Source organism: Trachypithecus francoisi, unplaced genomic scaffold, assembly GCF_009764315.1.
Source record: "Trachypithecus francoisi isolate TF-2019V2 unplaced genomic scaffold, Tfra_2.0 Contig00190, whole genome shotgun sequence".
In the NCBI taxonomy this organism is placed as follows: domain Eukaryota; kingdom Metazoa; phylum Chordata; class Mammalia; order Primates; family Cercopithecidae; genus Trachypithecus; species Trachypithecus francoisi.
In genome coordinates, this window is record NW_022680503.1 from 62,718 (window position 1) to 134,806 (window position 72,089).

Sequence of the window (72,089 nt, forward strand, 5' to 3'; positions counted from 1 at the left end):
ATACATCCAAGAGAAAACACCTGCTTTGGTTTTCTTTAAAGGTAATGACCTATAAGGACATCAACTCCTTTTTTAAGGTTAGACTACTGCCGGGTTTACTGAAGAAATAGAACAGGAGGAAAAAATTAAATCACAACAAACTTCTTTGGGTCAATTAAGGGCCTCATTAATATTCTAGTTAAAGGAAACTCCTCACTTCTCCAGTAAGTAATATACACATGGATACACTATACATGTATGTGTACATTACCATATGCTGTCTAGTTTCTTATAAATGACCCATGAGTATGTGGATAGGCTGTGTGCATTTTATGTGGTTATTACATATGCCTGCCCTTTTAAAGAAAAACAAGAGCCAGAGAGATATGTAGTAAAAACAGATTTTAAGGGCTGTCAAAACAGGGAAAAAGAGGCCTCAGTATAGAACTGGGCTCATTTCCTAATACAACATGGGAAAGTGGGAATTTATAGCCAAGAAGCCAAGTTGGTGGTCAGTGGATGATGGAAAACTACTGAATTAAGTCAGCGAGATGAAGGATTTCTGGCTAAATGGCCTTGACAGGATTCTTGCTGAATGCAAGCTAGGGTGATCAGATAATCACTTGGGGGATGGTGCGGAATAAGGACTTGGATCAGATCTCCAGGGCGGGAGATTCTGGCTAAGCCAACATGGCCGGAGTCTTGCTAAAACTGGGCACTGCAGAACACACCAAGGATGAGGCCTAGCCAAAAATGAGCTCAGAGGAGCCTGTCTAAAGTTTGGTTAGGGACAGCCTCTTTGTTGATGTATGTTTACATACACAGATACACAAATAAATGCACATATATAAATAAAATTAGTTTATCCTAGTCGATATTTTTATTTAAAGTTGCATTGCTTTTTGAGTACCACAGATTTACCAGCTTAAAACAACACCAATGTGTTATCTCACAGTTCCCTGCATCAAGAATCTAGGCACAGGTTGGCTGGGCCCTCTGCTCAGGGTGGCATCTCATTTCAGAATTGGGGTCATCTTTCAAGCCACTTAACTAGGTAAGTGGAGGCTCCTGATGGAATGTCCTACAAGGGCATGGATTAGGAGAAACATCATGAGCTTTAAACCCTGGGAGTCATGGCTAGATTCATTCCTAAAGAGCATACTTAAAGGGTGGAAGAGGCTCTCTCAAAAAAGGTTGTGGGACAAATACCAAAAAAGGCATTCTTTTTTGTTGCCAATAACAACAAGAAATGTCATGTGCCCCATCAGTACCTTGAAATAACGCAAGGTAAGTACTTCCTTTCCTCTAAGTCCTAAAAAATGTCATAACTTGCATGTCCTGCACAGTCTTGGTTTATGGCTGTTGAACCACTCCCTGTCCATTTAGCATGCATATTGATGTTTTCTCTCTTAAAATAAAATACAATGTTTAACTGCTGCCTTAAAATGCCCTGGGATGGATTTGGATATTGCCCCTTCTCACTTCTGGCTTCTGCCCCTCTTTTCCAAACCGACCTAGCATCTCAGTGTCACTGGACTCTTGCAGGTTGCCCGTGGCTGTAATGGGGTTGTGCGCTGACACGGAATCCTGGTTTAGTGGAATCCTTCCACGCATGGGTAGAGGTGGGAGAGTCAGCTGCCATCCCTGGTGCTCCCATAATGAACATCAGCTCACCATGGCTGCTGGTGCCACAGTCCTTGCTAGGGCCTGGGAGATACACAAGGTCAGGTGGAATGGTCAGAGGGACACCCGAGATACTACAGGTTAAGCGCAAGAAAACAAATGCAGGCAAAGAAGACCTCGCTATAGTGACTCTGTGTAGAAAAAATCTGTACTTATTTATTTTGTTGTTTGTAACATTTTTTGCAATAATCCTTGCAGTGCAAATGATCTAAAAAAGTACATTTTGGTTTGAAAATAGACACATAACTGAATTTCCATTCTCAAGAAACCAGATGATAAATATATAACCTATATAAAATATGTATAGACTCATCAACCATGGGTTTATAGTAATATCATTGACCACATAAACACAGAAGACACATGTCTCCTAAAAAAGTGTTATCATAAACTTGAACATTTGATAGTTATTTTAAGGAACCTATGCCTATAAACAACGTAAAACATGAAGATACACAAAGCACATTTACCTATTACACTGCAAAAAAAAACTTTTACATTTATTTAGATTGACTTTCTCTAAATTAATTTTGTTATTTTAGATTGTAAATTCTTCACATATAAAAAATTAAGTGGGCCGGGCGCGGTGGCTCACACCTGTAATCCCAGCACTTTGGGAGGCTGAGGCGGGCGGATCACGAGGTCAGGAGATGGAGACCATCCTGGCGATCACAGTGAAACCCCGTCTCTACTAAAAACACAAAAAAATTAGCCGGGCATGGTGGCGGGCGCCTGTAGTCCTACCTTCTCGGGAGGCTGAGGCAGGAGAATGGTGTGAACCTGGGAGGCGACGGAGCTTGCAATGAGCAGAGATCGCGCCACTGCACTCCAGCCTGAGAGACAGAGGGAGACTCCGTCTCAAAAAAAAAAAAAAAAAAAAAAAGGCCGGGCGCGGTGGCTCAAGCCTGTAATCCCAGCACTTTGGGAGGCCGAGACGGGCGGATCACGAGGTCAGGAGATCGAGACCATCCTGGCTAACACGGTGAAACCCCGTCTCTACTAAAAAAAATACAAAAAACTAGCCGGGCGCGGTGGCGGGCGCCTGTAGTCCCAGCTACTCCGGAGGCTGAGGCAGGAGAATGGCGTGAACCCGGGAGGCGGAGCTTGCAGTGAGCTGAGATCCGGCCACTGCACTCCAGCCTGGGCGACAGAGCGAGACTCCGTCTCAAAAAAAAAAAAAAAAAAAAAAAAAAAATAAGTGATAGCTGTAAGAGGTTGTCTGGGATTCCACAAAGAGAATTGTTTGCACTGTTAAATAATGTCACTGCCATACTAGTGTTATCAGATGCTTCAAATAAAAGAGCAAAAGAGCAGTTAATTCTAATAATAGATCACTTTTAATGCTTTTTATGGAATCAAAGTATAGCTTTTCATCCTGTCAATGGTGAAACTCCTGACATTATTTTGGATGTTATTGTAAATATAGTTTCCAAAACTATCATGGTAAAAAACAAACAGTCCCGGCGCAGTGGCTCACTCCTATAATCCCAACACTTTGGGAGGCCAAGGTGGGCAGATCACAAGGTCATGAGTTTGAGACCAGCCAGGGCAACATGATGAACCCCTGTCTCTACTAAAAAAAATACAAAAATTAGCCAGGCATAGTGGTGTGGACCTGTAATCCCAGCTACTCGGAAGGCTGAGGCAAGAGAATCACTTGAACCTGGGAGGCGGAGGTTGCAGTGAGCCCAGATTGCGCCACTGTACTCTAGCCTGGGCAACAGAGCAAGACTTCATCTAAAAAAAAAAAACAAAAAACACCAACTTTTTTTTGTATCAATCAAAAGAAACCCAAGGAGCAGAAGTGTTCATGGTATAAAACGGCTCATGATCGTGCTCAAAGAATTGGTGATACTCTAATGAAGACGGAACCTTTAACTGTCAAAGTTAGAAATATTTTTTGTATAAGCACTTGATGTACATTATTTTTTACGTGAATGTCTTATACTCTGTAATGAAATGGCATGGACTTGAGAAGCCCTATTATTCTGAAACATCTTAATTTAGTTTAGGAAAATTATGAAGTTGTATGAAACATACAACTTACTTAACAGATTTACTTGGAAGATATTTGAAGAAAAGTCGCTGAATGGAGGCAAAAATACAACACTTGTGAATGTATTTGCACTTTTTGTGAGCATGTGTGTCATTACACATTTCCATACAATTGGGTATGATCTTCCTTTAGGATAATTTGCTCTGAACATATGGAACACTTCAGCCTTTATTTTGAGGGGAAAAAGGAATATTTTTTTTCAATTAAAAATCGATAATCTAGAAAGAAGGGTATGTAGAAAGTGTCTAGTTACAAATTTAGGAGCCATAAGATGTAACTTTGAAGGAGATTACAGAAAGTTGTATTTAAAACAAATTTTAAGATGATCTGAGATCTCAGATAATCTGCGAAAAATTATATTTTTCAGAAAAAATGCTTGTAATGTACATATATATAATATCCATACATAATGTATAGTTATTCTGTTATTTATTTATTTATTTATTGAGTCTCGCTCTGTCACCCAGGCTGGACTGCGGTGGCGCGATGTAGGCTCACTGAAAGCTCCGCCTCCCGGATTCACGCCATTCTCCTGCCTCAGTCTCCCGAGTAGCTGGGACTACAGGAGCCCGCCACCCCGCCCGGATAATTTTTTTGTACTTTTAGTAGAGATGGGGTTTCACCGTGTTAGCCAGGATGGTCTCGGTCTCCTTATCTCGTGATCCACCCGCCTGGACCTCCCAAAGTGCTGGGATTACAGGCATGAGCCACCGCGCCCAGCCCTATTCTGTTTGTTATTTCTAATGTTCAAATAAAATAATGGCTGTTTGAAGGTTTTGCTTTTATATACGTGTAGCTTATTTTTATGAATAATTTTATTTCTGAAAAGTTTTTGAATATATAATATTCGATATAACAAAAGACTAATGTCAGTCTGACAGTCATTTCATAATTATTTTATAAAATACACAGTTTTAATTAATGCTCTTTTCACCCTCAAGTGACCCGGGCCAGACCGTACATTAGGAGGTCCCCTCTCATCATGAGTGTGGTCTTCTTGAATGCTTTCATAAGCTGGACTGTACCATGTGCTTTCGTTATCTCTTCCCATGAAGCAAATCATCAATAAATGCTGTTTAATACGCCTTTATATGTCTGAAAGTTACCATTTATATAAAGAAAGGGAAGTCTGCTGATGGAATAAACAAACTCAATTGGAGTCGAGAAGTCCACGTTTGGCCAGGCGCGGTGGCTCACGCCTGTAATCCCAGCACTTTGGGAGGCCGAAGCGGGCGGATCACAAGGTCAGGAGATGGAGACCATCCTGGCGAACATGGTGAAACCCTGTCTCTACTGAAAATACAAAAAAAAAAAAAAATTATTCGGGCGTGATGGTGGGCGTCTGCAGTCCCAGCTACTCCGGAGGCTGAAGCAGAAGAATCACTTGAACTCAGGAGGCGGAGGTTGCAGTCAGCCAAGATCCTGCCACAGCACTCCAGCCTGGGCGACAGAGCGAGACCCTGTCTCAAAAAAAAAAAAAAAAAAAAGTCCACGTTCTAGAAGCAATAACACTAACACTAAACTGTGTTATTTGCAGTTTAACACAATCACCTTTCTAAGCCTCGCTTTTCTCATTAATGAAACATTAGTTTATACTTAATGATACTGGAAACTTCTGTGAGTTGTATTGTTCTAACTATAAGCAAGTAACCTACATGATCTAGTCGTTTGGAGAAACTGTGATTTTGTTCACTGCTCCAATGAGCCTGTGGTCTGTGGTCTCTTTGCTTTCTGCAACTGTTCAATTTTTGTTTTTTTCTTTTTGAGACAGAGTCCCACTCTGTTGCCCAGGTTGGAGTGTAGTGACACGATCTTGGCTCACTGCAACTCCCGCCTCCCGGGTTCAAGCAATTCTTGTGCCTCAGCCTCCCAAGTAGCTAGGATTACAGGCACGCACCACCACGCCCAGCTAATTTTTTTATTTTTAGTAGAGAGGAGGTTTCACCATGTTGGTCAGGCTAGTCTCAAACTCCTGACCTCAGGTGATCCACCTGCCTTGGCCTCGCAAAGTGCTGGGATTACAGGCATGAGTCACCACACCCAGCCTCAATATTTTAAATTATAACTCAAATTCACATTTTGATTCAAATACAGCAGCCATTGTTAAAGGTGGGGTTGGGTTTGGGATTGGAGGATGCCTAGACAGGAAAGAGTTTTGAAAAAATGGGTATGCAAGTGGAAAATGTTCTTTGCCCTGGCCTTGTGGCTGCCTGTGGCATTAATTCCAGCTCAAGTATTTGATTCCTGTCAGAGTTTATTAGAGACCACTGCCATGTTTCCTGTGAGGACTTCTGATGCAGATCTTTTCATGTAAATTTCTTATGCATGTTAAAACACAGATTTTAACCATGTGCAATATGTCAGTGGCCAGGGTAGAAGAACGCAGATGTGCTCTTTAAAAAATACTGAGGTCTCAGGGCAGGCAAGTGGCTCATGTCTGGAATCCCAGCACTTTAGGAGGCCAAGGTGGGTGCTCTGGAGTTTGAGACCAGCCTGGGCAAGCTCAGTAGATCAAAAGCCCATCTCTACTAAAAATACAAAAAACTTGATGGGCACAGTGCGACACACCTGTGGTCCCAGCTACTTGAGAGGCTGAGGTGGGAGGATCACTTGAGCCCAGGAGGTCGAGGCTGCAGTGAACTATGATCACACCACTGCACTCCAGGCTGAGAGACAGAGTGAGAATTGAGACCCTATCTTACAAAAAAAAAGAAAAGAAAAGAGAAAAAAAAAAAAGGAAAAAGATATTGAGGTTTCAATGTAGAGACAATTCTCAAATTATGAATACTGAAGTTATAAATGCATCATTTGTGTGATTGGGAAACAGGACTCTTTGCAACTTAATCTCCTTTCTGTGGAAAACAGTCCCAACAATATCTGAGATGCTAATGATCTCCAGTGATGCCACTTTCCACACTTGAAGGGATTTCCTCGCAGATACATCCATCTCTCCACTGCACTTGCAATCCCCCCACCGGCTTTACTACCTTGAGGATCTGATTGGGTGGGTTAGCTCTTGGGCCAGGAATCTTCTTTTGCAACTCTCTCTGAGAGTGATTACAACGTAAGTGGTGCATGGATCATCATTTGAAAACTGCCGCTAATCAAGTGTCGGTTAAATACCATCCATTACTGTGAGCACTGTTCCAACATTGACATTGAGAACTAGTATGATTTAAAAGATTCTTAATTTGAAGAGAAAGTGTTTTTTTTTTTTTTTTTCTGTTTAAAATAGCTAATTCAAACACAAAGGTTTATGTTGCAGCCCATTTCTAAGCTGGTGATTGCCTCTAAGCTACCTCTTCTATTCCTTTTTGGAGGGTCATTCACTGACTATATTGTAGTTATTTTAAATTGTATATTTTATTTAAAAATGTGATACACATCTCACTATGCTGCCTGGGCTGCTCTTGAAATCCTGAGTTCAATCAGCCCTCCTGCCTCATACACTGGAGTAGCTGGGATTACAGGTGCATGCCACCACACACAGCTCTGCAATTATTTTTATTTTATTTTATTTTATTTTATTTTGAGACCAGGTCTCACTGCCATTGACCAGGCTAGAGTACAGTGGCCCGATCCCTGGCTCAGGTAATTTTCCAATTCCGGATGATTCTCCCACTTCAGCCTGCCAAGTAGCTGGACTAAAGGCATACACCACCACACCTGGATGATTTTTGCATTTTTTGTAGGGAGAGCGTTTTGCCATGTTGCTCAGGTTGGTCTCAAACTCCAGGGCTCAAGTGACCCTGCCACCTCAACCCCCCAAGTACTGGGATTGCAAGCATGAAACACTGCACACAGGCCACCATGCCCAACCTGCAATTATTTTTAAATGGTGTATTTCTGCTCCTTTGGTCACTGACAGTTCAGTGAGTCTTTCATTCAAGTGTAATGACGTACACATTCATCCATGATCATTTCTCTTTAGGTATAAGTTTAAAAGCAGCAAGTAACACAGGGAAGATGGCAGGAGGGTATGAAAAATACATAGTTTTGCTTTAATTTTTGCTGTTCTTGGTTCAGTTTGTTTTAACTATGATGCGTCAGTATCTAGCTATTAACTAGAGCAATACAATAAAACAAAACAGGTATACTTTTTAAAAGTGATATATAACTGCATGAGTTCTGCTCTTCTAGTACAGGAGGAGAATGCAGAACATAGTGGCAAATCTGTGTTCAAATTCTGAGCATAAAATGTAGCATTGGCTCTGTGACCTGGAGAGAACTATCACCTTCAGGAGTCTAAATGTTCCCTTCTGTTTCCAGTGCTTTAATTTTTCCCAAAATATTGAAATAAAATGGTGAAATTTGAGGTAAAAGAATAGTGTACGTATTTTTTAAAGATGAAATGAACTTTCAGTAGCAGTTAGCATCAGAGAGGGAGAGAATAAAGTGTGTCTCCCAAAAAGAAATTTTGCCTTTGTATAACCAGAAGGTTTCACCAATCTGAGGATTTCAACACATTCAATTATGAGTAGTAAGTTAGACTCTCATTCTCTCCCTCTTAAATGCCATATTTTCCCGCTTGGCTTTGATGGTTTGCAGAGTTTATGATCTTTTCGTAGGTTGTAAGTATTTTGTTCCTCCATTTCTGAGAGGTTAAAAATGACTTCTGGCACAGGAGCTATCCAAGGATTTACTGTGCTCTTCTAGCTCTCTTCAGGTGGGTGAAGAGAGACCAGGGTGGTAGGAGACTCAGGAGGGTGGAGTGGAAGCTATCACATTTTCCTACTGCAGCTTCAAGTTTATTTGCCAGAAGCTCATAAGGAAAAAAAATGTTTTGTTTTGTTTTTTCTCTGACCCTTTGTAAATATGACTACATTGTTGTTTCTGCCAAGGAATATTGCTTTTTTTGCTTTGCTAAAGTTATGGCCTGAGCTAAAATACTACGATAAACAAGGAACACATGTAAGGACTCCATATTATCCAGAAGAACAATAACAACCACCTTGGCAAGGATAAACAAATGCGAACTGCAAATCAGGCAAAAACTAAAACTACATAGGTCCCCTTTTTAGATGTGTAGTTTTACACACCCCATTTTGTCTTTAATGTCCTGCTGGTGTTGTGTTTGGTTATGGCTGGGTTTTTTCTTTAATTTCTATTTTTTTTTGAGACAGGGTCTTGCTCTATCACCCAGGCTGGACTGCAGTAGTTCAATCGTAGTTCACTGCTGCCTTGAACTCCTGAACTCAAGGGATCCTCTTATCTCAGCCTCCCAAGTATCTGTGACTATAGGTGCATGCCACCACACCCAATTAATTTTTAGTTTTTTTGTAGATCCAGGGTCTTTCTATGTTTCTCAGGCTGATCTCTAACTCTGTTCTCAAGTGATCCTCCTGCCTTGGCCTCCCAAAATGCTGTGATTACAGATGTGAGTCATCACACCAAGCCATGGCTATTGTTCTTTAAAGAATGGCACCTGAACTGCAAAACTACTGAGATATAGTTTTTTTAAAAATTTGAAGATATAGCCAGGAGAATGATTAAATGGACTTAGCATAGAATCTAAGCAATATAGGAAGTTATATACAGGTAGAAAAGTCAAAGGCCTAGAAATACCAATAATGACAATGAAAAAGGGTCAGTAATAATGAGAGTCAAAAGGAGTGAGATTATGTCAGAAAGCAGAGTGTTTACTTCCATTTCAAAGGTAAATTTACTCCAGTGAAGACAAGGCCCAGGATATGGCAAGGCAACAGATGACCAATGTGGCATGGAGGTAAAGGTCTTTGGAGATGAAGAGATTAAGACCTGAGAGGCTAGAGTGCCACGTAGAGATCTCAAGTCAGCCATAATGATGGCTGGTCATGGGGAAATGACATGGGTCATGATTCCAAGAAGAAAATCTTCATTGCCTGAGGAGAAGACATCAGAAGATGAGAAAGAGTAAGAGCTTGCAAGCATGAATATGAGCCTTCATGTCTCTCTGCATCCATGTCTTTGACAATTAAAGCTCTTTAAATCTTCCCATCTAAGAGTCTATTTCCTGTGCTCCTGAATTTGTGTTCATCTCATAACTTGTCTCAGTGGATGTACTTAGTATGCGATGGAAAGAATGGGAGCCAATTTGGAGCCTAGGCTTCAAAAATCTTGAATGTTTCCACTTGATTTCTTGTATAACCCTTCCCAGTCATTATGTGAATCAGTCTAGGCTACCCTGCTGGGGGATGACAGATGACACCAAGAAGAAATACATGGTCCCAGCTGTTATTGTCCCAGTCTAGTCATCTCTCAGTTAATCTAAAAGCAAGAGTGATTCCAATTAAGACCAGATAACACCTCAGCTAGGCACAGTCCAAATTGCTGTCCTGGAGAATTATGAGTTGAGCAAATAATTATTATTATAAGTCATTAGGTTTAAGGCAGTTTGTTATGCAGCAAAACTAAACAAATACAAAAATGACTATGATGGGAAAGTATAAAAAGTAGAATAACTGAATGATATGAGCCTCCAAAAAGCAGTGTCTTTTAAATAATGATGCAGATTTCTCCATTAGGTCTAAAAAGTGGTTGTAATAATTGGAGAGGCACTAAAATATTGGATGTCATTTTTCTCCTACTTTTATGTGGGACTCTAGGGGACAGTGTGTGACAAATAATAATTTATGTGTTACATAGATTTGGGGAACTCCAAACACATGTTCAGTTACACAGTCACTTAATAAATTTACAACTAGTTCTTATATTTTATATGTGGTTATTATATCTTATGTCTTTATATGAGTGATGTTTATAAGAAAAAAGAATTTGTATGTTTAAAACCGAGTTCTTATCCCCTTAATCTGAACTGGCCTCTCTTTTTGGAAAATTTATTCCAACTCTGCTTTTCCTACTAGGTTGAACTTCATGCTCATCTGATCCTTTATTAGATTGCCTAGGTATTTCATTTCTTATTGATTACCTTATTCTATTACTAATGTTCAAAGGATAATACCATCAGGTGTGTTCTTCTCATATGTCATTGATGATAAACTTTTGGAAGATAGTCTTAAACTCAGCCTTTACAAATTTTGACACCGTTTTTTATATTTACTGACCCTCTGACTTTGAGCCTCTGTGTAAATAAATTCCAAATTTGCCATTCCTCTAATTAATTGTTCTTTTGATTCGGGCCACCCATGCAGTGATCCTCACTTTCATTGCAAACAACATAACATTGATCCTCCTTGGCATTAGAAAGCATGCCTTGTCATTATCTCCCCATAGTGCCTAGTGAAGTACTGCACTATATATAGAGCATGCTCAGTGACATGTTCATGACTTGCCTTTAAAATAAGCATTTGACATGTATTCATGTCAAGATTAGGCTAAAAATTAGAAAATCATAAGAATATTTGGAACAATAGACATCCAATAAACAAGATGCTTTCAGCAATAGTCTTAAACAATATATTCTTTCCTGTTTGGTGGAAATATTTCAGCATCAGTGACAAAATCTGATGATCTTGGGTACTATTTCTACTTGTATTTTCTTCACTGGCATCTGTCATTCTTCATATGAGTACCATATCAAACCATTTTATTTTACCTCAATCTTCTTCAGACTGTCTGGTTATTAATGGATTAATTAAAATTGGCATAAATATGAACATTTTCCCTTTAAGTACAAAAGTTCTTTTCTTTAATCCACCTCTTAAACTCTCACCCAATTTATCCTTGGTTTGATTTTCCTGGGTCTATGCGAGTTTATAGTTTGCTTTATAGAGTAACTTATAGACCAGTGTTCAACTTGAGAATGAAGACGAGTTCTAATTACTCATTTTTTTGTGTGTGTGAAACTTTAATGCATATGCTCTTACATGCAATGCACATCTGAAGTTGGCTGTATGTTTTCCCAGGTACTGTATTAACTGAAGCCTGTCTCTGAAATCTTTAATAGCAGGACCACTCCCTCATGGTGTATTAGTAATGCATTAGTATTATACATCTTAATTTTAAGCCATCCTTGGGTAGCCAATGTTTGTACACTGAGGATGCTTTTCTAATATAGACTTGTGTTTTACTGAGTGACCTATTCCAGCGATGGTCCTAGAGCACATCTGTGGTGTCAGTTTGTTGCCAAATATCTTTCTGTATGCCCATCAGCTCTAGGAAAGTAGTTTCCTAAGAAAGCAAAATATGGTTCACTGTTGTCAGTGGAATAAGTAGGAGACAGGACAGAGAAAAGGAAGTGTGATAAGGAGCTATTCTACAAGACATCAGAATCACAGGTCTAGAATCTTAGAAGAAAATTAGTAGTTGTTTGGACTGAATACATTCTGTATGCAAATACAGCTAGGTTTATTCCTTTTCATTTGTTTGGGGAATTTCAAGAAATGCCAGTATGCACTGACATGAATTCGTAAGATTTGGACATGACTGTGTTGTTGTTTCTGCCAAGGAATATTGCTTTTCCTCCACTTTCCATTTGGCTGCCTTCAGGCTGGCTTGGATGGAGTGCTGCCTCACAGTAGTTGGGGAGGAGCTGCAACCCAGAGGACTGTTTGAGCACTCAGAGCCATTGGCCCAGGTCTGATGGAGCCCTGTCACCATCTTGAGAGACATTAGGCTAGTGGAGAGCAAGAGAGGACAGGGAAGAGAGCCACTCAGGAGAGAAACATGTGAGGGTGCCACTGACCCACAATTTAGGGGAAAAATGTGAATAATCGAAATGCTCTGGGGATACACTGACCATTAAAACTGGATGTTTTGTTTGCATCATAATGCAGTGGCTTACATAGACAGATTTTCTAGGTTTGCATGTGTCCCAGTATTTTTCACTTTCCTTCCATCAACATTTTCCCTCATAGCATTAGTACTCAATTGAACAGACCCTCCTTCAGTCTTTTTGTTCTGTTTTGTTTGTTTTTGAAGCAGGGTCTCACAAGCCCAGGCTTCAGCCCAGTGGCACTATCATAGCTCACTGCAGCTTTGACCACTCCAGGCTCAAATAATCCACCCACCTCAGCCTCCCAAATAGCTGGGAATACAGGCCCATGCCATCATGCTCAGCTGATTTTTGAATTTTTTGTAGAGGTGGGGTTTCGTCATGTTGCCCAGGCTCGTCTCAAACTCCTGGGCTCAAGTGATCCAACTGCCTCGGCTTCCCAAGTTTCTGGGATTACAGTGCGACCCATCACACCCAGCTTCCTCCTTCAGTCTTAAATAACTAAGGTATTCATGTGTATAGACCCAACCCAACTTGGAATCCAGGACCTGGTTGATTAGCCAGATTCGCATATCAGTGAGTAAAGGATTTTAAGTAAAAATGTCCAAAGAAGCAGCTTCTGAAGTTGAGCAGAAGCATTTCAAGTTGGGATGTTTGTGCCACAAAGAAAGCACAGAAATTTATTTTTTTTAACATATCTGCTTACAAGAGGTGGTGCTTCTCACTCAGAAAAGGATTCTAACAAATATTTATTAAGGAACTATTACATGAAAACTTATATAAGTTGAAAGATCACCTGAAGCAAAATTTTAAAACTTGTTCAATGCCGAAGAATGCTTGGATTTATATATTCATTGGCTGTTACATTTGAAAAGATTCCTAGAGTTATTTAAGACTTCCCCCTATTTATTTATTTATTTATTGTATTTCCAAAAATCAAAAACCACATAACATAAAATGTACCCTTCCAACAGATTTCAAGTGTCAGATACAATATTGTCAACGCCATGAACATTGCTATGCAACAGGTCCCCCAAATGCCACCATCCTACATGACTAAAACTGTACACCCACCGAACAACAATTTTCTACCTTCTTCACCCTCAAGCTCTATCCTTATTTTTAAATTTAGTTTTAGTTTTTGAGATGAGGTCTTGCCCTCTCACCCAGGCTGAGCTATGAGTACAGTGATGCAGTCTTAGCTCACTGCAGCCTCTAACTCCTAGGCTCAAGCTGTCTTACTGCCTCAGCCTCCAGAGTAGCTGTCACTACAGGAATGTGCCACCAAGCCTGGCTGAATTTTTAAATTTTTTTAGTGTTAGGGTCTCACTATGTTTCCCAGGTTGATCTCAAACTCCTGGTGTCAAGTGATCCTCCCACCTCAGCCTCTCAAAGAACTGGGATTCAAGGTGTGATCCACCATGACCAGTCTCTCCTTACTTTTAGAAGAGGATCTTCTAAAAGTGGAATAGTCTTATGTGGATTAGACTCAGCTGATTCCTACGGAGCTAAATAAGGACAAAGATATTTTCAAAGTCTCTTGGCTTTTCCAAATTCACTATGGCAACGTTGTAATAGGTTAGTCAAAGAAGAGAAATGGGCTTCTCTCTATTTCAACATGAATATTAGGTTTTGAAGGAACATGGATGAGTACATTGTGTCTATGTTTGTGTGTGTAGGGGAGATGTCTGTGTGATGTATATGAATATAACCAGGTGGAGAAAGGTAAAAAGGAAGGTGAGTAAAAGGGTGACCTTTACTGACCACACAGGGTACACGAGACAAGGCCTTGGGTCCACTTAAGGTAGAAAGTTATAAATAAACTCTCTCATGGAACTAGAACATTCAGAAGAGTAAACCCTCAGTGAAAGGACAGGTAGAACAAAAGTGTGCTATAAGCAAAGAAAGGCCAGTCAGTTTTCACCTCGACTCTGGTTGTAAAACTAAAAATTCACAACTACTATCCTACTCTCAGATAAGTTTGAGATTTCAACCCACATGGCCTATGTGCTCTGATACCTCTCGCCAAGAAAAAAACTTAATGCAGTCTATGTGCAAGGGAGAGATAAAGGGAAATTATTTCTAGAGGAAACACTGCCCCAACCAGGCACTTCAGCATTCCACAGATCAGGGTCACACAAAAATAAACTCCTGATTATAAATTACAACAAACATGAAGCAAGGTATTGCTCATGAGGGCAGCTAAAAGACAAACAGAAACCTCAAGGGCTTCAGATGCTACAGTTGGTGAGTGAGGATCTAAACCAGCTACATGTGACTCATTTCAAGAAATAAATCAGAAATCTGAAAACATGCACATTGATAGCAGACAATTAAAACATAGCCAGGCAAATTAAACAAGAAGCAGATAGAAGTTCTGGAGATGTGAGAATAAAATAATTTGAATTACATCTCAATGGATAGGTTCAGAGCAAATTAGATACTCACAAAGATAAAATTTATGAATTAAAGTATAGAGCTGCATATATTAACAAGAGAGAAACTCACACAGATGAAGAGATAGAGCAACATGAAAGAGAGGTCAGAATCCTGAATAAAGACTCCAAGTGTTTAAGGTAATTCTTATCGGAGTTCTAGAAGGAGAGAAGAAAGAGGATGAGGAAAGAAGAGATACGTATCATTTTGTGAGTGAAAAGGATGGATAAATTTCCATAATATTTACATTGAAAAATAAAATCTATAACTGATACCCAAAAACATCGGAGAAAAGATAAAAGAAGCATAAAATAAAATAAGCAAAATAATGATTATTTTTTCCAAACTTCAGTGTCACAAAATGGGTACACCATATAGCAAACCTGCACACATATCTCATGAATCTAAAATAAAAGTTGAAAGGGAAAAAAAAAAAAAACTGGTGAATATTTACATTAATAAAAGGGACTTCTACAAACAACCAAAATACCTTCAGACCAGGCACAATGCCTCATGCCTGTAATCCTAGCACTTTGGGAGGCTGAGGTGGGAAAATCACTTGAGGCCAGGAATCAAGACCACTTGGGCAACATGGTAGGACCACATTTCCACAAAGAATTAAAAATGTAAAAATCGGCTGGGTGTGGTAGTGCGTGCCTACAGTCCTAGCTACTAGCGAGGCTGAAGTGGGAGAACTGCTTGAGTCCAAGAGTTCAAGGGGGTGATGGGCTGTAATCACGCCACTGCACTACAGTCTGGGTAACAGAGTGAAAACTTGTCCCTAAAAAAAGAAATAAAAACATGTTATGGATTAAGCTTGATATTTGGCAAATTTAAAATTTTAAATATCCAGTGGATTCATAAGAGAAACAATGAGATATGTGCTGTTAGACACAACTATAACAAAAATATTTTTTTTCAAACTCAAGAAGCCAGCATTACTTTGATACCAAAGCCAGACAAAGCCATGACAAGAAAACTACAGGCCACTATTCCCAATGAGCATAGCTGCAACATCTCTAAAAAAAATATGAGGAAAACACATTCAACATCTCTTTCTTTTTTCTTTCTTTTTTGAGATGGAGTCTCACTCTGTCACCCAGGCTGGAGTGCAGTGGTACAATCTTGACTCACTGCAACCTCTGCCTCTCGGGTTCAAGCGATTATCTTGCCTCAGTCTCCCAAGTAGCTGAGATTACAGGCAGTCACCATCACACCCAACTAATTTTTGTATTTTTAGTAGAGCCAGGGTTTCTCCATGTTGGCCAGGCTGGTCTCGAACTCCTGATCTCACATGATTCACCTGCCTCAGACTCCCAAAGTGCTGGGATTACCGGCATGAGTCACTGCTCCTGGCCATATTAAAAAATGTCACACACCATGACCAAGTGAAATTTATTCCTGGGATGCAGGGATGGTAAATCATTAAATTTGATAGAACACATTAACAGGAAGAAGGATAAAATTACATGATTATCTCAATAGATGCAGAAAAATGTTTTTAAAAATTCAATGACTTTGATATGTTTTGGCTCTGTGTCCCCACTAAAATGTCATCTGGAATCGTAACCCCCATAATCTCCATGTGTCTAGGGAACGACCTCGCAGGAGAAGATTGGATTATGGGGTGGTATCCCCCATGCTGTTCTCGTGATAATGAGTGAGTTCTCATGGGGTCTGATAGTTTGATAAGGCAGTTTTCCCTGCTTTTGCTCACACTCTCTCCTGTCACCTTGTAACAAAGGTACTTGTTTCCCCTTCTGCCATAATTGTAAGTTTCCTGAGGCCTCCCCAGCCATGTGAAACTGAGTCAATTAAACCTCTTTCCTTTATAAATTACCCAGTCTTGGATATTTCTCTACAGCAGTATGAAAACGGACTAATACAAACTTTCACAATAAAAACCCTCAATAAATAAGACACAATTTGAAGAAATGTACCTCAACATAATAAAGGTTATATATATGACAAGCCCACAGCTAACAGCATACTCATAAGTGAAAAGTTAAAAGCTTCTCCTCTAAGATACAATACAAGGCAAGGATGCCCATATTTAACACCTCTATTCAACATAGTACTAAAAGTCCTTGCCAGAGCAATTAGACAAGAAAAAATAAATGGCAAACACAAAAGAAAGAAATAATTTTTTTATTTTTTCAGATAACATAATCTTATGTGCAGAAAATTAAATTATAAAGAATCCACTCGCACAAAATATTTAGAACCAATAAACTAATTTTTAAAATTGCAATGCACAAAATTAATGTACAAAAATTAGTTGCATTTCTGTACATTAACATTGAAATATCTGAAAAGCAAATGAAGGGGAAAATCCTATTTACAATAGCATCTAAAGGAATAAGATATTTAGAAACAAAGAGGTGAAAAACTTGTACACTGAAAACTACAAAACACTGATGAAAGAAATTAAAGATGCAAATAATGAAAAGACATACCACATTTGTGGACTGGAAAACCTAATATTGTTAAAATGTTCATACTACCCAAAGCAATCTACAAATTTAATTCTATCCCCATCAAAATCCCAATGGCAATCCTATAGATACCGAAAAAAATCTTAAAATTCATATGGAGTCACAAAAGACCCTAAATTGCCAAAGCAATTTTGAGAAAGAGCAAATATTGATACTTTCTGATTGAAATCAGAAAATGTCACAAATCAGGGAGTACCACACTTCCTGATTTTAAAATATATTACAAAGATCGAAACAGTATGGTAATGTCATAAAAACACACATGAAAGCCAATGGGAAAGAATGAAGAGCTCAGAAATAAATACAGTAACTTACACTCAACTGATCTTCCACAAGGTTCCCAAGAATACACAATGGGTAAGTGATAATGTCGTCAATAGCATGGGGGGAAACTGGATATCCACATCAAAAGAAATTGGACACTTATCTTCCATGGCATACAAAAATCAACTAAAATAGATAGAAGACTTAAAAGTAAGACCTAAAACTGTAAAACTTTCAGAAATAAAAATAAAGGAAAATCTTTTTGACATTGGTCTTGGCAATAATTTCTTGGAGATGACACCAGAAGCAGCAGCAACAAAAGCAAGAATAGACCAGTGGAATGACATCAGACTAAGAAACTTCTGTACAGGAAAGAAAACGAAAACTGACAGAGTGAAAAGAGAACCTATAAAATGACAGAAAATTGTGCTAATTATATATCTTATCAGTTTATATCCAAATATCCAAAATACATAAGAAACTCCTATAGCTTAGTAGCAAAAAATCAGATAAGCTGATGTTTAAAAATTTGCAATTGGCATGAATAGACATTTTGCCAAATAAGACATACAAATGAACAACATGTATATGAAAAGCTGTTAATTATCAAGGAAGTTAAAACCACAATGACACTTCATATCCATTTAAATGGCTGTTATTGAAAAATATAACAAGTGTTGTGAAAATGTGAAAAAACTGGAACCCCTGTACACGATGAGAATGTAAAATAGTGCAGTTGTTATGGAAGACAGTACAGATATTCCTTGAAAAATTAAGAATAGAAATACCATATGATCCAACTTCTGCATATATATATCCAAAAATATTGAAATCATTATCACTAAGAAATACGTGCACTCTCTGATTTATTGTGATGTTATTCACAGTAGCCAAGACATGGAGACAACTTATATGTATACAGATAGATGAAAATATGGTATATGCAAGCTATGGATGTTACTCAGCCTTAAAAAATGAAAATCTGTTATTTTTAACATCATTGATAAACCTAGACAACACTATGCTAAGTGAAATAAGCCCATCACTGAAGGAGATACATTGCATGACTCTACTTACACAAGGTACCCTAAATAGTCAAACTCACCGAAACAGAGAGTAGAATGGTGGTAGCCAGGGGCTGGCACAAATAGTTGAAAGTAAGTGGAAGGAAAAAACTTACCATGCAAATAGTAAGCACATTTATGTAGGATTGGCTACATCAAAATCAGGAAAAAATACATTTTAATACCAAAAGTATTAATAGAGACAAAACAAAACAATTCACACAACTATAAAGGGGTCAATTAAAAAATAAGATATAACATCATAAGTGTCTGTGCAACTAATAATAATAACAGAGTTGCAAAGTACAGAAAGCAAAAACGGACAGAAATAGAAAATTCTACAATTGTTAAGGGTGCTGACTCCCACACAGTAAAAAATATAGTATAACTTTGACTCCCCCAGAATGAACTAGTAGTAGCATACTGCTGACCACAAGCCTTACTGATAGAAAACATAAGTAGTCAATTAAAACATGCTAGTATGTTATTTATGCTATATCCTTACAGTAAAGCAAGCTAGAGAAAATAAAATGTTATTAAGACAATCACAAGGAAGACAAAACACATTGACAGTACTTACTTATCAATACCAGAAGTTTACAAAGTCTGTTTACAAGATGAATTGGCTGTCTAAAATGATGGGCAACTAGAGCTTAAGAACTCAGTGTGTAGTACATATCAAGTAACTCAACATTTTCCTGTAATGTCATGAGTTTTCTCTGCCTCTTAGGAACACTTACAGCAGCAATAGTTGCACCTCCTATGCTCCCATGGGGTTATTCAATATTCATGGTACTGCATTAAACACAATGAAAAATACATGAGAACTACAGGAGATGATTTTTTTTGTTTGTTTTGTTTTTGTTTTTGTTTTTGTTTTTTTAAGACATTCTGTCACCCAGGCTGGAGTACAATGGTGTAATCTCGGCTCACTGCAACCTCTGCCTCCCAAGTTCAAGTGATTCTCCTGCCTCAGCCTCCTGGGTAGCTGGGATTATAGGCACCTGCCACCACACCAAGCTAATTTTATATTTTTAGTAGAAACGAGGTTTCACCATGTTGGCCAGGCTGGTCTCAAACTCCCTACTGTATTACTACAGTAGTACAGTGGGTACTAAAGTTAATTTTATGCAGCTATGATTTAATATTGCATCTTCACATTTGTTTTCATTTTTCTTGACTGCAAATGGCACTATGTAGAGTCTGTGTGTGCATAAGTTTTGATAAATTTAACTTTTTACAGTAAGTTCATGTATATTTTATGATAGTAAATAATAAAATAGTCTGGTATCTACATATGTTTTATGCATTTATGACATATCTAAGTTTTCTTATTTTTTTCTATTTCTAGGCTATAGAGGTTTTTTTAATTTTTTCAAATTGTTGCAAATCTTCAAAAATTTTTCCAATATATTTACTGAAATAAATCCGCACATAAGTGGACCAATGCCCCTCAAACTTGTGTTGTTCAGGGGTCAATTGCATTAGTTTGTTAGGGCTTCTGCAACAAATTAATATCAATTTGTTAACTTAAAACAATATAATTTTGGCCGGGCATGGTGCCTCACCCCTGTAATCCCAGCACTTTGGCAGGACGAGGCGGACGGATCACCAGGTCAGGAGATCGAGACCATCTTGGCTAAAACTGTGAAACCCCGTCTCTACTAAAAATACAAAAAATTAGCCGGGCGTGGTGGTGGGCACCAGTAGTCCCAGCTACTCGGGAGGCTGAGGCAGGGGAATGGCGTGAACCCGGGAGGCGGAGCTTGCAGTGAGCCGAGATCATGCCACTGCACTCCAGCCTGCGCAACAGAGCGAGACTCTGTCAAAAAAAAAAAAAAAGAAGAATCATATATATGATTTTATTTTGTCACAGTTCTGGAGACTAGGAGTCTGAAACTGAGCCTCACCAGAGCCATGCTTCCTCTCAAGGCTGGGGGAAGAATCCACCCTTGTCTCCTCCAGCTCCTGGTGGCTCCTGGCTTGCTTTTCTTTTCTCTTACAAGGAAATCTATCTTTGGAATCAAGGATCTCTCTAGTCAAGGTAACTGTGGTCTCTAGATTCTTATCTTAATTATATCTACAAAGACCCTTATTTCAAATAAGGTCACATTCTGAGGTTGTGGTTGACATATCCTTTGCGGGGGGGTGGCGGAGGGTCACTATTCAATGCACTATGGATAGTTACCTTTTTCTCGGGAATTCATAGAAGAACTAGGGGGAAAAAAAACCCACAAAGATATAAGGTATTTCAACCACCCTCTCCACAAACTTGAATTAATTTATATTACATTTATAAAATGCGATACCCAACATAGGTAGATTATACATCCTTTTTAAGTGTACATAAAATATTTGTTAAAATGGATTATATGGGCCTAGTGCTCATGGCCTAATCACCTCTTAAAGGTCCTGTCTCCCAATACCATTACATTAGCAAAGAAAGTTCAACATGAGTTTTGGAGGAGACAAACATTTAAACTATAGCATTGGTGAAGTCTAGTAAATATTAAATAAATAATGCCAATCTCATATCAGCTACTTCAAAAACAGAGACTAAGGGAATGTTTCTCAACTTATTTTATGAAGCTAGTGTTATCCAATCAAATCCTAAGAGGATTTTGCAAGAAATTGACAAGTTTCAATTTCTTGTGTGAAAACATATATGGAAAAAATAGTATAGAACAACCAAAAAAATTTCAGAATAGACAAACAGCTGGAAGGTTTGTTATATCTGAATTCAAAACCTACTTTAAAGTTTTAATAATGAAGATGGTGGGGATAGATATTCAGATGGAGATAAACTGCAGTAGAACAATGTAAGCAATAGAGACAGTTTATTTCTGTGAGAAATAGACTCATGATTATATGAGCTATTGATTTTCAAAAATGTGCCAAAATAATTAAATTGGTGAAAATTAATTTAAAAGGTGGAGATTTTTGTGGGAAGGTGAAATTTAAAACTGGGTGGTGAGTCTTGTTGAGAGGATGACAATTGAGCAAAGCCTTGAAGAAGGTCTAACAGTTAACTGTGCAGATGCCCTGGGGGAAGAGCATTCTATAAAGAGGGAGTAGCTCGGCAGGCATCCCATGCAAGGCATGTACCTGGTTTTCAGAAACCCACGGGGAGGACTGTGAACTTAAGTGGTGTGAGCAGGGCAAGGTATTATACATGAAGTCAGAGATATCGGGCTCCAGATCATGTACATCTTACACACTAGGCTCAAGTGATCCTCCGGCCATGATACTGAGAGAAAAGGGGAGTCAGTTCCAGTCATTAGCTTTGATACTGACAGAAAAGGGGAGTCAGTTCCAGTCTTGATTATGAACTTGAGCTTCATGAACTTGCACAAAATAGGTCATTATATCTTCAAATATAAAATCAGGAAATTGTACCAGAGAAGTTCTGAGATTCCCACAGACTGTGATTCTAAGATATTTAAAATGCAAAGATAGTTTCTTTTGCTGTGCAGAAGCTCTTTACTTTAATTAGATATCGTTTGTCAACTTTGGCTTTTCCTGCAATTGCTGTTGGTGTTTTAGTCATGAAGTCTTTGCCCATACCTATGTCCCGAATGGTATTGCCTAGGTTTTCTTCTCGGGTTTTGATGGTTTTGAGTTTTACTTTTTTTTTTTTTTTTTTTTGAGACAGAATCTCGCTCTGTTGCCCAGGTTGGAGTGCAGTGGCACGATCTTGGCTCATTGCAACCTGTGCCTCCCCGGTTCAAGTGGTTCTCCTGCCTCAGCCTCTGGAGCAGCTGGGATTATAGGCACATACTACCACGCCTGGCTAATTTAGTAGAGACAGGGTTTCACCATGTTGGTCAGGTTGGTCTCAAACTCCTGACCTCGTGATCTAGCCACCTCGGCCTCCCAAAGTTCTGGGATTACAGGCATGAGCCACCGTACCCAGCCGGGTTTTACATTTAAGACTTTAATCCATCTTGAGTTAATTTTTGTACAAGGTGTAAGGAGGGGGTCTAGTTTCTGCTTTCTGCATATCATCAGAGTGAACAGGCAACCTACAGAATGGGATAAAAGTTTTGCAATCTATCCATCTGACAAAGGGCTAATATCCAGAATCTACAAGGAACTTAAATTTACAAGAAAAAAACAACTGCATCAAAATATAAGCAAAGGATATGAACCGACACTTCTCAAAAGAAGACATTTATTTGACCAACAAACATATGAAAAAAGCTCATCGTCACTGGTCATTAGAGAAATGCAAATCAAAACCACAGTGAGATACCATCTCAAGTCAGTTAGAATGGTGATTATTAAAAAGTCAAGAAATAACAGACACTGGTGAGGCTGTGGAGAAATAGGAATGCTTTTACACTGTTGGTGGGACTGTAAATTAGTTCAACCCTTGTTGAAGACAGTGTGGTGATTCTTCAAGGATCTAGAACCAGAAATACCAAGCAATCCCATTACTGGATATATACCCAGAGGATTACAAATCATCCTACTATAAAGACACAAACACACACATGCTTACTGCAGCACTATGTACAATAGCAAAGACTTGGAACCAACCCAAATGCCCATCAATGATAGACTGCATAAAGAAAATTTGGCACATATAGGCCAGGCGCGGTGGTTTACACCGTAATCCCAGCACTTTGGGGGGCTGAGGCGGGCAGATCATGAAGTCAGGAGATCAAGACCATCCTGGCTAACATGGTGAAATCCATCTTTCCTACAAAAAAGTAGCTGTGTGTTGTGTCAGGCACCTGCAGTCCCAGCTACTTGGGAGGCTGAGGCAGGAGAATGGCATGAACCTGAGAGGGGGAGCTTGCAGTGAGCCGAGATCACGCCACTGCACTCAGCCTGGGCCACAAAGCGAGACTCTGACCCCACCCCCCCAAAAAATGTGAAAATGTGGCACATGTATACCATGGAATACTATGCAGCCATAAAAAAAGAATGAGTTCATGTCTTTTGCATGGACATAAATGAAGCTGGAAGCCATCATTCTCAGTAAACTAACACAGGAACAGAAAACCAACACCACATGTTCTCACTCATAAGTGGGAATTGAACAATGAGAACACACGAACACAGGGAGGGGAAGATCACACACCAGGGCCTCTTGGGGGTTGGCGGGCAAGGGGAAGGAAAGCATTAGGACAAATACTTAATGCATTTGGTGCTTAAAACCTAGATGACAGGTTGATAGGTGTAGCAAACCTCCGTGGCACATGTATACCTATGGAACAAACCTGCACTTTCTGCACATGTATCCCAGAACTTAAAATAAAATACACACACACACACCACACACACACACACATATATATGAGCACTAAAAAAATATAAAATGCAAACAAAGAAATACAGACCAAACTAACAAAAGCTACTACTAAATTATAAAACTGGCATTTCAGTTAGGATATATTTAAAAGATGATAGATTTTCTTAAGTGTGAAAATCCCAGAGACATAAAGTTGCCAAGTGATGGCCCTGGAATTTAAATAGAAAAAAAATAAAGTCTAGTCTCTAAGGAAATAAACAAGTAGCAAATACATAATTGAGATGAATCTCAGAACACTGGATAATTTTGGCTCAGATCAGTGTTCCTGTTGGGGACAAGACCTTCTTTGTCTAGTTAAAGTTACTGATGAGGCTATCAGGACACATATGCTATTTATGTATTTTTACTATAGGCATAATATGTCTTAATCTTGTGTCTTCATAGAAACTAATAGCTGTGTAATATGGGGAAATTTACAAAACATATTTAAAGGCATGTTTATCTCTTAAGACTTAACTGGCCTACAAAATAGTGGATTGTTGGCAAACTATTAAGTTTTTACCAGGGAATTTAGACCAGTCTGTTGGATCACAGAAGAGGGTCTATAAATTGGAGGATTGAAAGTGGTTTTAGAGTTCATGATCAGACTAATAACACATCCCTGCTTTTAGATGCCTTGGCTTAAAGACCTCAGCTTCTGAGGATATGTTATCACACTGGCTTCAGAAAAAGGCCTGAGGAGCTCCCCTTTCAAAAAACTGGCTTTTCTGGTGATTACTTAAGGATTAAGGGATAAAAGATACTATTTAGTGTCCTTGCCTCTCCCGGTCCAATTTCAAAGAATTCTAAAGCCAGAGTGCAAGAGTCAGTGCTACCTCAAAAGAAAGGGAAGGTTACTCGGTGTCCAGGTACCAGATGCAGTGAAAAGGGTGTGCCCCATGGCCAGGAAACTCAGGTCAGTGTCCTGAAAGGGATGGTTCACACTCAGGGCTGGAGTCAAAGCAGAATCCACTGGCCTGTCAAACAAATGCCCAGCACTTGTTTCTGGGCTCATTTAACTCTCACTAGCACGCTTCTGTTTTCATGTGCTTCTAGAAGTGTCATTGGACAGGATGATTTTGGCCCAGATGAATGCTCCTGTTTGAGGCAAGAACTCTGCATGGTTAAAGCTATGCATAGATTCTCACTGATATCACTGCCTTGAAATAACTGAAGATGTGTTTAATTCAATACATTTTTTAATACTGAGTATCACACGTGCCAAATGTTACTCATGGTATTATAGAAGATTCTAAACCCGGCGCGGTGGTTCACACCTGTAATCCCAGCACTTTGGGAGACCAAGGCGGGTGGATCACCTTAGGTCAAGAGTTCAAGACAAGCCTGGCCAAGATGGTGAAACCCCGTCTCTACTAAAAATACAAAAATTAGCCAGGCATGATGGCGGGTGCCTATAATTCCAGTTACTCTGGAGGCTGAGGCAGAGAATTGCTTGAACCCAGGAGGTGGAGGTTGCAGTGAGCCGAGATCGCGCCACTGCACTCCAGCCTGGGTAACAGAGTGAGACTCGGTCTCAAAAAAAAAAAAAAAATAGAAGAAGATTCTAAAAATAATGAGGTACATTGTAGAGAAATAAGTTCTAGAGCTGTACTGTTCAAACCAGTAGCCATTTACCTATGTGTAGCTATTGAACACTTGGTATGTGGTTAGTCCAAATTAAGATGTACCTGAACTGTCGAATGCACACTGGATTTCAAAGACTTAGTATGAAAAATATGTAACATTTCATTAATAACTTTACATTGGTTATATGTTGAAATAATTATATTTTAGATAAATTTAAAATATTACTAAACTTGATACCCCTGCACATTTTACCTTTTCTAATATGGCTACTAGAAAATTTTAAATGACATAAGTGACTCACATTATATTTCTATTGGATACAATTGCTGTAGAGGGAAAAGACTATCATAAATCTTTAGGTGGGATTACAAACTAGATTATGCAAAATGCTATAACTGAGACCTTTTTTAATGCACTAGAAGAATAGGAAGAAGCACATAAGTCATGGACAGAAAAAGAGGGGATTTGCTCTGTGCTCTAAAGCATGGGTAAATCTGAATATTACAGAGCTATAAAAACTCTGAAAACTTAAATAATTTATCTCAGTCTTCCTGACACATAGCAGCCACTGTCCTGCACTAAACTCCTGCCAATACATCATACAATTTTCTCTTATGATTTGGAAAATTCTATTGCTGCTTAAATTCTATTGCTGTTATTTCAACGGATCGTATGCCTTATGGTTTTATTTTTAAAACTTTTTTCAATAACATTGTCATCAATACCAGTATGGTCATCACACTGTCTCATCATCATTGGTTTTGGTTTTTTTGTTTGTTTGTCTTTTTGAGACATAGCCTAGCTCTGTCTCTGAGGCTAGAGTGCAGTGTCGGGATCTTGACTCACTGCAACCTCCAGCTCGCAGGTTTAAGCCATTCTTATGCTTTAGCCTCCCCAATAGCTAAGACTACAGGTGCACCCCACCACACCCAGCTAATTTTTATATTTTTAGGAGAGATGAGGTTTCTCCATGTTAGCCAGGCTGGTCTCCAACTCCTGGCCTCATGTGATCGACCCACCTCTGCCTCACAAAGTGCTGGGATTACAGGCATGAGCCATCGCCCCAAGCCGTGATTGGAATTTAATACATAATCAACTTGTCTTGGATACTCAGTATCAAGCATTCTCTTGCTAAAGAAAAACTCTTTCAGTTAACAATCTAAAAATAGAATCTCTGATGCTATTTACAACAGATATTTGAGCTCCCTTCCTCTGTAAAGACCATTGGGATCTAAAATTAACCACAACTTGCAGCAGAGACCACTCATTCTTAAATACTACTCTAGGGCACCAACGTTTTCTATTAATTCTAACCACTTCACCATTTGCACCAGGTCATGTTAGCTTGATTGGTAACCACCTTAAAAATACCCCATAAAGGCCAGGCATGGTGACTCACGCCTGTAATCCCAGCACTTTGGGAGGCCAAGGCAGGTGGATCATGAGGTCAGGAGATTGAGACCATCCTGGCTAACACAGCGAAAACCCATCTCTACTAAAAATACAAAAAATTAGCTGGGCGTGGTGGTGGGCACCTGTAGTCACAGCTACTCAGGAGGCTGAGGCAGGAGAATGGTGTGAATCTAGGAGGCAGAGCTTGCAGTGAGCCAAGATGGCACCACTGCACTCCAGCCTGGGCGACAGAATGAGAATCCTTCTAAAAAAAAAAAAAAATACCCCATAAACCTTGGAATCCACAATTGCTAGTCCTCATTTTCCATTTTCATTTTCTAAAACATACATTTTGATGCTCAGAAATTGAACACTTTGCTGAAAATTGCTACTTTTAACTGGGAAGGAGCTACAGAGAGTCAAGATCTTCCCTTTTTTGAATCTTCTCTCCATACCCCCAGCTCCCTCACCAGGCCCTGAAGCCAATCAAAGGCAATACCGGGCAAGTTTATACATGTAAATTTCTTTTTTAAAAAACTAGAAATTCATGATATATCAAAAGATTTCTATTTTCATTGAAATAGGAAGGGTCTTCCTCTACACCACATGTTTAATACACATATACTGATGTGAGCTCTTGTCCAAGACATGGTTCCTCATGCATAAAACTTTTAAGGCTTTCGTGATAGTCCACTTTTGTGGTCAGGTCTTCTTTCAGTATGGACTTTCTGGTTAATCTCTAGTTGGAGGTGGTAATTCATAATTCCTTTTTGCTTCAGTCTCTTTAGGAGATGCCACCAGACTGCTTAGCAATGTAGAGGAGGCAGAATAGGAAGGAGAGGGGGAGGCAACACTTTCTGAGAGCCTTGCTTCACGTCAGAAGCTGCCATTGCATAAAGCTCTATTTTATCAATTTGGAAATGAAATCTCAGAAAGGTCAAGTATGTGTTAGAGAGCAAGTAAGTGGGAATGGGCTTCAAGCATGGTTCCATCTAGCTTTTAACCACCTTCTTTCTTTTTATCATTTGTTAATATATGAAAGCACATATTTGCGTGTTTTTTGAAAATGTCTTCAGAATCAGTGATAGGAGGAAATTTGTTTAAATGGTAAATAAAGAACCTAGGCATCCCCTGGGATTTTGCATCCACAGGCCTGGTGCTGAGATCAGGTGGTGATTTTCCTCATTCCACAGCAGCCCTTGGAAGTGCAGATGATGGCATCGTGGACGCCTTCCATCTCTGGGCTGTGCTTTGAATTTGTTCAAGGAGGCTAATTTGAGGCTAACATTAGGTCAAATTTCCAATCTTCAGAGTTTCTATTTTTAGCAATACACACCAAGTTTTACAATATCTGTTTTGTTTAAACTCTTCTCTGAAGTGATTCGATACCTAGCATATCTGGAAAACTATTTTTTTTTTTGAGATGGAGTCGCCCAGGTTGGAGTGCAGTGGTGCAATCTTGGCTCACTGCAAGCTCCACCTCCTTAGTTCACGCCATTCTCCTGCCTCAGCCTCCCGAGTAGTTGGGACTACACGCAACTGCCACCACGCCCAGCTAATTTTTTTTTGTATTTTTAGTAGACACAGGCTTTCACCATGTTAGCCAGGATGGTCTCAATCTCCTGACCTCATGATCCACCTGCCTTGGCCTCCCAAAGTGCTGGGATTACAGATATGAGTCACTGTGCCCAGCCAAAAACTAAAATTTTTAAAACTAACTGATTAAATGAAACAAAAAACTCATAATTTTTAGGCACTACCTGTTAATTTATTTGTTTGGATGCCTTATCATTGTTCTAATAAACTATTTGTTAGGTCTTGGTACATGTCTAAGTTGGAATACAAGTAAAATTACCTCCATACCAAAGGTCTAAAAAAATTAAGCAGATGGGTTCTTGGCTATTTTCCAAAACAACATAGTGGTGTGAACACATCAACAAATGTAAATTTTAAAAAGCCTTTGAGCATATGTGACTTCCCTGTAAACAGAACTTTTGGCACCATCTAAAGTCATCATGTTGTGATAGTGTGGTACCAACTGTGCACATACATTTAGATCAGGTGATCACTAATGTCTGATTAGAATTCTTGCTTGTTAATAAGGTTTAGGGTAGAATGGAAGGTAAATTATAGAAAGAGAAGCACAACCATACAAAATTTTGAGAAAATATCTTCACTGTTTCTAAGTTAAATTTAATTTTCTTGTTTTACAGATGAGAAAATCAAAGCATATATCATCTGCTTCACATCCCGCATTTACTTAAGGCTGTAAGAACAGAACATTGTTCCCAATGACTATCCCCTCTGTCTCAGGTTCTGTGATTTCAGAGAGAGTAGTAGCATCCTTGAGGACAGGCATTGGGTTTTTGGGTTTTTTGTTTGTTTGGTTTTGGTTTTGGTTTTTACAATATTTAGCTTACTCCTAGTAGAGAGCAGTCAATTGATATGTTTTCCAAATTGGATCGACTTCATGTTAGTGAAGTTTTTAATAAACATATAGTAACTTTACACAGTGAATATTACCTTTTCATAATGTCTGTCTATTATATTAATATTGATTTCTCACCATTATACCTCTATTAAAAACTCTTTGTAAATGAAGGGTTTTGACATTAAAAAATAAATTAATATATAGCATAGCACTGAACTTTACGAAAATTATTGTATGGAACATTCAATCAAAGCAAACACTTACTACCCTGTCAGTCCAAAATGTAATATTGTGCAATAGCCTTTAAATTGGATTGTTATAAAAATGTTGCTTAACTGGGCCCTTAGGAGTTAATAATGATTCTGAAAATAAACTAAATAGTATTTCTGCATTCAGTCATCTTTTTTATTGAGAAAATTTGTCGAATATCCAGGAATTGTTTTGGGAAAAGACATTCTACCTATATAAAGTTATATTTCTTTCTTTTTTTTCTCAGAAGAGAAGAAATTGGATTACCCAAACCACTGCCATTCTCATTCCAGACAGGCCCTTCTTTTTCTTGAAGTGCTCTTTGAGCCTGCATGGTTCTAACATGAGCCTCCTTGTGGGGTATTTTATGGGATCCTGTGAGAGCAATGTCTTCTTGAGAGGTCCAATGAACTGGCAGAAACCCCTAATAGAAAAGATGATCAACTCAGATACTGGTGCAGTGCAAAGGGATAGGCAAGGAGAAAGTGTGAGTTCGACACGTTGTTCAGGCTAGCCAACTCAAGGTAACTTGAGTCTATCCATGCAAATACTAGCCACTTGCATTTTCACGTAGTCCAAGAGTTGATTTGGGCTAGTAGAATTAAGCTTATTCACTACAGGGAGAAATCTACATTCTTAAAATCCATTTTGAACAAAAGTTTGAGTCCAGTCAGGTTGGAATGTACTCTTCAAGAGCAGGTACTAAGCTTATAGGCCATAAAGAGATCTGGACAATATTTTCACATTCAATTCTACTGAGTTTTCCTAAAATGCTTTTTCTGACATTAAATTTGTAAATATGTTTTAAAGGTAAAAATATTGTTTGCTATTTCAAAAAATAAACTATTTTTTAGAAATTTTCAAGATTGCATTTTCATGTTAGCAATTTACAGTTTAATCTCACTTCATCCTCATCTGTAAAATGGGATAATAAATTTTGATTGTAAGATTATGAAGACTAAACGGTTGATGCCATTAGCACTTAGAACAGTGACTTTCAATGTAAGCATTGATTGAATTTTAGTTTTTATTGTTGCTTCTTTTTTGCCTTTTATTGCTGTTACTAATTATTAAGGTCTCAAAGCAGTTCATGGCACACACTTAGATTAAGTCATTCCAGATTTGAAAGTAAAAATATTTAAAATATACATTAAACAATCCTATAGAGGTGGGAGGATCACTTGAACCCAGGAGGCTTAGGTTGTAGCAAACCGACATCATGCCACTTCACTCCAGCCTAGGCAACAAAGTGAGATCCTCTTTCAATTTTTTTTTTTTTTTTTCGAGACGGAGTCTCAATCTGTCCCCCTGGAGTACACTGGCATGATCTCAGCTCACTGCAACCTCTGCCCTCCAAGTTCAAACAATTCTCATGCCTCAGCCTTCTGAGTAGCTCGGATTACAGGAACCTGCCACTACACCTGGCTAATTTTTTGTATTTTTAGTAGAGATAGGGTTTCATCATCTTGACCAGGCTGGTCTTGAACTCCTGACCTGATGATCCACCCGCCTTGACTTCCCAAAGTGCTGAGATTACAGTCATGAGCCACTGCACCTTGCCAAAAAAAAAAAAAATAATCATATTTATATGCATGCATTTAAACGATTTGTTGTTAGTTGATTAGTAACTGGTGAGTAAGTGAGATTATAGTGAATTCTTGAAAAATGCCTTTTCTGGGGCATGTTTACTAACCTCCTGAATCAAGTAAGAAGCCCATTTCACCAATATCACCCCACTAATAGGATGGAGCAGAATACAGTCCATTCCATAGCTGTAGCTGCCACAGCCTAATGCACAGCTGCCTGCCTTCCTCACCGGCTCCAGGTTCAGAGCTGGGGTTGGTGCTCCTGGGAATACTGGAAGCTCTGGCATAGACTGAACAGTTCAAAGCTGATTTCTCTGAAAAAGACTCACACATATATCCTTCCTCTCTCTCTCTCTCTCTCATTCACACTCACATATATACACACATTTACTCACATGAAATTTCATTTGCATGCGCTTGAAGAGATAGAGAGGGAGTACAGCCACGTCTGCAGACCAGGAGAGCACGTCTTTTGTACCCCTCACATTTCTTCTCATTTCCCCCTCTTCTGTCATCCTTTCCACTCACCTTGTTCATTACTTTCAGAGCTCTTATTTTATCTTTGGAAGATAGTCATCTTGTAAAGTCTGATGAAAATACTTTCAATGTGTGAATATTCATCTTGCTGTGTTGCCCTCATCACATGATGGAGGACCAACTAGGACCTGAAGATAGCAACTCTTAATCCAAAAATAAACAGAATACAGATTCCTCAATATGGGGAAAGATATTGAGGCAAGAGGTTGTTCCTATGATCTCTCATTACCAACCCTGTGTACAACCACTTACTTCTCTTACATGTAAGATTGCCTTGCAACAAATTGAAAAGACTCTAAAGCCAGCCTAGATGTCTATGGCATGTGACTAGGCATGCATGCAGGATGGAGAACGCTTTTGGCCCCGATATGACGTAACATTAGTCCAAATACATTGATTCTGGCAAGATACATCTAACCAGAAGTGGCAGCATGCATGTGCTATTCACCTGGGCATTCACACCAGGTGCATTCAGCCCCCTTTATCCCGTGGAGCCTGCTCTTGGCAATGGATATCACAGGGAATGTCTCATGATTAGGCACGTGGGCTCAGGGGGCCAGGAGAGTAAGAAAAACTGCACAAGCCGTGCTACTCACTACTACTTTTCAAATCTCAACCTAAGAAATATTATTGCTTGTGACCTCAGAATCTTCCTTTGCTTTCCTCTTGCTAGGAACCTGCCAAGACACAACAGTGCTGCTATTTGCCCTTTGACAAGCTATGAAACCTCTAGGAAACATCTGGAACACTTACAGTGCTTTGTGGACATCACATTTTTTTTTTTTTTTCAGTTACTCCTAGTTTGCCCTATGGAATCCAATAATCAGGTGTTTAATCAGGGACTTGCCAAAAGAAAATCTAGACAGCTGACCTCTACATAAAGGTGCTAGAAAACAACCAATCCAAAGAAATAAGACAAGGAATGGTCTTATGTGCTCAAACAATAGTTACATACTTTCCACAATTATTTTTGAACCAATAGCTTTCTTGTATTTTTTATAATACATGGTCATATCTAGTCTGTTGTAAACCATGGCTTTAGGATACAGGGTCATTGAAATGATCTTCTGGTTTTTCTATGCAATGTTAGTCATTTTTGATCTTTTCTTTTTTAATTCAAAATCTATTAGGTGATCAGTGATGATGAGGTTTTCTTGATCAACAAAATTGATCAATAAAAATGAAAAAAAACCCACTTTGGTCCTTCTCTGCTATATATTATTATTTATTGAAAGAATGTCTTTTCTTTTTCTTTCTCTCTTTCTCACTCTCTGGCTTGGTTAAAGAGTTTGCTAGCAGCTTCTCAGGAAAAAAATTCTAGTTTTAATAGCAGCCTGGAAGCAAAATCTGTTTTGGCTTCATTGTCCACATGATCTCATTTTTTATCCTTTTTTCACTCATATCCATTTTGCATTTTGTTTTTCTGAGAACTGCTTTTCTTTTGAATTATCTTTTCATGTTCTAGTTTTGTGTTGGCATGGTCATTTTTGTACATTAAAGAGCTCTGAGTTGTACTGTGAACTGCTAGGGGGAGCACTGTGATTTCTTTTCCTCCACTTCGAAAGGCAGATTCAAGGCTTGTCTACATATTCCTCATGGGAGTGTTTGTGCGGCCTCTCTTGCTTTCCCGAGATGGACCTTTTTCAATGCCTGCTTTCTTGCTAGACCCAGACTGTGAGGGCCACTTTGAGTGTGGCCCAGGTGAGTGTCAGGCAGGAGCAGGACCTGTGCGACCCTGAGACAGCACCCTAAGTGGGGCAGCAAATGCCTAGGAGATTGGCAGCTTCTTATGAGGGGCCAGTTTGATCACATTTCCTTGATAATTTCTGAATCTATTTTCACTAGATTAGTCAGTGGTTTTATTTTCTGGAAACATATTTATCTGGTTTGAGAATCAAAATTATTCTCAATTTATAGATTAATGAAATAATAGTCTCTGATTTTTCAGTGTATGAGTGCATTCTATGCATGTGAAATGAGCAGAATCTTGAAAAAAGTTTAAACTTATCTCTTTAAGTGTTTAGATCTTAAACACTATAGCTCGAGGTTTTCTTTGTGGGAAGATTTTTAACTACTAATTCCGTTTCTTTAATGGTTATAGAATTATTTAAACTTGTGATCGTTTTCTTGTCAGTTCAGTCATTTATGTTTTTCTGGAAGTTTGGTATTTCAAAGAAAATAGCAAAATGTGTTCCCTAATATATAAGGCAGATTAATTTTATTAGCGACCATTGTTTTCCATGCCTTTATGTACCTTGGGCATGTGATTTGGTTTGGCCCACAGGACAGTAGGTTTGGCCAACAGATGCAAGCAGAAGTTTGAAAAAACACTTGAACATTTCTAGAACCTTTTTGGGACTCTACCACTGCCACAGAAACATGTCAAGTCTGGTCTGTTTGAGAAATATGACAAAAATGTTAAGGATATTTGAGTCCTCCTAGGTTAGGCTGGCATCTTAAGTCAGCCAAACTCTAGCCAAGCCCCCCACAGATACAGCAGCCAGTACAGGCAAGACCAGCCAAGTACAGATCACATTAGCACGCCCAGACCACCCCTAGACATGTGAGTGGCTTTATACACAGAAAATAAAAAGTAAAAATATTCTCATTAAAAAAATACCTGTGCATTGATACTTATTATTCATTCTGAATATTATATATGTATTTTGTCATTCACTTGCCCTATCTTGAAAAGTTTCTTTTATTAGTCTTTCCACAAAACTTCTGCTATAATCATATTCTCTACTACATCTTGTTTTTCTATTTATTTCTTCTCTTTATTAGCTGTGTTCTTCTACTTTCCCTGATTTTATTTTGCTGTATTTCTTCCAATGTAAGTCTATTACCCTTCAAGCATTCTTGTAATATAAGTACTAATTATTATAAATATATATTTTAATTGTATCCTACAGTAGTATTTAATATGTAACATTTTCATTATGTTATCTTCTAATTATTATCTTAAAACATATTTTATTTTTCTCTTGAGCTGAAATAATTTTGAGGTACAATTAATTTTCCCAATATCTTTTTGAGGGTCATTTATTTTTATCTTAAATGCATTGCTGTCAGAGAATATACTGTGTCATACCACTTTCTTGGAAATTGAGGCTTGCATAATGACCCAGACTGTAAATACTCTGTTCTATTTGAGAAAAGTATGTATCCTCTAATTGTAGGGTGAAGGATTCTGTAGATACCAATTAAATCTAGTTTTTCTTTTTGTTTTTGTTTTTTGAGACAAAGTCTCACTCTGTTGCCCAGGCTGGAGTGCAGTGGCATGATCTCAGCTCAGTACAACCTCTGCCTCCCAGGTTCAAGCGATTCTCCTGCCTGAGCCTCCCCGGTACCTGTAACTACAGGCGCTGCCGCCACCACACCAGGCTAATTTTAGTATTTTTAGTAGAGACAAGGTTTCACCATGTTGGCCAGGCTGGTCTGGAACTCCTGACCTCAAGTGATCCGCCCACATCGGCCTCCCAAAGTGCTGGGATTACAGGCATGAGCCACCACACTCGGCCTAAATCTGTTTTTAATTGGATTTTAAAAATACCCTCTACTGTCACAATCAGTAAGAGGTACAGTATGACATCTTCCCAGATGATAGTGGATTTGTACATTGTTTCTTTTAGCTGTTTCAATCAGTATTTTAAATATTTTTGGCCAGGCGCAGTGGCTCACACCTGTAATCCCAGCACTTTGGGAGGCCAAGGCAGGGGGATCATGAGGTCCAGAGATCCAGACCATCCTGGCTAAAATGGTTAAACCCCATTTCTACTAAAAATACAAAAATTAGCTGGGCGTGGTGGTGCATGCCTGTAGTCCCAGCTACTTGGGAAACTGAGGCAGGAGAATTGCTTGAACCCGGGAGGCGGAGGTTGCAGTGAGCCAAGAACATGCTACTGCACTCCAGCCTGGTGACAGAGTGAGACTCTGTCTCCAAAAAAAAAAAAAAGTAAAAAGAAAACAATTATTTTTAAAAGTTATTTCTTCCCTTAACATTAATCATTGTGCAGTGCATTACACATCCTACAACCGGCTTCTGACTTACAGTATATTTTGCCAGATATTAATATAGGTATGTCAGGGTTGTTTCTGTTATTTTCTGAATTTAAATTTCTTCAGTTTTTGAATCTTTTGCTCTCTGTTTCAGAATGTCTCCTTTTCCATGATTTAACTTGTGTCCATACATATTATATGCATTTATGTAAATGTATGTGTTTTTTTGTTTTGTTTTTTGTTTGTTTGTTTGTTTGTTTTTTGAGACAGAGTCTCACCCTGTTGCCCAGGCTGGTGTGCAGTGGTACGATCTCGGCTCACTGCAACCTGCGCCTCCCGGGTTCAAGCAATTCTCCTGCCTCTGCCTCCCGAGTAGCTGGGATTACAGGTGTGTGCCACCATGTCCAGCTAATTTTTGTATTTTTAGTACAGACAGGGTTTCATCATGTTGGTCAGGCTGGTCTTAAACTCCTGACTTCGTGATCTGCCTGCCTCAGCCTCCCAAAGTGCTAGGATTACAGGTGTGGGCCACTGTGCCTGGCCTGTCTGTATGTGTTTTAAACTGTGAGTTTAATCCAGTAATTATTTCTATATTTAGATTTTTTTATCATTTTACTTTTTTATTTCTCTATGTTCCATTTTTTCTTAATTTCACCTCTTTTTTGGATGATTAATTTTTATTATTACAATTGTTATTATTATCTAGTTCTTTCGTTTTCCAGCTATAGCCTTATTTCTATTTATTTATTTATTTTATTATTATTTCTTTTTGAGATGGAGTCTGACTCTGTCTCCCAGGCTGGACACTGCAACCTCTGCCTTCTAGGCTCCGGCAATTCTCCTGCCTCAGCCTTCACAGTAGCTGGCATTGTAGAGGTGTGCCACCATCCCCAGCTAATTTTTGTATTTTAGCGGGGATTAAAGTAGAGACGGGGTTTTGTCATGTTGGCCAGGCTGGTCCCAAACTCCGGACCTCAAGTGATCCACCCGCCTTGGCCTCCCAAAGTGCTGGGATTACAAGCCTGAGCCATCTTGCCCAGCCTAGACTTAAAGTTATACTGTATAAAGTTTGTAATAATGTATAAGTCTAGATCCTAGAAATTATATAACATATAGTCATTATCTTCAGTATTTTAGTGATTTGTTTTTACATTTTCCAGTGCACACTTAATGAAGCCCAATGTCAATCAATAGCAGTTTTATTCTTCCCTGAAATGAAAGTATCTTGGAGCACTCAATCTTTAATTAACCCCAATAATTCATGCTTCTGTTTACCTGAATTTTAGGTCTCTTATTATCTTTACTTTAATCCCATTAGTCATAGTTTAGAACTATTATTTCAAACTAAAAATATTTGTTGCTTTTACCCTTTGAAAAAAAAACTGATTTTGTGCTTCCTCTTTCTTCCTGCATTGCAAAACCTGTCTTACTTAGTCCTTTTACTCCTTCTTGATACCTATTTTTTCAAGTGGGTAGTGATTAACTTCATTTTTGCTACAAGCTAATTCTTGAAATACATTTTTTTGGGTGCATAAGGCTAAGTTAACCTTTTTTTTGTTGTTGTTGTTGTCTCAGTGCTTTGAAGCAGTTCTTCATTATAGGCTCACTGCCACTACTACTGCTAAGAAATATGTAGACATTTTATTTTAATTAGTTTTTTGAACTGAAGCTTTTTTTTTTTTTTTTTTTTTTTTGAGACAGAGTCTTGCTCTATTGCCCAAGCTGGAGTGCACTGGTGCAATCTTGGCTCACTGCAAGCTCTGCCTCCCAAGCTCACGCCATTCTCCTGCCTCAGTCTCCCAAGTAGCTGGGGTTACAAGTGTATTGTATTTTCAGTAGAGACGAGGTTTCACCGTGATAGCCAGGGTGGTCTCCATCTCCTGACCTTGTAATCCACCTACCTCAGCCTCCCAAAGTGCTGGGATTACAGGCATGAGCCACCGAGCCTGGCCTGAAACTTCTTTCTGGCAACTTTTGAGCTTTTTTTGTCATTATGTTCTTCAATTTTTTTTTTAATGTCCACGTTTTGTTTTGTTTTTATTTGTCCTGCTGGTGTTTCCTACATTTATCAATTTTTTGTTGTTGTTGTTTCATAATATTTCTCCCTGGTTTTCTTTATTTTCTTCTTTAGAAGTTCCAGTTTGAGTTATATTAGGAATTCTCAAAGTAATCAGTACATCCCTAAAGGTCCATCTGATTTTATATTTCTTTATTGCACTGTGGTTTGTCCTTGGTAACTTCTTCAGATTTGTCTAGATTCTCTAATTTTCTTATTCCCCCCCGACTTTTTTTTTTTTTTTTGGTCTGGAGTCCAGAGGCATGGTATTGGCTCACTGCCACCTCTGCCTCCTGGGTTCAAATGATTGTCCTGTCTCAGCCTCCCAAGTAGCTGTGACTACAGGGGTGCAACACTACGCCTAGCTAATTTTTGTACTTTTAGTACAGACAGGGTTTCATCATTCTGGCCAGGATGGTCTCGATTTCTTGACCTTGTGATCCGCCTGCCTCGGTCTCCCAAAGCCCTGGAATTACAGGCATAAGCCACCGCGCCTGGCCTCATTTCATTTTTTTTTTTAATAATCAATTTAATTACAATTATTAGTTTTTATTTTTCATATTTTGTTCTTAAGTTCCATTTTGTTCAGTTATGTTTTTCAGTTTTATATTGCTCCATATTATCCAAAACTGTCTGATCCACTTTATATTTATATTTTATAACCTCCTTGTTATTTTATCAGGAATATTTTTATTTCAAGAACGTATATATTGTATACATGCTTCTCTAAAATTCTGTTTTAATATCAGTAGTCACGGGAAGAGGATCCATTTATATTGTTTCATTCTCTACTGAATTTTGTTTTGTTTTGTTTTGTTTTGAGACGGAGTCTTGCTCTGTCACCAGGCTGGAGTGTAGTGGTAGGATTCTGGCTCACTGCAACCTCAGCCTCCCAGGTTCAAGTGATTCACCTGCCTCAGCCTCCCGAGTAGCTGGGATTACAGGTACCCGTCACCACACCCAGCTAATTTTTGTATATTAGTAGAGAAGGGATTTTCCCCATGTTGGCCCAGCTGGTCTCAAACTCCTGACCTCAAGCAATCCACCTGCCTCAGCCTCCCAAAATGCTGAGATTATAGTGTGAATCTCCACGCCCAGCCTACTGACTTTATTTATACTGTCTTGGGTCCTCGTGTTCTTTGTACTTTTGCTAATAAACTCATTTAGATGATGGTGGTGATATTGTCCTCATGGTAGTTGTTACTGTAATACTAGATTTATAGCAGTGTACATGGAAATATTAGAGCAGTAGTTTGTAGTCAAACTGTTGTAGCTGTAGTCATAGTAGTGACAGCATTGATGGCAGTATTTATTTGCTTTCTGTTAGGCCAGAGAGAACTTGATTTCCACTACTCTTTGTACAGATACTTTTCTCTCACCCCGACTCCACTGAGGATGTAGACATTTTAAGAATTTCAGCTTTATCCAGGATCCTCCAGGCCTGAGTTTTCAGGTTGCACATCTTGAGGTCTAGATTTCCATTTTCTTGAGTCTTTGTTAAGTAAGCCCTCACAGTAGTCATTTATGATACCACATTTTGCACTTGAGGCAGCAGTAGTTTTATTGTTTGTGTTTGTGTTCATGTCCTTTTGTGGTTTCAGTTTACTTTTTGTCTATTTTTTATTAGACTCTTTCCTTACTTGTGAGCCCTAAAACTATATTTTAAAGTATTTATATTTACAGTTATAAATATATTTAAAATATTTAAAGTATACTTGGTGTAATTTATCAAACATCTGGCTAGTTGGTGGTAGCACATTTTGCTTTGGGAATCTACCATTTTGCTGGATTCTTTATAAATCTAACATATTTTATATGAGAGAAGAACATTCGACTAAAAGGAAATTTATAAACATTTATGTAAGTTCTTTGATGGAATCAAAATTAATAAAATGTTACTATTACATCATAAAAATACTATCACAACAGAAGGCAGAAAACCTAAGAAACTTTTAAGGTCTACATAAAAATAATAATACACTGATCCTTTTTTCTTTTTTTTTTTTTTTGAGACAGAGTCTCGCTCTGTTGCCCAGGCTGGAATACAGTGGCGTGATCTCCGCTCACTGCAAGCTCTGCTTCCCGAGCTCACACCATTCTCCTGCCTCAGCCTCCTGAGTTGCTGGGACTTCAGGCGCCCGCCACCACGCCTGGCTAATTTTTTGTAGTTTTAGTAGAGACAGGGTTTCACCGTGTTAGCCAGGATGGTCTCGATCTCCTGACCTCGTGATCCGCCAGCCTCGGCCTCCCAAAGTGCTGGGATTACAGGCGTGAGCCACCGTGCCCAGCCAATACACTGATTCTTATGTGTGGGAGTGTGTATAAAGCATGCAGAGAGAATATGATATGTAAACAACAATAGCATTTCTAATGTTTGGGAATGAGTGCTTGTGAATCAGGGTCCAACTTTTAGAAATAAGGCTATGCAGTGTTAGAAAAGTGTTATAGTTTTTTGTTTTGTTTTGTTTTGTTTTGTTTTGTTTTGTTATTTGAGACTGAGTCTTGCTGTGTCGCCCAGGCTGGAGTGCAGTGGCGTGATCTCAGCTCACTGCAAGCTCTGCCTCCCGGGTTCATTGCATTCTCCTGCCTCAGCCTCCCAAGTAGCTGGGACTACAGGTGCCCGCCACCACGCCAGGCTAATTTTTTGTATTTTTAGCAGAGACGGGGTTTCACCATGTTAGCCAGGATGGTCTCGACCTCCTGACCTCGTGATCCGCCCACCTCAGCCTCCCAAAATGCTGAGATTACAGGCGTGAACCAGAAAGTGTTATAGTTTAAACAGTAAAGATAAAATTGATGGTGCAGGAGCAGGTAAAACTATTAAATGACAAAAACTGACTGCATGTCAATGAGAACAGGGATACTAAAATGCACGTGAAAGGTTTGAGAACATTTGTTTCATATAATATAAGTGGAGAAGGCACTATTTTAATTAATTTAAATAATATACTGTGAAATGTTTACATGTAGCTAAATTTATTAAATACATATTATAATTGAATAGTTGACTTTTTTCAACATACCAAATGGCTTATATCTCAGGTAGGCAAAACTCTTAGATTGATCATATCATTGGGATTGTTATATATTTGAAGATACATGGGAAGATTTACACTAAGTTATTTTCTATGAAATATAAGTAGGAAATGTAATTTTCCCAAATTATAATATTTGTTTAATATGTGATTTCAGCTATGCACGTGAAAATTAATTAATTGACTGACTATGAATAGACGATTTTTCAACATCCTTTAATGTTCGTTTGGCCAAAACACTCCTTGATTTTTCTTTCTGTTGGGGTCTCCGTATATCTGTGTCTGTATGGTATTTGTTTCCAAGTAATGTTCAGGTTGTTTAATTAATTACATATAATGAGAAAGGATTCTTTTCCTAATTGTTAATTTTCCTTTCTGTTAGTTTCTACCATGCACTTTAGGATTTTAGATTGAAATTCTTCTTTCAATTGAAAAAAAAGTGCTTCTTTTGCTATGCATTCACCATTTCCTAATAAGGTTTTTGTTTCTTTGCCTGGCCACCGATGGCACAGAAGGAGGCCAAAACAACAGACTTGGAGTTTCTGTGCATTAGGTATTTGGTGAATGTCACAGATATGGTCGCTGGTCATGGAAGGTACATGGCTCAAGTGTAGAGGGCTGAGTGACACTTCTGATTCTCACAGCTTTATAAACCCTACAGTGTACAGGAGAAAGCACATAAATTTTTGTGTTTTGGGAGCCCAAGACAGGCAATCACTTGAGGTCAAGAGTTTGTGGTCCGACTGGCCAACATGGCAAAACTCCATCTCTACTAAAAATACAAATATTAGCCTAGCGTGGTGGTGCACTCCTGTAATCCCAGCTACTTGGGAGGTTGAGGCAGGAGAATCGCTTGAACTTGGGAGGCAGATGTTACAGTGAGCCGAGATCATGCCACTGCACTCCAGCCTGGGTGAGAGAGCGAGACTCCATCTCAAAACAAAAACAAACAAACAAAAAAAACGTGTTTTCTCAAGGCCTGGAAAGTTCACTTGAAACTCCTTATTGTATGTGGTTGGTTTTCTTTGCCCCCTTCCCACCACAACTAGGGCACCTTTAGTTATGTTAGCCCTCCAGGAGGCACATTATCAGCTTGCCTTCCTTGTTTCTAGTTAATTGCTCATCCTTAGTGCCCCCTTGTCTCTGTGTAATCTTCTCCCACTTTTGGTCCAAAGAGATACTAATCTTTACTTATTTATGTATATAAATAAATAAAGTGGAGTGCAGTGGCACGATCTCGGCTCACTGCAACCTCTGCCTCCCGGGTTCAAGCGATTCTCTTGCCTCAGCGTCCCAAGTACCTGTGACTACAAGAGCTTGCCACCACACCTGGCTAATTTTTGTATTTTTAGTAGAGAAAGGGTTTCACCATGTTGGCCAAGATGGTCTCAATCTCCTGACCCCGTGATCTGCCCGCCTCGCCTCCCAAAGTGCTGAGGTTACAGGTGCGAGCCACCATGCTCAGCCATATTTATTAATTGTGAGTCATTTAATTAAAAAATATTCTACTTATCATTACTATGTATTCAGAGCACAGAGAAAAATTTAAAAAATAAACTTACACTCTTTTGATGTGCTGATTTTCTTTTCTTTCAACAGAAGGGGGAATTCTAAAATATATAGTAATTTTCCAATATATAATTCCCTATTAACTGGAATATTTTTTCTTTAAAAGCATTTTATATACACATTTTTATTTTTCACTTTGTCAATAACATGTAGTAATGTTGAAGGAATTTTTTTTTCTTATACACTAAAATACATCATCTGTAAATGGATTAGTTTCTGTTTTGTCATATACTCTGAAGAAGAGATAAAAAATTGCTTATGATGAAAACATTTATTGCATAAAACATATTGGGATTATGTTTTTAAGCAGTTCAATTCAACAGAAATGTGATGAAAATGTCTCATGTGCAAGGCATGACACCAGGTTTAGATCACAAAGGAGGGATCAAAAAAAGTTTCTTGTGAGAAAGTGACATTTTAACTAATATCCACTTTGAAAATAGTGATCTGATGTACTCCCAGATCAAATCTAAAATGAAAACAGTTCATTTAACACCTATCATTGATTTCAAGAGAAGAGATCCAAGTTTTGGTGACAGGCAAAATAGTCTATTCTAATTATATGATAAAGACACTTTAAAGCTATGCGAATTGTAACTACCTCAAGGAAATGTTAAAGTATAAATTTGTTCTAATTAATTGCTGTTTCAAGTGATTAAAATGTATTATCTTAATGACTACTTTAGGTTGCCTATGGACAATGTTATTCATGCCAAAATGCATTTTAATCCTCTGCTTCTAAATAATTATTCTCTAGAATGTCAACAGTTTTTCTTTTTCTTCAAAGATTATATTTTGGCAAGTCACTGCTCTGCTTAAAATTCTTCCAATATTTTTCTATTGTTTTCAAGACAGAATGTGAATTTCAAAGCCTTGTGAAAACCTGCATATTCCCACCTGTTACATGCATCCTTCACTCTCAGGAGCTGCTCTTTTCCCGAGAGGCTTCCTCCCAACACTGCATCTTTGCAAATCTAGACCCTCCACCTGATTTATAATTCATTTTCTCTCCCTCACATACTTCCCCTAACATTACAATGGTGCTTTTATTTTTGCATTCCCAGCCATCAGTAATTCTTGGCGCACCTTGGGTCCTCAACAAATATTTCACTAATTACTGGTTGAATGAATGAAGTTCAGATATTGAGTTCACATCGACTAATGATTAAGTTTTAAAATGCACTGGTATAAAAGCCTAAGAATGAAACTGAAGCTCTTTCACTTACCAGCAGGTAGGTTTTCAAGTAAGTGTATGAGTCACATTTTTATAAATTCAGAGCAGCGAATATATCACCTCTTTGTAAATGTAGATATTAGGTGAGAATTTTATATATTGTTAGTATCACCTTTGACTCATTGTATCTTTTTTTTTGGGGGGGTGCGAGGGAGGAGTCTTGCTCTGTCACCGAGGCTGGAGCGCAATGGCATTATCTCGGCTCACTGCAATCTCTGCCTCCGGGATTCAAGCAATTCTCCTGCCTCAGCCTCCTGAGAAGCTGGATTACAGGCAGCCGCCATCATGCCCAGCTAATTTAAAAAAAAAAAATTCAAAGCTAGTGTGAAAAAAATTATGTGGATTATATGCTCTTCAAATTTGTGTGATAACCCATTTGGTTATTTATTTATTTATTTATTTTAAAGACAGTGTCTCACTCTGTCCCCCGGGCTGGAGTGTAGTGACTTAATCACAGCTCACTGCAGCCTTGAACTCCTGGGCTCAAGCAATCCTCCTACTTCAACCGCCCAAGTAGCCGGGACTAAAGCCACGTGTCACCACACCTCCCTAATTTTTGTATTTTTTGTGGAGAAGAGGTTTGGCTATGTTGCCCAGGCTGGTGTCAAACTCCTGGGCTCTGGACATCCTCCTGCCTCAGCCTCCCAAAGTGGTGTAATCACAAGCATGAGCCACCACACCCAGCCCCATTAGGTTACTGCTGTTGCTGTGGATAGGGTTCTTGTTATTGATGCAGTTTAAGTATTAAAAAAGTACTCATTTTTTTCATTAAAATTTCATGCTAAAATTATTACCCATGGGAAAGTAAATTTCATACCTGACTCTAGCTAGTTCATTTGCTACTTATATAAAAAGTCCTTATTTTGTTTTTTCTCTAATGTTATTTTTGTACTATTGGATACCAATTAGTATTTCTAGTTTAAAGTGAGTGAAACAAAAACAACAAATTTACAATCTCTTGTGCCTTGTGACAGCGATTTGTGTGTGTGTGTGTGGTTTGTTTAGTTTCCTTTTTGAGACAGAGTTTCACTCTGTAGCCCAGGCTGGAGTGCAGTGGCACAATCTTGGCTCACTGAAACCTCCGTCTCCCAGGCTCACACAATTATCCTGCCTCAGCCTCCCGAGCAGCTGGGATTACAGATACCCACCACTATGTCTGGATAACTTTTGTATTTTTAGTAGAGATGGGATTTCTCCATGTTGGCCAGGCTAGTCTCGAACTCTTGACCTCAAGTGATTTGCCTACCTCGGCTTCCCAGAGTGCTGAGATTACACGCATGAGCCACTGTGCCCAGCCCATTTTTCATTTTTGTTTGTTTGTTTGAGACAGCGTCTTGCAATGTCACCCAGGCCGAAGTGCAGAGGTGCGATCACAGTTCACCGCAGCCTCAACCTCCCAGGATCAAGGGCATCCTCCACCTCAGCCCAGTAACTGAGACCAGGTGTGTGCCACCATGCCCAGCTAATTTTGTACTTTTTAAATTTTTTTGTAGAGACTGGGTCTCGCTATGTTGCCTAGGCTGTTGTTAAACTCCTAGACTCAAGCAATCTTCCTGGCTCAGCCTCCCAAAGTGCTGAGATTACAGACATGAGCCACTTTGCCTGGCCTTTTTACAGCGGTGTGAGATATTTGAACCTTTGGACAAAAATAATGAGATTTTCAAAATTTAGTGAATATGATTAACTTGTGTAGCCCTAATCTCCAGATCATTTGTATCTGCAAAGCTTATAATGGAAGGAGAATATTTGCTCCCTATTCTCAGAGAATGGCCTGAATTAAACTAAAATGGAGTGTTATTATTTATTTCTTGAATAAATGTCCTCTGTGTGTAAATTTTTCTTCAGTAATTTCAAAATACTGCAAATCAAGAAGAAAGAAAAGAAATTCAGTATGCTCTTTCTGTATTGCATTTTATCTAACAATGAAGAAATGATGGCACTTCAAGTAGGAGGATGCCATACATTGGAAATAAGTACACTGAATTGTAAAATTCTCTGCTTCAAGAGTTCATCAGTAAAATGGGTCATCAATCATGTTTTAAAATAGAACCTGGGCACTGAAAATGTCCTGGAAAAAACTATTTTTCCACATTATTGTTTTCTGTTTTACTGGTGGCACAGTGCCTTTTCTTCAATTTCATTTATAACTACAAAATTTATCCTGCTAAAAGCAGGACCACTCTATTTTAAACAAGCACACCTTGGACATCAGCTAGCAAACTACCACGAACTCTGTTCAGTATCTGGATAGATGAAGAGGATAACGTCTGTTCCATATAGATTGCATTTTGTGTATTTGTTTATTCATCCACTCATTTGTTTATTTAGTTTTCAGTGTAAAAAGTATTTTCAGCTTTTACTCTGTGCCAGACTCTTGGTTAGGTACTGAATATTGAAAGATGAATAAAATGCTATACTTTCTTCAAGGAGATTAAATATTCCAATCCCAGTCACTCCTCACACAAAGGGCTATGCCAAATGCCAAATGAAAAAGTTACCCCAGTTCCAATTATCCATAAAGAACAAATATTGCTATTCCCACAATGTGTCTAGCTTAATCAGCACTGAAGTCTTAAAACTGTCAGGCAATATTAATTTCAATGAGATCTAAAAGGAGCATGGACCCCAAATCCTGCTTGAATATTAAGAACCTCTGTGTTTTGCCACTTTACTGTTGGAAACTTCTTCGTTATTGTTGGAAAAATGTGTTCGCCTCATGAGAAATCAAGTATCTATTGCCATCATGAAGCTATAATGGACTTTCCATTAATTCTCACTATGGACTAGTAATAAAATTAGGGGAATAAGGACAGAGGTAAGTGGATGAGAATTGGGTTTTTGTTTTCTGATCAACTTTAGTCAGGAAGAAATGCTGTATTTTTATTGGGGAACTATTTATAAATCATAGGGCTATTTTGAAAGTATAACTGAGGTTGCAGCATGAGGGCGATGCCAAAATTCTATATTGGGCACACAGAGAAGAGTGATTTATGTGGTTCTGTAGATTTTTATTTCCTGGCTATCATGCACACGTTTGGGATATTTCAGCAGATTTATTCTGAAGTACTGGGATACCCAGAAAAAAAGGCCTTAGCACTACACAAGATGGCCTACTTAGTTGCAGGTATACTATAAAATTGTGTCAAATATTTCACTTTAACAAGTTGTGTATTCTTTTGTGGGAATGCCATGAAGTCCTAATTATTGTCTACAAATAAAAGAGTAATGGCATTTAAAACCTGCCATCCCTAGGCTGATAAACAGCTTTCGTCAAATGTGTAAGTCTAACTTTTGAACAGGTTGGAGTGTATAACTTTTTTTTTAATGAAGGATTATAGGAAGATGGTGAATATTAACAGACAGGGAAACAACAATGACAGAATTGAAAACCTACAAATAACATTTCCAACAAAATAAAACCCAGGTCACAAGGAGTTCTCCTGAACCCCAAATTACAAACCACCAACAGCCACAAGACTCATTTAGTGTCACCATTTCCATGTGTGGGGAAAAAAGTAGAAACATTTTATAAAGATACGTGTGTTTCCAATGGCTCTGGGAGTACTAGGACAATAAAACTGAGAATAAGTGTCACTGGAAAGTACAAAAGGCCAATCTGAAGACACAGCCAGAAGCAGCAGGGGCTTCAGTAGTATCCACATTTCAAGTTAGGGTAAGGGGGCAATGACAGGATACGATGTTGCCGGAGCAGTATGGATTTAGAAACCCTCAAACTCAATCTCCTTTCCAAGACAAAGCCGTGCATTGAGTAGAAACTGCTGAGAGCTGAATACAATTTGGGCAGGATGGGAATAATATTGTCACAGGTAAGAGAAGTTTCAGATAAAAGTGCGACAATGGGAATCAAATTTCACAAAGCCTGGTCACATATTTGTAACACATTTTTATAGAAGGAGCATTTGAAACATACAGCTAGAAAATGTATCTTGGCTCATTCCTGCTTTCCAAAAGTAGAGAAGAACTCATTCCATTGAAACAATGGTTCACAGTAAATTATCTCAGTTAAGTTCCACATAAAGTTATTATGTAAGAAAAGAAAATAAGGAGCGAAATTATATCTCTGTAGACAAGCTAGAAAAACATATTTTTAATGGTGAAAATTGTATTGAAATATTTAACAGTGATCTCAAAGAAATCAATAAAATGTTGGGCTATTAAAAGCATAAATTATGATAAGAAATACTTATAAATAATCTGCTTGAAAAAAAAGGAAACCTGTAAAAACTGGAAATGAAGCTAAGAAGTCCAAAGAATGGAAGATAAAAATAATTTTGGAAACACTGACTAAACAAGAAAGGACATATGAACAAAAAATATGACAGATAATGCACTAAGAGATATAAAAAATAAGTTTAAAAATTAAAGAGATGGATATAACATTAGACATGTAAGTTAGATGAAGAGGATTTTTCACATTAAGCAGGAAAGAGCTTCAAAGATGACCTGAGATGGAACAGCTTATGTAAAGTAGCAAAGTAACATAGGAAAAAAACATAAGTTACTCAATGAGTGTGAATGTGGCAGCAGGAAGAGACCATCATTGCTGCTGGAGTAGATGAGTCAAGATCATAAAGGGAGTTGAGGATATTAAACACCAGGCACAGTGGCTCATGCCTGTAATTCCAGTGACTCAGGAGGCTGAGACAGGAGAATCTCTTGAGGCCAGGAGTTCAAGACCAGCCTGGGCAAATAGTGAGACCCAGTCTCTAAAACAGTAATAATGATTTTTAAAATGTTTAGCTGGCGAGGCTCCAGTGAGCCATGATGGTGCCACTGCACTCCAGCCTGGGTGACAAAGGGAGATTCTGACTCTTACAAAACAAAAGGTAATAACCAAAATGTCTTGGAATGTTTCCAACCAGGGCTGCTCAATCTATGGTCATCTTTTCAGGATGATCTTGACAATAGCATAAATGTCTATCTTCAGGGATGCTAGTGATTTTCAAAGGTGTAATTCAATATTAGACCTCTCCTGAATTCTAGATCCACATGTCCCAAATCTCTAAAGGAATCTCCACTGGAATGTCCTGCAGGTGTCTTTGTGCTTGTTTTCTCTTATTCTGTCAAATAACCACACAAGCTTTCTTATGTTCTAAGACAGAAACCTGTTAACAAATTCTCAACTATACTTGCTTAACATCTTCAAAATCTGTGCCTTCCTCTATGCGTAGTTTTCTGCACTAAAACAAACAATTAGAACTCTTGCTTAAGATATTGTGAGTTTTCTTCCTGGCTTGTCTATGTCTAGTTTTATCATTGTCAAGAAGTCACCAGAGTGATCCATCTGAAACCAAATGTGATGATGTACTCTTCTGCTTAAAAGTGTTTCAGAGTTCCCCACTATAAGTTAAAGTCCAAATCTTATTTAAATAATCATAACCATAAGACAGGAAACGGCCCCTTCCAACATGTTCAAATCCATGTCATCGCAGACCCTCAGGTACTTAATGGTTCAATCGTTTTGAACCACATGCTGCTCTATTTGGTTTATGCATCCTGCTTCCCAAATCCAAGCTTGCACTGAAATTCTCTCTGAAATGCCTGAAATGTCCATCCTCTTTATTCCACCCTGTGACTTTTCATATGTCCTTTAACACCTAGATCAATTATGTACTGTTCTGCACTAATGGAGGAGAGTTGATGGTTTTCTACTTGGGATCACATCTATAATTAATGCATCTTTAAAATATTACATTGTATTTCTATAACACTGAATTATACTTCCTTTTGCATACTTCTCCCCATCTATAGCAGAAGGATCTCAGTGCAGAAATCACATTTTTTATATTTGCAGGATCCCCTTATATACCACTGTATAAGATCACTTATGTAAAATGTAAAACCATGAAAAATAACATTAAAGTTGAAGTCATTTTTGTATTGGTGCTTATTAATATTTATATTTTTAATTATGCTTAAAATATTTTGAATACATTATTTAAAGGGATGTGAATGAAAACACATTAAAGTGATAATGTAACACAAATATCATTGTAATAATAACTTCACAGTATTTTTCTGCCTAGGCTATATATGAAACCATATAAAACATCATATAATTTAACCACCGAATTTACATACAATAAAACCTCACTTAATATCAATAGGTTTTTGGACACTGTGACTTTAAGCGAAAATGACTTACTCTGTAATGACACTAATTTTATCATAGGCTAGTTTATATAAATAGGAGTTCAGTTCCTACTGCATGGAATACTTCGTTTTGCTTCAAGTCACAGTTTTCAAGAGCATACTGATGACATTAAGTGAGCTCTTACTATATAACCGGTCAAAGAAGATCGTTGGCTTAAGAAAACTCAGTATCCCTTTTATATAGTCTCCAAAGCGGAGGCCTTCTAATAACATGTTATTAGAAGTAAGAAGTAATGTTAACTATTACTATTACTTCTAATATTAGAAGTAATGTTAACTATTAATATTACAATCGCACATATTACTAACACTGTCATACTTCTAATTCACACATGTAAGTATGTTGGTGAATTATTTACAGGAAATTGAATATATTGGGAGCTATAAGAAAGTTTGTTACTATAAAAATTACGTGTGTGTGTGTTTGTTGGCTATAATACAGAGTTCTATGAATGTGCAGACCACACATGCACACCATCACTTCCTAAAGTTGACTGTCATTAAATGTATGTAAAGTTGAAAGTGATATAATTGCTTTAAGCCTAGCCTCCTGTGCAATGGCTAGATGATTTGTTCTTTTGAACTTAGGCAGAGAAGTCGGTGGCTCACCCTTGTAATCCCAGAACTTTGGGAGGTCAAGACGGCCAGATTGCTTGAGCCCTGAAGTACTAGACCAGCCTAAGCATCACGGCCAAACCCCAACATGGCCAAACCCCATCTCTACAAAAATAATTACAAAGAAGAAAAAAAAAAAAAAAACATTAGTTGTGATGGTGTGCCTGTGGTCCCAGCTACTTGGAAGGCTGACGTGGGAGGATCAAATGAACGTGGGAGGTGGAGGCTATAGTGAGCCCAAATCACACACTGCACTCCAGCCTGGGCTGTTTACCGAGTGAGACTTTTTCTACCCCCTCAAAAAAGGAAGAAAAAGAAAGTGCAGATGTTGCTGTACCTTATGCCTCCAGGTTCATGTGTTTTTTTGTGCAGCCTCGGCCACAGATTCAAGTTCCTGATTTGTGGAAGGAGTTCATTTCAATAGGTCAGGCGCAAAGCGCAGGCCTTCATTCTCTCGGCCCCTCTGGGTACCAGGAGCTGGTGTAACATAGTAGATGCTCTTTAGATGACCTAGAGATCTTTGTGGGAAAATGTCAGTGTTGAGACTGCCCTGGACTGCACTGTTTTTCCTGTTTAAATACAAAACAGAGGTGATTCTATAGCCAAAAGGCAGGAAAACACTATGTTGGGGAAAAGATGAGCGCCGCGGGCACAATCTCCCTGCATCCCTGTCAGGAGGCTGCGGCCGCCATTGCCTGGCGCCCCCGGCCTCGGGTCACTGCTCTGCAGCTGCCGCTTCTCCAGCGCCCTCCGGAGGCTTTGCTTCGGGTTCCTCTAATACAACACGGGGAAGCATTTCATCGCGAACGTTTCTTTTTCTTCAAAAATGAAGAGGACATTTTGTAAAATTACTACACAAAGATGAGAAACAGAAGATTTGAGAATCAGCTTTGGGTTGTAAATACTAAATAATTCCAAATGGTAATTATGAGTGGCTAAAAACCGGTGACATTTATCTAACGTGTATTATTTTATTCCACAAAAGGAACAAAACTAAATTGAAGGACTATTCATTTCCCCCTTATTGAATTTAATATAATCATTTTCATTTTTATTTATTTATTGAGACGGAGTCTGGCTGTGTGGCCCAGGCTGGAGTGCAGTGGCGCGATCTTGGCTCACTGCAAACTCCGCCTCCTGGGTTCACACCATTCTCCTGCCTCAGCCTCCCGAGTAGCTGGGATTACAGGCGCCCGCCACCGCGCCCGGCTAATTTGTTGTATTTTTAGTAGAGACAGGATTTCACCGTGTTAGCCAGGATGGTCTTGATCTCCTGACCTCATGAGCCACCCACCTCGGCCTCCCAAAGTGCTGGAATTACAGGCGTGAGCCACCGCACCCGGCCAATCCTTTTCATTTTTAATGGGAAGTAATAAATGTGACCAATAGATATTAAAGTTTTAAAAAAAATAAGTTGCCCTCCTCTCCAGGGTGATTTCAGGTGGGATTGAGGAAAATTAATGGGTTTGGGGTTATCTTGACCCAAAGTCCAGTTTGTCTTTGCCGCTAGTTCACTGTGTGACTCCGTTAAGAAACAAGCTCTGAAAAATTTGGTTTTCCCAATAAAGTATGTGAAATTACCCAACACGTAGTATCCTTCAAGATATTTGTATTTCCTCTTTTGTGATACTTAGCTGGGCAATAAATATTGGACAGCAGCTCCAGGGAAGAATCTGAATCAGGCAGGGAGGAAGGGCCCGCCCAGGAGGAAAAAGCAAACAGGAAAGTGTGCTGAGCAGGTGACCTTAGCCGGGGAGAGAGGGAAGGGAAATGTCTTCACATACACACAGACACATATGAGAGAAAATGAAGTTTCTTTCTGTCTCTTAAGTGATGTATGAGTGGATGGACAGATTGCCGTCAGGTTTAAGGGCAATTCAGGATGATCTGACTGAAAATCAACGCTCTATGGAATGAGAAAAAGGCGCTCTGCAGGGCCTGCCCACTGCGTGTGCTGGGAGGCTCTGCTACATCAAATAGCAGAAGCGCATTCTCCACAGAGGCCCCAAGCCTCGGTGTGAGCCAGGGCTGCTTCACACATGTCCTCTATCTAAGGTGAGTTCTAGCAGGTGTTATTTATTTAAGGACTGTGGGGCTTTCCATGGCTGATTTGCTGGTAAATGACAGATGTGAGTATAGTGAACATGTCTTGCCACCACCTACTGCACTCACCATCCTGTGCATCATGGAAACCTGTCTTGATGACCAGCAGCCATGGGTGATGGGGTGGAAAGGACAGTCTTTAGAGTCAGAATCCTGGGACCATCCCTGAATTTGCAGCTTACTAACTTTCTTGCCACATTATTTAGTTTTGTCAAGCCATAATTTCCCTAAAATGGGGAATATTATCAATCCCTATTCCACAGGAAATTTGGAGCACATGAGTTCATTCAAGTAAAGTATACCATTAGCAGGCCATAACACAGGCAAGAAGGAAACACAATAATTTGCTTGTGTGTGGTGGGGTACGTGTCACATATTCATAAAATTCAACCCTACCCCCATTCCAAGAGTTTAGTGTGACATCAGTGTCTAGCTCATCTAAACATGGCCATCTTTTCTGCCACACCTGATCTAAGTCCCGTAGCAATTAACACAGCAGAGCTGTATTCGCATAAGTAACTTTATAGTCTCTGTGTATATGCTGAGCAGAGCTGATTCATTTCACACATCATTTGCAACTTGTTATGGAGCTCCTTCAATACTAATACCCAAACATATTGGACAAAGAAAAGAAGACAGACATTTTTATTTGGTTGCTTGTTTTCTACTGATTTCTTAATATTATATTTTCAACTTCTTAGCGACATTGGCCCTATATTAAAGGTCTATGTCACACACCCTGTTGTGAATAAAAAAGTTTTTTTTACAGTTGCCCTTGAAATGATAAACTTCTTCTTGCATTGAAAGTAATGTTATTGCCCTTTCCATATAAAATTGTACTCATAGATGATTTTAAAGTAACACTTTTTTTTTCTTAAAGACATGAAATTGGAAAATAAAGTGGTAATAGTGTGTGTAATTTACAAGGGAACCCTAGGAACACAGTTTATTTTGTTTTGTTATTATCACAAACAGTAAAAAGCTATTTGGTTTTTAACAGATTCCAATTATTAACAAATCCTATTTGTATCCTATTTATTTACTTGTCACATATGTGAAAGTCCTCTTTTTCTTCATGCTAGAGACCTCAATTGTGATGATCAAATTGAACAGTATAAACAATTAGATGATTAATTTGCTACAACTACTCTGAAATATGAGTCATGTTTTATCCACTTATGTATATTCAAGGCCAAGGTCATCAATAAAATATAGGCAGAAGTTATGAAAAATGATAAATAAGACATACACCTGTGTAATCCTCAAGTCTTTTTTTTTCTTCTTGTTTTCTCACATCATTCAAGTCACCAAAATTTTATTGCTTATTACATGACAAGAAATATAATGTTAGACATAAAATGAATAAAGGAAATTGTCCTTAAGAAATTTACAATGTGGAGAGAAAGATGCAGTAATATAACACTATAATGCAATACAATCCAATGAATACTATATAGTGCAATGAATTCTATGAAAGATTTGTTAACGAAGTTCTTGGGAAGACAGAGGAGGTGTAGTGACTTCTGTTCGTGGCTTCTGGAGAAGACCAGAAAAGGCCAGAGAGGAGGAAGCATATTTACTGACCTTGAGGAACAAGGAGGATACATTTTGTGGGAAACAGGTGGCCTGGGCGCGGTGATTCACACCTGTAATCTCAGCATTCTGGGAAGCCAAGACAGGAGGATCGCTTGTACCCAGGAGTTTGAGGCTACAGTGAGTTATGATCACACCACTCCAGCCTGGCCAATAGAGCAAGACACCATCACTACCAAAAAACAAAACAAAACAAAACAAAACAAAGGTTGGGCATTCCACATAGACCACATGCAAAGGCAGAGGCGGAACTGAGTTTTGGGAGATAAAGAAGATTTGGAAGGAACATAAAATGTATGACAAAAATTAGTGAGATAAGACTTTGGGGCCGGGCGCGGTGGCTCAAGCCTGTAATCCCAGCACTTTGGGAAGCCGAGACGGGTGGATCACGAGGTCAGGAGATCAAGACCATCCTGGCTAACCCAGTGAAACCCCGTCTCTACTAAAAAACACAAAAAACTAGCTGGGCGAGGTGGTGGGCGCCTGTAGTCCCAGCTACTCGGGAGGCTGAGGCAGGAGAATGGAATGAACCTGGGTAGGCGGAGCTTGCAGTGAGTTGAGATCCGGCCACTGCACCTCAGCCTGGGCGACAGAGTGAGACTCCCTCTCAAAAAAAAAAAAAAAAATTTGGAATAAAAATTAGAGCCATCTTGTCAGAAATTCAGACATTATCGTGGAGGCTTTAGGGAGCCATTGCATAAATTTAAACAGTGCTGTAGTGATAATTCTTTTCTAAAAAAAGCAACACAAGATTGAGAGAACTTAGGAGGAAGAATTCAGAAATGGCAGAGTCACAGTAAATGTGGAAAATGTTTGCTTTTGACTAACTTGCTAAATTGAGCCATGTTAAATAGAGAATTCATGAGTGTGTGTCTTTTTTATTTTTTGTATTCTTTTTATTTATTTATTTATCTATTTATTTTTGAGATGGAGTCTCGCTCTGTTGCCCAGGTTGGAGTGCAGTGGCCTGATATTGGCTCACTGCAAGCGCCACCTCCTGGCTTCATGCCATTCTCGTGCCTCAGCCTCCCAAGTAGCTGGGACTACAGGCGCCTGCCACCATGCCCCGCTAATTTTTTGTATTTTTTAGTACAGGGGTTTCACCGTGTTGGCCAGGATGGTCTCGATCTCCTGACCTCATGATCTGCCCGTCTCAGCCTGCTAAAGTGCTGGGGCTATAGGCGTGAGCCACCATGCCCTGCCAAGTATGTGTGTTTTTTAAATAGAGCCTAAGCTTCTTGAATTATTATTCACTTTAGTTAGAATCATTGCAGATCTATGCATACAATTAAGACATAAAAGCAAAACAGATATGTTGAAAGTTAAGAGTATTGAGCAAGTAGATTAGTCTATTATTCTAGTGTCTTGTAGACTTCTCAAGATGATAAAGAAGTCTACTATGTCACTGTCAGTGCACAATATCTAATATACTAATAATTCTTAAATCCATGTTGATTTCAAGAAAATAAATATATATACAGTCTTAATTCATTTACAATTAACTCATAAACTGTGGTCTTGTAAGAAGTAACTAATATTCAATATTCAAGATAGTTTTTTATATAGTCTTAATTCATTTATAATTAACTCACAAACTATGGTCTTGTAAGAAGTAACTAATATTCAGGATGGTTTCTGAACATTAATTCCGGAAAATAGCCTTTTTTTTTGAGACAGAGTCTCGCACTGTCACCCAGGCTGGAGTACAGTGGCACCATCTCGGCTCACTGCAACCTCTGCCTCCTGGTTGAAGCAATTCTCCTGCCTCAGTCTCCTGAGTAGCTGGGACTACAAGTGCATGCCACCATGCCAGGCTAATTTTTTTTTTATAGTTTTGGTAGAGATGGGGTTTCTCCATGCTAGCCAGGATGGTCTGGATCTCCTGATCTTGTGATCCACCCACCTTGGCCTTCCAAAGTGCTGGGATTATAGGCATGAGCCACTGTGCCTGGCCAGGAAATATCCTTTATTAATTTTTTATAGTTAAATGTTAATATAAAGCAAATGTTTCAAAGAGCAAAAGAAGCATATGTTGCTGCAGAAAGATTTGAACTTAATTCAAATCCTTAAATCCATTGTCATCAAACTTGGCAATAAGTGTGTTTGAATCCTTCTTCATAGGATCCAGGAAAGATGCTTACAAATACATTAAAGGCTGGGTGCAGTGGCTCACAGCTGTAATCCTAGAACTTTGGGAGGCCGAGGCGGGCGGATCACGAGGTCAGGAGATTGAGACCATCTTAGCTAACACGGTGAAACCCTATCTCTACTAAAAAAAATACAAAAAATTAGCTCGGAGTGGTGGCGGGCGCCTGTAGTCCCAGCTACTCAGGAGGCTGGGGCAGGAGAATAGTGTGAACCCGGGAGGTGGAGCTTGCAGTGAGCCGAAATCACGCCACTGCACTCCAACCTGGGAGACAGAGCGAGACTCCGTCTCAAAATAAATAAATAAATAAATAAATAAATGAGATCTAGACCTTCCTGGCCAACATGGTGAAACCCCATCTCTACCAAAAATACAAAACTTAGCTGGGCGTGGTGCCCGCCTATTGTCCCAGCTACTCACAAGGCTGAGGCAGGAGAACTGCGTGAACCCAAGAGGTGGAGGTTGTAGTAAGCTGAGATCACACTACTGCACTCCAGCCTAGTAACAGAGTGAGACTACGTGTAAAAACAAAACAAAACGAAACAAAACTAAATACGCTAAAAGGAGAAATTGTTTAGACTAGGTTATTCTTTCCTTAATGTAGTGAGATCATAATGTCTAGAATACCATGTGCTTCCAATGTTCAAATAATGTTGCCTAAATTATGTTGCATTGAAAATTATTAACAAGTGAAGTTTAATGCAACTTTTTCTTTTTCGTTTTTTGAGACGAAGCGTCTCTCTGTCGCCCAGATTGGAGTGCAGTGGCGAGATCTCGGCTCACTGCAATCTCCGCCTCCCAGGTTCAAGCGTTTATCTTGCCTCAGCCTCCCGAGGATCTGGGATTACAGGTGCCTGCCATCATGCCTGGCTAATTTTTGTATTTTTAGGAGAGATGGGGTTTCGCTATGTTGGTCAGGCTGGTCTCGACCTCCTGACCTCAAGTGATCTGCCCAACTCGGCCTCCCAGAGTGCAGGGATTACAGGCATGAGCCCCTGCGCTAGGCCAATGTAATGGCTTTGACAGAAAGAAAGAAAGAAAAAAAAAAGGTGCTGCTGGAGGGTAGAAGTAAAATGGAAATAATAAAATATTTTTATGAACAAAAGCTCTTACAGAAGACAGATTTCATTGTATTTAGAAAGTAAAAGAAAATTGAGAATTTGGCATAAAAGAGTTATAAAATCATATGAGCAAGTACTTTGTGCATGCATGAGATTTTCCACCTAGTTATTTAACAAATCCATTTGACTTTTGAAATAAGCATGAGTTTTAAATTTCAAGTGTAGCTGTAACAAAACAAACGATTTTGAAGCTGTTTTAATCCAAAGAAAATTAACTGATTTTTAAACCACTCGTTATTTGTGTTGTCCATTAAATTGTTCTGTCAACTATACCGATTTTCTAATACCAGGGTGTTCATATAGTTATTTACTCATCTGTGCACTCAAAAGCTGTGCATGAAGCATTTATTAGGTGCCAGGCATTATGCAACTTAACCAGATACAATGGCAAGCAAGGAAGGCAAACTCCGATCTTGCCTTCATGGATTTCAGTAAAGTAAGAGAGGGAACCTAGCAATGAAAATGAAGACAACAGCCTGGATGAGCACATTATGACACCAATATTTACAGAATGGAGCGAAGTTGGATGTGATTAAGTTACAGCTTGTGGGAGAGACTGGTAGGACATGAAACCAACAAGCTAGAGTAATTCATGTATATTAAATGAGTGGTTCTTATGTCCTGGGCACTGTGCTGAGATTATAGTGTACAGCAATTAGGAGGTTATACTATTGGTCCTTGAGAGAACTAAAGGTGACTTGAGTGGTGGATAATGGTGTGGAAAACAGAAGAGAAAGCAAACATTTTTGATCATGGTCTAGATTAAGAAATAATTTTTACATTTCAACCCAGTGCAAGCTTTGTGTGGGCACACAAGCCAACACACACAAACATTTATAATGAAAATAAATATTTTGTGACTCAAAATATACCATGTGTAATGCACTTTTATCTCTTTCAGTTTCACTTTCATTAAATTTTTTTTTTTTTTTTTCAGGCAGAGTCTTGCTCTGTCGCCCAGGCTAGAGTGCAGTGGCACAATCTCAGCTCACTGCAAACTCCACCTCCTGGGTTCATGCCATTCTCCTGCCTCAGTCTCCCGAGTAGCTGGGACTACAGGTGCTTGCCACCACACCCAGCTAAATTTTTGTATTTTTAGTAGAGACGGGGTTTCACCATGTTAGCCAGGATGGTCTGGATCTCCTGACCTCGTGATCCGCCTGCCCCAGCCTCCCAAAGTGCTGGGATTACAGGTGTGAGTCACCGTGCCCAGCCTATTAAATTTATTTTCATTAAAAATAATGATGGTCTTGCCTTTATGGCCTCACACACAACAACTGGACCTTCCAGCTCCCAGAAAACTTTGTCTCCTGTCCAGCCAGCTTGCTCCTGTGGTATCAGCTAAGGGGTCTGACTCTTGATCCAGTGCTCTGGACAAGCTTCCACTGAAGCATGCTGATGACAGGTCTGGGTTCTTAGGATTCTGAAACTGGGTTACATCCCAGACTTCTTTTGAAAGGTAACTTCTCGGCTGGAAGTTTTTTTTCCTGGCTCCTTATTTTGAGTGGAGTTTATACCCTGATTTATGGGATTGAAAAAACTTTTATTCCCTGTCTCTTTGTAAGGACTTTTTGTTCTTTTTTTTCTTTCTTTTTTTTTTTTTTTTTTTTTGAAACACAGTTTAGTTCTTGTCTCCCAGGCTGGAGTGCAGTGACATGATCTCGGCTCACTGAAACCTCCGCCTCCCGGGTTCAAGGATTCTCTTGCCTCATCCTCCTGAGTAACTGGGACTACAGGCATGCACCACTGTGCCCTGCTAATTTTTTTGTATTTTTGGTAGAGTTGTGGTTTCACTATGTTGGCCAGGCTTGTCTCAAACTCTTGACCTCCAGTGATCTGCCTGCCTCGGCCTCCCAAAATGCTGGGATTACAGGCGTGAGCCACCATGCCTGGCCCCTTTTGCTCTATTTGACCCTGCTCCTCTCATGGGAAAATCTCAGCAGAAGGAAGCCCCCTTCTCCAACTCGCACTGACTATGCGCTGTTGAGGTGCTACCACTGTCAGCTTCTGTTCTTGGTGGCCTGGCATGACTTAGGATAATGTGGAAAACTTCAATAGCTTCTGTGGAAAACCTAAGATCTCCCCAAAATGGCTCCTTTAAGACCTTTCCCTCCCATCCCCTCTGCTCCTTTCCCCTCTCACTGCCTTGATCTTCCCCCCAGCTCCAGGGCATCCTTTCACATGCCCCCCTTCAAGCCACTACCTCTTCTCCCCTGTGCTGATCCCTGCCAGACAGTTTTCTTCTTACTCCAGCTCCTCACACCCTGCAGTCACTGGAACTTTAATTTCCCTGGACTATCAGGGGCTCTCAAGGGACTCAGGAACTCCCCCCTCGCTCCCTGCAAAAAACTATCTGAGGCTTCAATGGGAGAAGGTTGATTCGAAACAAACTGGATATTTTATACACTCATATGAACTCTGGAAACATTCCAAAAACATTCCAACAGCTTCTTGATGTCCTCTCAGTCTCTTGCCTCTGTAAGATTACATATCAGGACAAAAGAAAATCTTCAAAGTATCCTTCAAATATGTTGGTAAAATGCACTAACCTTACATTCAGTAGGTAACCTTAACTATGCTGTAATTTTTTAAGTGAAAACCATAAGATCTTTATTTACATCTGTCTTCCTGTTCAAGAATACACATATATACACATAATACACATATAAAAATATATAATAATAATTCTCTGTGATGCAGTACTTCCCATATGTTATTATATGTTATGTGATAATCCCTGGATAGAATTACCAAATCAATTTATAGTAATAAAATTGCTTTTTAAAATTCTGTCCTAATTGGCCTAGAAAGAAATAAGCACACGCATAAATTAAATCTTCCTAAATTTCCACTCAGCTGTCTTTCACGTTCACATGGGTTGGATAAATCTTTTGATAAAATGCCTGCCTGAGAAAACTCAGGGCTGCAAAAGTAATTCATTGTTTGTTCTAGCCAACACTTGAAGATAGGGCCCCTGTCTTCCAGTCTCTGTGGGAGGGTAAGAGCCCTAGTTAACTTTAATAAGTGCTAGTTAACCAAGATGGGTTTCACATGAACTCCATCTTCCTGCTTTTAGTCACTTTTCACTTCCCAGATTCCCCTGAGTCCCACTCATTCCCCTTATAATTCCTTCATTCTCCCTTTAAAACACCCACTCACTTCTGTACAAATTGTAGTGGTCAGTTCATGCTGGAGTCTTCGAAATAGTATATTACTGCCCTTACCATTCTAACTAGCGTTCAGCTTTATCTTTCACAATCCTGTCCTATTTAAGTGATACTAAAACTTATTAATGTCTTGGGACTTGCTGATTATAAAGCCATGAATAATTAATTAAGCATAATTTTAAAATTCCTAATTTACTGGGGAAGGAAGTAGGAAATAATGAGGAAGTGTTTCAAGATTGACTGTGAAACATTTTGCTTCTTCAAATGCAAATATAACATTTATTGAGCAGACCAGGTTTTTGGGAGAAGTTTATGAGTTTGGTTGTATGCAAGTTGAGTTTGAGGTTCTTTTGAGATATTCAAGGATATGTGTCAAGGGGACAGTTGGATTCATAGGGCTCAGTGCTGGGTGCAATGGCCTAACGTGTAGATAGTAATTTATAAGTCTTCCGGGTAAACCTGGTCACTGCATTGTAGATGTGGACACATTCACCTAGAAAGAGACTATAGAATAACATGGGGAGAAGGCTTAACACTAAGCTTCCTGAGAAGCTCCCGACAGTTGAAGGTTGTTTGGAACTGGATCAACCTTCAGGAGTCGTAGGAAAAACATTCAAAGGGGGTAGGAGAAAAATCAGGCAAAGTTGAGTCAATAAAGTCAGCAGCAGAAGAAAGTGCTCTAGGAAGGAAAAGTGTTCATTCTATTAAATGACAAGGAGGTCACTGGTGACACTGGGGTAGGGTGATGAAGGTGAAAGCCAGATTGGAAAAGGGCAATAAGGCAGGAGGCTGTTAGGAATACATTGTCCAGGGCCTTACTTGTTTCACTAGGAAAGCTGGAATTGGTCCCATCAGCATTGGGAGCTAACCAATTTCCACCTACCGGTGTGATATAATTGTTTTTGTAATACAGAAACATAACTTGGCAGCAGTGTGTGAGGTAGATGGGCCGTGTTCAGAACATGTCTGGCAGTAGGAATGCAATTTAGAAGTCTGTGGCCATAATCCAGATAATAGAGGACCATCACTGAATAACATTTAAGCAAGATATATAAAGGAAACTGACCCAGCCTCTTCCTTTCATGCTTTCACCCCCACATGTCCAGTAAATCATCATCTTTCATCATTTCCACTTTATATAAGGTATCACATTTAAAAAAAACATCCCTATAGAGGAGAAGGTTCCCTCCACCCTCAACAGCTTCTAAAATAAAATATAACGTTCCCAGGAAAATAACTGTGGAAAGAAGTCTAGTCATTTTAAAAAGAACTACTAGGAAATAAAAATATTCAACTTGTCAAAACTCAAGGCAGGAAAACAACTGACAGGTTCACAATCTACTCAGTATTGAAGTTCATTTCCTATTAATAAGACATTTACTGAAGAAACACAATTATGATGCATTTTAATATATTCTAAAATTAATTTTATCATGCAATTGATTAGGACAATAAAATGCTTTCTTTTAATTGATACAGGAAGCAAATGAGAGCCTTTAGGATGCTACATGTATTACTCATTTTTTTAAAAAGTGGAGCAACATAAACAATAGACTAGATAAAATCATGCTTTCCTGTTGGATTAACGTGTTAAAACTTTGAAATGATTAACCGTAATGAGTAATAAAAATATCCACTCCAATATGTGTTTTCTGGGTTTATTTTAGCTTTCCCCTAGACAATTTTCTATAACAGGAGGACATGTCAAAAACACTTTTGAAAATTGACAGTGCTTTAGAATTAATGAACAACATTCCAGAAATATAAATTTGACTAAAAGGTATAAAAATAAAACTTTCAAGATAAGCCTAAATGATCTATAATGTTGTTAAAACAAAAGCAGATAATAAATGTATACATTATCAATTAAAATATGCAGGTTATTATATATTTAATAGTTTTTCCTTTTAATATAAATACATGATGCCAGCCCCTGTCAACAAGGTATTGAATTTTATGCCAGTAGCGGAAATGGACTTTTGCTGGCACTAATTAAAAAGGTAGAGGGAAAAAATAAACATTATTATATTACTCAAGAGACAAAGATGGCTTAAGAGTAAGTGGAGGTGTGATGGGAAATGAATAGATTTTGTGTGTTTTTTATGCTTAATAAGATCTTAGGCCATAACATTGAAATGAATTTTGATTAAAAAAAAAAAATCTACTGCTTCCCTTGGGAGTCATTAAAATGAATAAATTCATCATACGAAAGTAGATGCTGGCATATTTGGATGGTTCCTAGAGCTGACTGACAGCTGTGAAATTGGCAAGAGCAAAAAATAATTAAGTACTAGAACAAATTTTCATGTGTTAATATGGCTAAATGTTCTATTTTATATTTTTGTTTGTTTGAATGTTCTATACATGCATGATGTTAAGAAGAGTAGAAGATGGAGAATAAGGCCTGTGAATTTTGACATGTTGAAATTAAAATTGTGATCATATCTATAAACACTGCTGCTCTGCTTATGTTTATTTGTTTTTTAAAAAAGAGTTCGGCCGGGCACGGTGGCTCATGGCTATAATCCCAGCACTTTGGGAGGCCGAGGCAGATGGATCCCTGAGGTCAGGAGTTTGAGACCAGCTGGACCAATAAGGTGAAACCCCGTCTCTACTAAACATACAAAAATTAGCCGGGCATGGTGGCAGGTGCCTGTAGTCCCAGCTACTCAGGAGGCTGAGACAGGAGAATTGCTTGAACCCGGGAGGTGGAGGTTGCAGTGAGCTGAGATCACGCCACATCACGCCACACTCCAACCTGGGCGACTGAGCAACTCTCCATCTCAAAAATAAATAAATAAATAAATAAGATAAAATAAAAAAGAGTTCATACCATGCAGTATAAAAATGAAGTAGGGGCCAGGCACAGTGGCTCATGCTTGTAATCCCAGCACTTTGGAGGCTGAGGCGGGAGGATCACCTGATGTCAGGAGTTCAGGACCAGCCTGGTCAACATGGTGAAACCCTGTCTCTACTAAAAATACAAAAAATGAGTTGAGCACAGTGGCAGGTGCCTGTAATCCCAGCTACTCAGGAGACTGAGGCAGGAGAATCGCTTGAACCTGGAAGGTGGAGATTGCAGTGAGACGAGATAGAGCCATTGCACTCCAGCCTGAGCAACAAGAGTGAAACTCTGTCTCAAAAAAAAAAGAAGAAGAAAAGAAATAGTGCAAAATGGCTGAGGAAAGCAATAATTTATTCCACCCCCCTTAATATAGAATAAGTTCTTGGGGACAATTACTTTTAAATATTTCTGTAATCAGTATCTTGTGATTATCTTCAAAGTACAAAAATATGACTTACTGATATTTATATATTCCTCTTCTAATAGAAAATAATTTTATTTTACTTAAACCCCTGGATTCCTCTTTCTTATACTCATGCATTTCAATTGTTATTTTAATTGACCTTAGTTCCTTTAATAGATATCTTTGTAACTATCGCTTGTACATTTAAAGTTAACTCATCTGCTGGGCACGGTGGCTTATGCCTATTGTCCCAGCACTTTGGGAGGCTGAGGCAGGCAGATCACTTGAGCTCGGGAGTTTGAGACCAGCCCGAGAAACATGAGGAAACCCCATCTTTACTAAAAATTCAAAACTTAGCCCCACATTATGGTGGGCACCTTTAGTACCAGCTACTCGTGAGGCTGAGGCATGAGAATTGCTCAAGCCAGGGAGACGGAGGTTGCAATGAGCCGAGATCCTGCCACTGCACTCCAACCTTGGTAATAAAGCCAGAGCTTTTCTAAAAATAATAATAATAATAATTATTATTATAATTAAAGTTAATTCATCAATATTCTACAGTGTCTTTTGACTTGCTGTTTCTAAGGGTGAGAACATTAACTTTCTGAGTACACCCTGTGCACTTCTATTTAAAAAATTTAAATTTCTAATTGAAACTAGTATTTAAAAACTTCTATCACATTCTATTTCTGTTCTATAACTAAAATTAAGTACTTCATCCTGGAGCTTTAAATTTGCCAGCTGATAAACAGCGTTCATGTAATTATGTGCAGGTGGATATTGTTCACCAAGGAGCCAAACAGTTATTGTTATCTTTTCTTCTCTTCATTTCCACTGATATTATCCTATCTTTCGTACACAAAAACTGGTATTTTTAATTTCAAAGAAAATTACATTTCCCATTCTTTCTTGCCTACTAATTGCTTATGATAAGCCACATTCTACTTTGTTTTATGATTAAATCATATCTTACTTGAACACATTTTTGTTTTTCCTGGAATTTGGGATTGTTATTTTTCTAATTGAGATATAAAATCAATACCATATTTATTTCTAAAATCTTCTAAGTTCTTACAACATATAACCTTTCTTTGTACTATTATACTCTTCTCATGTTGAAAACCTTCTTCTTGGAAGTAATTGGCTTTGAGCTCAAATTTGGAAAGATTAAGCTGTAGGCCGCCTGCATAGCTATTTTTTTTTTTTTTTTTAATGAGACTCTTGGGCAGTTCTAGAATTTCTTGTATCCAACATCTCTTCCTTTCTTGGTTTTCACCCTTGTTTTGCTGGAGTACAACTTAAAACCTTTCTCATACAGTACGTTTGCTTGGAAGATAAAATTTATGAATCTTTAATCTGAAATAACTTTATTTGTACTAATCCATAATGCTTTCAGTTTCTAAAATATATTCCTTGGTCCTTTAAAACTTTATATCCCCCCTCTTCTAGGATGCATTGGTTTTGTGAAAAAAAATTAGATGCAAGACCAATTATTGCTTCTTTATAGGAAATTTTTGTTTTGTTATCTTTTTATATGAAACTTTTTACAATCATGTTTTGATATATTTATTGCGTTAATAATTGACAGTCTTTTTCTACATATGGGAGTTTCTTCAAATTCTTACTACTTGGCACTTGGGGGGAACCGTTTTAAATACGATAACATATGTCCCATTTCAATTTTGGAAAAATTTATTTCAGTATTTATTTGATAATTTATTCTTCAATTTTTGTTCTTTTTCTTGAGAATTAGCTATTCAGATATTGTGTTTCCTTTATTCACGCATCATGTCTTTTAACTCAAGTTCTTGAAGATGTTCTTAATCTTATTTTCTCAGTGTCCCTTTTTTAATTTAATCAATTGTATTTTAAAAACTTCCTGAGACTCTAAGAGCCTTTTTTAATTATAGATTTGTTTTGGTCAGTTCTTATTGTTGATTTTTCTTTGCTCACCTAACACTTACTGAAACTTTCTGATACTAAGTAGGGGTGCGGTTTTACTGACTTTTTAAAACTCCTTTTCATTTTCATGAATATTTGGTTTTGGAGGGGCCAATTTTATCTAGATTTTTATCTTTCATGTGGAGGCTTCCTTCAAATATCTAGTGTCTTTAATTGCTCCTTTTCTATTTTATATTGAGAGATTCAAATGACTGACAAGAGACTTAGAGGCAGGCAAGAGATGCCAAGTGAGCCTGGAGTTGGCCATTGTCCTAGAAGCTCTTAAAAATTCCACAAGCATTAGTGCTTTGCTCTAGGATGACACTATCCATCTTATCTCCCCTAGTTTTCCCAAAATAGTTAGCAGTTTTTATAGCGAAAGACTCTCCAAGATATTACCTGGTCTGCACAGGAGCTGGGATGAGGGATGAGGTGGTCTGTGATTCCCTATGATTCCCTTTATATATTAAGGGAACTAAATCTGCCCGCCTCAGCCTCCCAGAGTGCCGGGATTACAGACATGAGCCACCGTGCCCAGCCTGATGCTGCCTTTTCCATCTCCATCATTTTATCCACTTTCCACCTTCTCCACGGATCTCTTCTTTCTTGTGTTTTACTGTTGTTCTTGTTATGCATGTATAACTTTTAATTCCCTGACCATCACTTTAATAGGCTCTCAAAAGAGTTGAGAAAAAGGAATGTGCTGAATCAAGCATCTTGAGCCAGAACACTTTAACTCTATAGCTACTTGGGACATTTTGTTAAACAATTTTTAATTGCATAATGTCTTTATACTTCTGATGGTCTTGATAGCTTAACTTCATCTGAGAGCATAAATTCAATCTGCTCTTATTAGATTCTATTCACTCAACCATTTCTTACTTGGCTAGTTAGCCTGCTTCAACTTTAGCTTTTATTTGCAGAACTCTGGAGGAGAGGAAGGCATTCCAAACCCTGTGATGCTGGAATAGGTGAGATTCTTAGTTAATCCCTATGAACATGATCTAGTTCTGCAGGCCTAGAGGGAAGTCATTCCTCAGCTGCGGAGCCCACTACAGCTCCTAAGCCAAGCAAGATCCAGGAGTATTGGGTTTCCAGACAGCAGCAGCTATGCCCAGAGGGGATGGTCTGGAATTGAAATGTAATTGCTCATGGCTGCATGGTTGACGGTGGCAGAGACACTATCTGTGGTGTTTCCACTGTGTCCACACAAACCTACCCCAGCAGCTGTCAGACCTGAAGGACATGGCCCCTTTTTAGACTGGCCCTCATCCAATTGTAATTATCCACACCAGAAGGAGAGGAAGGCTTGGTGGAAAGAAGTAGTCAGATTGGCTTTCTCTCCCTGGCTGCTTCTTAAAGTAACATATGTTCAGCATATTTACTAAAGCAGTAAATAAATAAGCAAGTGCACAGAAGACTTTGCCTCCACTCCTCCCTCCCAGCCCCTTTCTCGTGAAGGGAGAGTTGCATGCACAGAAGCGTGTGGCTGGACAGAGGCCCAGAAATCTGGAAAGTGTATTCTGTGGGATCCCCGCAGAGGAGCACTTGGCTGCCTGCAGCTCTGGTGCCGGCTTTCCACATGCCATCAATCTGGGGTCTGGCACTCACTGCTCCCCTCCTCACCTCATCTCATGCAGCGAGCAGAGGCAGTGCAAGTATGTTTCTCACGTTGCAGCAGCCAGGCCATTTGGGAAGGGGGACAAGGGGTAGAGGAAGGATGGTGGGGGCAGGGAAAAATAACAACCTTCCCATCAAACTTACAACTCCATTTTACTGTCAGATTTCTCATCATCAGCTTTAGCAGGGACCTTTGGATGGAAACCCTGGGAGGGAGAAATGAGAGCTGACTCAAGTAGAATTAAGTGAAACTTCTGCCGTCTCACAAAGGAGGGTGGGTTTGGAAAACAGTGACTGAGGGTCTTTGCAAGTGAGAACAGGAGCTAAGTCTCCCACTAAACTCCTGTGGGCTTGATTTACACCCTTCATCCAGAACAGGAAACTGAGGCATACAGAGGTCAATTCAGCCATGCCCACACTATCAGGCCTGGTGAAATATATGTTAGGTATCCTGCTGTTAGAATAAAATGTATGTATTTTCTTAGCCTTCTGAAGCCAGCTTGACATTCTCCAAAAAAGCAGTAGGGTGAATGGTATTTCTGTAAGAGACAGAACTTTCTCAGACTTTACGTGGTCTATGATCTGAAAAGTTCTTACCTCTGGTTTTTCCAGAATAGTACTCTTAGTCCTGAGTCTTTTTGACTACTCCATCAACAGCAGCAGGAAGAGTGCCAGGCTGTGACTCAGAGGTCGTGGGGATGGCAAAACCTTCACTCTCTCTAGCTTTAACTTTGACCTCAGCCACAGGACTTATATTTTACTGTAATAAGAATGGACTCAAACTTGCTTGAATAATTTTCCTACATCTGGTTTAAGGTCTGAGACACAAATAATATTTGATCAGTGAGTAGAATTTTTTGTCTGCCATAATACATGAGTGAAAATTAGCATAATAAGAAAAATTAGTAATAAATGACAGATCTTTTAATAATAAAGTATAAACATTTCTATATTTTTAAATTTTCTTTATCCAAATTGGAGGGTTGTATAGAGAGCATAAAATATTTTTAACTACTATAAGAAATACAGAGACACAGATTTATTTTAAAAATACTGTCTCATATCGATGGATACTGTAACATATTTTTGTTTCTTTGTTTGTTTTTCTAAAACTCTATAGAGTTTGAGGTTTCTGGGCACAGCCTCAGTGTTCATTCCCTCCTCAAAACACCCATGACACCCACTCTGGTATTCTTACTCTTCCATGAATCCAAACACCACCTTCCACCCTGGAGACTCTCACTTTGTATTGACAGATTTGGGTAAAATTTCACTTTTAGCAGAAAACAGCTTTATTCAGCCCATGGTTATTTAGCATCTCATGAGATTAAGAGAATTGCAATACCTTACTTAAACATATAAATGCTTGACTCCCTGAGTTCACAATGTCTTTGGTTTCCAAGAATATTACAGAAGGTTTATTATACTTTCAAGCTTGGCAATGCTTTATGCACAGGAGCTTTCAAACTGGCAGTGGATCTGGAGCAAATGAAATGGTAAGAATAACACATAGCAGGAAATGGTTCACTGGTTTTGAGGCTTCATTTATTCCAAAGAAAAAAGCAATGTTATTGTAAAAGTTTAGCAGTATTTGTGTTAGAGCAATTGTAGAAAATATATCTTTCACATATGCATAAAATGAGGATGAAAATTAACTCTTAAAGGGAAAAAAAGTCATTTAACCAGTAAGTTTGTTTTACTTCTTTAATAAAGATATTTTAACGCGACCATTTTATAGTTCTTTACCCTGAAACAATCATAGTCTAAATGTTTAGCCTTAATCAGCTAAACACGGTAATACAGGCCAGGTGCGGTGGCTCACGCCTATGATCCCAGCACTTTGGGAGGCCGAGGCAGGCAGATCACGAGGTCAGGAGTTCAAGACCAGCATGGCCAATATGGTGAAACCCCATCTCTACTAAAAATACAAAAATTAGCTGGGCATGGTAGTGCACACCTGTAGTCCCAGCTACTCAGGAGGCTGAGGCAGAAGAATCGCTGGAACCGGGAGGCAGAGGTGGCAGTGAGCCGAAATTGCACCTCTGTCTAAAAAAAAAAAAAGAAGAAGAAGAAGAAGACAGTAATACAATGATTTCATTCTTTGTTACCAGAGGATCAAGGAGGTTGGCAGTTCACAAATGATGATTTTTACTTATTCCCAATAAAATTAGCATAGCTGCTCCCTTCAAATCCTAGTATGACATCTTTTTTCCCCTAATTTTTCCCAAAACCTTAGACTTTGTTAATATTTTGTCTCACACATTCATTTTTAAAAATTCTCTTCTCATTCAAGAGAGTATTTTGAAGGCTACCACCAGAGAATTTCCCTTCCCTGTCATACTTGTTGGACTTTATACAAATCAGACTTGGAAAGCATAACTAGAAGTCATTTTAATTTTTTTTTTCTTTTTTGAGACAGAGTCTCGCTCTGTTGCCCAGGCTGGAGTGCAGTGGTGCAATCAGGGCTCACCGCAACCTCTGTCTCCCAGGTTCAAGCGGTTCTCCTGCCTCGGCCTCCTGAGTAGCTGGGATAAGAGGCATGTGCCACCATGCCCAGTTAGTTTTTGTGTTTTTAGTAGAGACAGGGTTTTGCCATGTTGATCAGGCTGGTCTTGAACTCCTCACCTTGTGATCTGCCCGCCTCAGCCTCCCAAAGTCCTGGAATTACAAGCGTGAGCCACCACATGCAGCCAAAATCATTTTATTTATTTGTTTGCTTATTTGTTTATTTTTGAGACAGATTCTTGCTCTGTTGCCAGGCTGGAGTGCAGTCGTGCAATCTCGGCTCACTGCAACCTCCGCCTCCGGGATTCAAGTGATTCTCCTGCCTCAGCCTCCTGAGTAGCTGGGACTACAGGTGTGCGCCACCACGGCCATCTAATTTGTGTATTTTTAGTAGGACCGGGATTTCACCATATTGGCCAGGATGGTCTCAATCTCTTGATCTCATGATCCACCTGCCTCAGCCTCCCAAACTGCTGGGATTACAGGTGTGGGCCACCGTGCCTGGTCCATTTTAATTTTTAATTAGGGAAGGAGAAGTACAAAGTATATTGAAATAAATATAAGTCCTAGCTCTGCAAAGTTAGCTCTTGGGAATTTGTCAATGCCAGAGTACTTCTTCATAGATAATTCTGTAAGCTTGATTCCAGTGAACTGTAAGCATTTTGAGGTCAAAGATATGGCCCTTATAGACTGTCTCTGTTTCTAAATGACTAATACCTAGATCAAGGCCTGTTACATTTTCACTCCTCAATAACTATTAACTGATCTTTTTCTGACTAGATACATGTGCACATTTTTTACTGACCTTTGTTGCCTAGAGTTAAAGTGTGGCCAGCCAATAAATATTTATGAATTTTATTATACATTGGAAGCTCTTGCAGTGTATTGGCAAATCAGCAATACTAGGATTAACTTCAATGAGTACATTCTGGACTTGGTTTAGACAAACATCCAAAACCTCAGCATTGAATATAAAACCTGCCCAAACTTGGCCAGGCGTGGTGGCTCATGCCTGTAATCCCAGCACTTTGAGAGGCCAAGGCAGGCAGATAACGAGGTTAGGAGATCGAGACCATCCTGGCTAACACGGTGAAACCCCATCTCTACTAAAAATACAAAAAAATTAACCGGGTGTGGTGGCGGGCGCCTGTAGTCCCAGCTTCTTGGGAGGCTGAGGCAGGAGAATGGCGTGAACCCGGGAGGTGGAGCTGGCAGTGAGCCGAGATTGCGCCACTGCACTTCAGCCTGGGTGACAGAGCAAGACACCATCTCAGATAAACAAACAAACAAACAAAAAACCTACCCAAACTTAACCTTTGAGTTGATAAAATCGGTGTGCTTGTCTTAAGAGAAGCAGTTGAATCACAAAATGGTGTTCTCATCACTATTTTTGGAATTTGTACCTCAGATTAATTCCATTTCAGAGGACAGGAAAAAAGCAAAAATATTTGTTTAAGAAGTTTAGTGCAAGTGTTTAGATTGATTTAAGGAGGTTTAATGGAAGCTTTTCATTGATCCCTAAATAAAGCCACTTGATCTTTAGAATGCATCATAGAATTAATTGCTTTTTATTATTCGTTTAAATCATTTATTTGAGGCAATTGCATTTTCCAAGCACAAGTTTGTTCTTTGGCTTATTGCTGAATTTAGCACAGAAAAAATGAATGACATCACCCAGGCTGCCCGATATGCAGGTGTTAGCTTTTGTCAATAGAAATACCAGCTTTGATTTGGCATAATAGGTTCCTTTATTTGGAGAATCTAGCAAAGAAAGTTGGGACTCTTTCCTCAGTTGCATTCAATATACTTTTCATTAAAGCAAAATTTCAATTGTTGAGCACTTGAGCTTGACACTGAATGTTTACAGAGTGGCGATTCTAGGTGACATGGAGAAGAGGTCTTGCAAGAGTTTAAATTAGTTTTATTGATTTGTGTGGAAGCCTGTGAAATAAAGAATTTCAGTGGTGATATTTGTACTTAATACAATGATATTTGTACTTAATACTTGTACCAAATTTGTGTATTGAAAGTTTGAAAGTAAGGACAAAAGAGATTCCTGTGAGATGAGTGTTGCTATTGCCTAGCAATATTACTCAAATTCTCCATTTGGCCAGAAAATCAGTCTTAGAGTTGTATGTACGCTCATAGAAGGTTGGCCTGTCATATGGAGTTATTTAGCACTTAAAAAAATATTTTTTTTTGAGATGTTGTCTTGCTCTGTTGCCCAGGCTGGAGTGTAGTGGCACAGTCTCGGC

The 72,089-nt window shown here is 38.9% G+C and overlaps 1 long non-coding RNA gene across 1 annotated transcript; it reads right to left on the reverse strand.

The window, feature by feature from the left end:
* Positions 1-850: 850 nt before the first annotated feature.
* On the reverse strand, positions 851-19,472 carry LOC117075864. The gene is made up of 3 exons (XR_004434169.1): positions 19,211-19,472; positions 1,494-1,686; positions 851-1,060 (listed from the first exon to the last, which is right to left on the reverse strand). It is a non-coding gene; the product is annotated as an uncharacterized LOC117075864 (long non-coding RNA).
* Between the last annotated feature and the right edge of the window lie 52,617 nt (positions 19,473-72,089).